Here is a 53,035-nt window from a genome sequence, read left to right on the forward strand (position 1 = left end):
TTCCAGGACAATGGAAATAGTGTCTACAAAGAAGTGCGTGGTGTGTCAGTTCATAATCTACTTGTGTTTATAGTGTGTCAGTACATAAGAAAGATTCTTAGCATGCATGTCTAAGAGTTTCAAGACACATGGGGAGATATGTTTGGTATTTGTATGTCTGTGTTTTGAACTCTATGTATTCATTACTTTGTTCATTTTATTCACTCAAGTGCTGCAAGACTAAATAGACCAGATTTAAAAACAATGGCTTATTCAAACTGGATCTTTTTAAAAATTCTTAATTAAGATACACAAATTTCATGTATACAGACTTAGGAACATAGTGATACTTCCTCTTCCACACTCCCTCCTGGCCAAGCTCCCACCCTTCATCCTCCTTCCTCTCTTATTCCTTCTTAATTTTTACAGTGATCTAATTTCATTTACTTTATACTCATAAGATTAACCCTACACTCAGAAAAGAGTTCAACAAATAGTAAGAAGAAAAACAACACTGTTCCTCAACAGTAGTGACAAGTGTTCTAAACAATCATTAAATCTCAAAATGACAATTTCACTCCTATACATTACATTTTTGGGGCTCTATTAGTTAACCACAAATCATGGAAAACATGGTATTTGTCTTTTTGGAATGGGCTTATTTTACTAAGTATAATGGTTTCCCGGTGTATATATTTTGTTAGCAAAAGACAGGACTTCATCCTTTTTATGGCTGGGCAGTGTTCTGCAGTGTATATGTACCATAATTTCTTTATCCAGTCATCAGTTGATGGACATCTGGATTGATTACCTATCTTAGCTACTGTGAATTGAGTTGCAGTGGACATAGGGCAGAGATAATTCTTTCATAGGCTGATTCCATTTCCCTTGGGTAAATTCCCAGGAGTGGGATACTGGGTTGTGTGGTATATCTGTTTTCAGCTTTCTGAGGTATTTCCATACTGTCTTTCACAATGGATATACCAGTTTACATTCCCACCAATGGTAGATTATGGTATATTTTCCTCCACATCCTTGGCAGCATTTATTGTTTGTTGATTTCTGTATGAAAGCCATTCTGACTGGGGTGAGGTGATACCTCTTTGTGGTTTTGATTTGCATTTCCCTGTGGCTAGTAATCCTGAGCATTTTTTCATGTGACTGTTGGCCATTTGAATTTTCTCCTTGTAAAAATGTGTGTTGAAATCCTTTGCTTATTTCTTAACTGAATTGTTTGTTGTTTTGGAGTTTCTTGAGCTCTTTATAGATCCTGGATATTAATCTTTTATCAATTTTATAATTCTGTCAGTTGCCTGTTCACTTTGCCAAGTGTTTCTTTTGCAGAGCAGAGGCTTCTCAGCTTGATGTATGTAATCCCGTTTGTCAATTTTGGCTTTGATTGCCTTGCTTCTGGGGTCTTTTCCAAGATATGTTTTCCTGTGCCAGTGTCTTTCAGAGTTTCCCCAAACAAACTTGATCTTTTAACAGGCAGTTAATCAGAATATATATAAGAAATACCACAGAGTACACAGACAACATGTGAAAAGTGGGTTTACTACTAAATTAAAGGGTTCACACTATATCTGATTTGAGGAGTGTATTCAGATCTTTCTGTTGATATCCAGTATTGAAGTGGAAGTATACCTCTTTGAATGCAATAGGCCATTCTATCATGCCTTCATTGATGAGTAAGCCTTGCTTATACGGACTCTTAGGGGAATTCTCTCCAACTTTAGCAGAAATCCAAGACCAACTGGGAAATTTAAAACATTCTGGATATCATATTGTGACATGTGTTTTCTTGTTCATCTAAGGAGATGTGGTCCCCAGTGCTGTTTGTAAATTGGAGTTTCCTTATGAATGGATGGAGCTGGAAGGCAGGCATAATTTAGAAATGAGGAATACATTCAAATAACTGGTTGAAAATTCATATGTAATAATCCTAATTTTTTTTTTTCCTCCTGACTCCGATGTTTTCTTTTTTCCAGAGACTTACTTTATTTTGGATGGTCCTCATCTCATGGCCTCAAATAAGAAGATCTCTTCTCATGAAAACTCTGAAGGAATACTTGAATCTAACCAGAAATATTCTGGGTTATTGTAGAGAATGGCTGAGGCTTGGCTGTGCTACAATTCTGGCTAATTGGGTCTCTTTGGGTCTTCTTAGAACCTTACATGTGTACTTCTAAAGAGAGTTAACATAGATCATATGTTTAATTTCTTTTTTTAAAGATTTTTTAGTTGAAAGTCAGAGATACACAGAGTGAGGAGAGTCAAAAAGAGAGACAGAGGTGTTCTATTGGCTGGTTCACTCCCCATTTGGCCACAGTAGCCAGAGCTGCACCAGTCCAAAGCCAGGGGCTTCCTCCATGTCTTCCCACATTGGTGCAGGAGCCCAAGAACTTGGGCCATCTTCTACTGATTTCCCAGGCCATATCAGAGAGCTGGATTGGAAGAGAAGCAGCTAAGACTAGAACTGGTGCCCATATGGGATGCTGGCACTACAGGCAATGGCTTTACCCCCTATGCCACAGTGCTGACCCCTGCTTAATTTCTTGATTTTGGTGATGATATCATGAATGTGTGAATATGTCTAGATGCATCAAAAGTGTGTAATGTTTGGTATATCAGTCATGCCTTAATAAATTTCAAAAGGGTCAGAACTCCCCACCCCCAAACTTTTCTTCAGGTAACAGTGTGATTCTTTTGTTGATATTGTAGGGAGAAATCTCTGCTCAACTTAAAAATTCAAGACCGTTGAATCTAAAGAGATTTTAAGTAGAGTGTGCTCACCTTTGACATTTTGGTGCCATGACAGTCAGTTGTGGGAAATAATCCATCTATTATTCTCTAAGAAGCTTTAGCTTAGAATATAGTTAACTGTGGTAATGAAAGCATTCTAAATAAGACATCATCACATCATTGAAACCATCCTGGGAAAATCACCTACTTGGTAAGTGTCAACTCTAAACAAGCATGAAATAGTGTAGTGTATGTTGTTATTGTGAGAAAAAATAGGAATTAGATGGTGAATTATACTTTGTAGCATTAACACATGTAGCCTTTTGTATGATTAAATGTTAATGATTTATTCAACAAATTTCGTTAAATGTGTTCCTTGAATGAGAACAGGAGTTCATAAATATATTCTGTATATGGCTTATATATTCTGAAAACTCAATTAACATTCAGATAAATTTATATATATTCACAAAACCCATGGAGGGTGCATGAGCTTATATACATCATCAGTGGTCTCATTTATAAAGGTGAGATGTGGTCCGTGCTTCAATTATATTTTCTGGTTTTGGGTGAATACTGATGTCTTTCAGATTTAATTTATTTGAGAGGTAGAGTTACAGACAGAGAGAGCGAGAGACAGAGAGAAAGATCTTCCATCTGCAGGTTCACTCCCCAAATAGCCACAATGACTGGAGCTGGGCTGATCTGAAGCCAGAAGCCTAGAGCTTCTTCAAGCTCTCCCATGTAGGTGCAAGGGCCCAAGCACTTGGGCCATCTTCCACTGCTTTCCCAGGCCATAGGAGAGAGCTGGATCAAAGGAGGAGAAGCTAGGCCTGGAGCTGGCATCCATATGGGGTGCTGGCACTGCAGGCGAGGATTAACCTACTTTGCCAGAGTGCCAGCCCAATACTCATGTCTTTAAACACTGCATTTCCCATAGCCATTTTTGGGCATTACTTGAATCTATTTCTGTTTTACCCGAAGTCTTCAGGATGTAGGCCATAACATAGGCAGTATTATGGAGGAAATTTTGCTGTAAGATCCAGTCATTATGTCCATATTTGCTGACATTAAAATATTTCAAGGGAAAATACAGATTTGACCAACTTGTAATTATCATTATTTGCCCTGAATTGTTTTGGACATTTTTACAGAATTTTGTCCTACTTGATGAATGTCCTGCTACACAGTTTGTAATAGTCAAAACTGGGTGCTCCAGTGGCAAAATTCTCACAATACTGATAGTGTTTAAAGACATATCTTTAAATATGGGAAGAACCCATCTTTCCTTCCTTTTCAAAGGCTTGAATAGTATCCTGTTGTCTGTCTAGACCATCCTTCACACATCCATTCTTTGTAGACATTCAGGTTGATTCCATATCTTTGCTATTGTGCATCATTTGGCAGTGAAAACAAAAGTGCAGAAAGATGAGGAAGAACCCACCTTTCATTTTGCCTGATCCTGCTGATCTTGAGATGAAAACCGGGTCATGGTGTTGTACCTCAATAAAAATACCTGAAGATGCTACCAGGTGCTTAATTCATATCCTGCTTCTAGAGGAGACTTACCTGCCAGGGAAGAAGCACAATCTAGTCTACATTTCATGGAGATCCCATTTCTACTTTTCTCCCAAAGTGTTTCATGGAGAGCATGATCCACTGCATACATAACATTGTAGATGAAAGAGATGGAGTCTGATAAGGTCAGCAAGTTAATGTTTCCTGGAAAAATCTCTAGGGAAGCATTTGGTGGGACTCCAGTTTTTCCACATAGCAACCCATCAAGTGAGCAGCCAAAAATATGAATCCACAATTAACTGAAGTAAAAGTCTTATGGGTATTGGGAGGGGTTTACTGTTTTGAGAAGGTGTCTGAGACCAAGGACTTCCTCCTTGTGGTGTGAAAAAAGTGCAGCATGTGGTTCATCTCATACACACATTGTAACTAAGTGTACTGATAATTTTGTCCACCAGTTATCTTGAAGTTATTTCTTCTGTTTAACTGAACTTTTGCATTGCTTTACCAACATCTCCCCATTTCTTTACCATCCAGCCTCTGGTAAGCAATATTTTACTCTTGGTTTTGGCGAGTTTGCCTTTTTAACAATCTGCATGTGTATGACATCAGACAGTATTTGTCTTTCTGTACTTGGATTTCTCAGCAAATGTAATGTCTTCTATATTCATCCATGCTTCCAAAAATGGCAAGAATTCCTTCCTTTTCAGAGTCTTGAATAATATCCTGTTGTCTCTCTAGACCACCCTTTCTTCACACATCCATCTCTTTGTAGACATTTAGGTTCATTCCATATCTTGGCTATTGTGAATCATCCAGAAGTGAAAATGAAAGTGCAGAAATTGCTTAGGTATACTGATGTCTTATCATTTGGATATATGCCTTGCAATATACATACATGCACACATACACACGTATATACACATAGATCATATGTACATATCTATTGATGGAATATATGGTCATTCTATTTTTTAAGATTATTTATTTGAGAGGTAGAGTTACACACAGTGAGAGGGAGAGAGAGAGAGAAAGGCCTTCCTTCTGCTGGTTCACTCCCCAGATGGCTGCAGTGGCCAGAGCTGTGCCAATCCAAGCCAGGAGCTTCCTCCTGGTCTCCCATGTGAGTGCAGGGGCCCAAGCACTTGGGCCAACTTCTACTACTTTCCCAGGCCATAGCAGAGAGCTGGATTGAATGTGGAGAAACCGGGACTAGAACCAGCACCCATAGGGGATGCTGGTGCCACAGGCAGAGGATTAATCACTATGCCATGGCGCTGGCCCTGGTCATTCTATTTTGAATTTCTTGAGGCATCTTCATGCTGTTTTCATATAGGTGTACTAATTCACATTCCCTCTAGCAGTGTACAAGCATTTCCTCATTTTCTTATCAGAACTAATTTATTTTATCTTATGATTTTGATGATAGCCCAGGCACAATCTCATTATAATATTTATAATTTTTCTATTGATTAGTGATATTGAGTTTTTTTAAATGTAACTGTTGGTCATGTATATATCTTCTTTTTAGAAATACATATTCAGGCCCTTTGCCATGCTTAAGTAATCCTATTTGCCTTATTACTATTGAATTATTTGAACTGCTTATATAGTTTAGTTATTAAGAGATTACAGTGTGTATTATTTTTTTTTTTATTTTTGACAGGCAGAGTGGACAGTGAGAGAGAGAGAGAGACAGAGAGAAAGGTCTTCCTTTTGCCGTTGGTTCACCCTCCAATGGCCGCTGCGGCCGGTGCACCGCGCTGATCAGATGGCAGGAGCCAGGAGCCAGGTGCTTTTCCTGGTCTCCCATGGGGTGCAGGGCCCAAGCACCTGGGCCATCCTCCACTGCACTCCGTGACCACAGCAGAGAGCTGGCCTGGAAAAGGGGCAACCGGACAGAATCTGGCACCCTGACCGGGACTAGAACCCGGTGTGCCTGTGCCGCAAGGCGGAGGATTAGCCTAGTGAGCCGTGGCACCGGCCCCAGTATGTATCATTTTCAACCATAATCTTAACATTCTTTAATGATGGGAATATGTGCTGAAAAATGCGTAATTGAGTAATTTCATTGCTCTGCAAACAACATGACATGTTTTTACACAAATCTGACAGTGAAGTGTCTACTACACTCAGAGACCAAAATATTTGATACCCATATTTCCCTCCCTCCCTCCCTTTTTTTTTCTTATTTTTTCAAAGAGATGCTTTCAATCCCCTCTACGATCACAGGCTTAATGCACTACTAACCATGATACTTAACAAGTAAAATGTAGGAAGTTCACAGTTCACAGGAATGTAAATAAGGGCTAAATAGATAGGATATCTATTTGATTCCTGTAGGTTTTTTTGTATTCTATATTAACTGTCACATACCAGGGAAAAAATACGAAATTTGTCTTTTGGAGACTGGCTTATTTCACAGAGTATAATGGTTTCCAGTTGCATCCATCTTGCTAGTGTCACTTCAACTACAGCTAAGTTGATTTTCACCAAAGATTTCAATAATGTACAATGAGGATATGACATTCTGTTTTAAAAAATGGTGCTGAGAAACATGGATATCAAAATATAGCAAATGAGATCACATCCTTACCTCACACCACATGCAAACAGTAACTCAAAATGGGTTAAGTTGGCTGGTGCTGTAATGAAACAGTAAAGCTGCTGCCTGCAGTGCTGGCATCCCCTATGGGCAGCAATTCAAGTCCTTGCTGCTCCACTTTTGAGCAAGCTCTTGGCTGTTGTCTGGAAAAGCAGTGAAAGACAGCTCAAGTCCTTGACCCCTGTACCTGCATGAGAGACCTGGAGGAAGCACCAGGCTTCTGGCTTCGGATCAGCCCAGCTTCAGCTGTTGCTGCCATCCTAGGAAGAGAATCAACAGATGGAAGACTTTCTCTCTCTCACCCTCTCTTTCTCTCTTTGTCTCTTTCTCTCTTTCTCTCTCTAACTTGGACTTTCAAATAAATAAATCTTTGAAAAAGGATTAAGAACTTGGACATAGACATGAAACTATAAAGCTACTAAATATGGATGATGACTTTTGGAAATGACCTCAAAGCCAGCGCAACAAATGTAAAAAACAGATGAATAGCATTCCATCAAACTAAAGAGCTTCTGCAAAGCAAACAACCAACAACATGAAAACACAACCTCCACCATGAAGAATGTGCGGCCACGTGCCACATTACAGTGTTTTGATCACAATACAACAGTGGCCCCATAAGATTATGATGCAGCTGGAAAATTCCTATGACCTGGTGATCCTGCAGCCTTTTTAATATCCAGGCACAATGCATTAATGCATTCCTGTGTGTTTAAGGTAATGTGGTATAAACGAACCTACTGCATTACCAGTCATATAGGTAGCACATACAATTCAGTATTCTACATAATAATCAATTATGATGAACAATTTTGCTACTGGTTTGTGTGCATGCTATAACAAAAATTTTATCATTACTTTGGAGTGTATTCCTTCTGCTTTCATGTATAGCCCTGTGGAACTGTGTTCTTTCTACTTTTTATTTGTCTAGTGGTTATTGGTATAGTTAGCCTGTGATTATAGAGTGGACTGAAATTCTGCTTTTTCAAAATTTAAAGAGAAAGTAAAACTTGCCAACAGACATATGAACAGATGCTCAGGATCACTAGCCATCAGGGAAATGCACATCAAAACGACAATGAAGTTTCACCCACCCCAGTTTGGCTATCTAAAAAAAATAGTAAATACTGGTGAGAATGTAGAGAAAAAGATACCCTAGTACATTGCTGGTGGTAGTTAAACTAGCACAATCATTATAGAATACAATATGTAGATTCCTCAGAAATCAGAATTGGGGCCCCACTGTGGCACAGCAAGTTAAGTGGTGGCCTGCAGTGCCACAATACTTATGGGTACTGGTATGAGTCCCAGCTTCACTATTTCCAATCCAGCTCCCTGCTAATGAACCTGGAAAAGCAGCGGAGGATGCCCAAGTCCATGGGGCTCTGCACTCACATGGGAGACCTGGGAGAAGCTCTTGACAGCTACCTTCAGCCTGGCCTAGCCCCGTTCAGTGCAGCCATCTGGGGAGTGATCCAGTGGATGGAAGATCACTCTCGCTCTTTCCTTCTCTCTCTGAAACTCTGCCTTTCAAAGTTCTTACTGTGCCCTTCCATCCACACCCAGGTTTCTGTGACACAGTGCCATCTTGAGACCTTGCCTGCCACAATCTTGGAAGCAACTAACAGTTGCCTCCAGAGGCTTGAACACCCCATCCAAAAATTTTAGCCAGAGCCATCAGACAAGAAAAAGAAATCAAAGGAATACAAATTGAGAAGGAAGAAGTCAAACTATCCCTTTTTGCAGACGATATGATTCTGTACTTAGAGGATACAAAGAACTCTACTAAGACACTATTGGAACTCATAGAGGAGTTTGGCAAAGTGGCAGGATATAAAATCAATGCACAAAAATCAACAGCCTTTGTATACACAAGCAATGCCATGACTGAGAAAGAACTGCTAAGATCAATCCCATTCACAATAGCTACAAAAACAATCAAATACCTTGGAATAAACTTAACCAAGGACGTTAAAGATCTCTACGATGAAAATTACAAAACCTTAAAGAAAGAAATAGAAGAGGATACCAAAAAATGGAAAAATCTTCCATGCTCATGGATTGGAAGAATCAATATCATCAAAATGTCCATTCTCCCAAAAGCAATTTATAGATTCAATGCAATCCCAATCAAGATACCATTTTATTTTTATTAAAATTGATTCTACTAGTGTTAGCCATAGCAATTTGGCAAGAGAAGGAAGCAAAAGGCATACTGACAGGAAACAGAAAAATCAAATTATTTCTGTTGGCAAATAATATGATTCCATACACAGAAAAATCTGAAGACTTTTCCAAAAACTTTGTTAGAGCTCAAGCAAATTCAGAATGTTGCAGGGTACAAAATAAACAGACAAAATCATTAGCATTATATACCAAAAATAATTTTCTCACAAAGAAATCATTAAGACAATCTCATTCATAAAAGCTAGGGAAAAACTACCTAGGAGAAGATTTAATGAAGGCAGATGGTCATCTCTACAATGAACACTGCAAAAAAAGGAGTGATGTAAGAAATTCTGATGGATAAAGCCTGCAGACACCTGTACTTCTTGACTGCAAGTGACTCTCAAGATTATTATGGACACCATCAGGAGAGCTATTTACCATTGAAACTTTGCCAAATTCACAGACTCACAATACACAATGGATAGCATGTCCTGTAAGCAATAATGATGATCAGCATTGGCTAATCATTTGTGCTTCCTTACCAGTGTGATGTATTGCTAATTGAGTAAATCTAATAAGGATGGGACAAGAGAGCATATAAGAGAGCTCTATTGTTTCAATCAAAAGTTTTCTAAACTGAAACTGCTATTGATGAGACGCCTAAGAGTTTAAGCAAAACACATTTTCCATTGCCTAGCCACGCTCTGATGCAATTAGTGAGATTTTGAATAGTGGCTCATGCAAATGAAGATGCAGTAAAGGCCCAAAATATAGAACAGAATTCAGTGGCTTGTATAAAAATGAAATTATAATGTCTTGATGGGTTAGACTTATTACCTGTAAAATGATGAAACTTTTTGTCTATTCAGTAAATCTAAATCAGAGAGCGATTATCTCTTGCTCTCTGTAATGTGTAGAAAATAAAAGTAGAGTCACTCTGAATGTACACGATTCACTGAACAAAGGTTGGGAATGGAGAAAAATAACTCCATGCAATGAGGAGGCTTCAGAAAACTCATGGAAAATGTGTGTTATGAAATAATTTCAAAAATTTAGCAGCCAGATATATTCATCATTTTGTTTAAGTGTTTCTCTCATATTTATCACTTTTTATCTTCTACATTCTTCATGCTGAATTTGATGTTTTTGATAGCTTGAAATGAAGGCCTCAAATGTAGAACTTCAGTATTTTTATTCAGAAATATACATTCCAATTGAATAACTGTATAAAAATCTGATATACATTTCTGTATAAATTGAATTTTAGCAAAACTATCTTAAAAGTTCATGTTTTTCTTTGAGACTTATTATAATTTCTTTTTTTTAACTTTTATTTAATGAATATAAATTTCCAAAGTACGACTTATGGATTACAATGGCTTGCCCCCAATACCGTCCCTCCCACCTGCAACCCTCCCCTTTCCCACTCCCTCTCCCCTTCCATTCACATCAAGATTCATTTTTGATTATCTTAATATACAGAAGATCAGCTTAGCATACATTAAGTAAGGATTTCAGCAGTTTGCTCCCACACAGAAACATAAAGTGAAAAATAATAGATGATTTTTTTAAATGATGATGAAATCAGATCAGACCTATTGTCCTGTTTAATCCCAGGGAGAGACAAGTTGGGAATTGATAATTTCTTTCTTTTTTCACAGAAGATCAGTTTAGTATACATTAACTAAAGATTTCAACAGTTTGCACTCCCATAGAAACACAAAGTGAAATATACTGTTTGAGTACTCGTTATAGCATTAAGCCTCAATGTACAGCACATTAAGGACAGAGATCCTACATGAGGAGTAAGTGAACAGTGACTCCTGTTGTTGACTTTACAAATTGACACTCCTGTTTATGGCATCAGTAATATCCCTATGCACCGGTCATGAGTTTCCAAGGCTATGGAAGCCCCTTGAGTTCTCCAACTCTTATCTTGTTTAGACAAGGTCATAGTCAAAGTGGAGGTTCTCTCATCCCTTCAGAGAAAGGTACCTCCTTCTTTGAAAACCTGTTCTTTCCACTGGGATCTCACTCACAGAGATCTTTTTGCCAGACTGTCTTGGCTTCCCATGCCTGAAATACTCTCATGGGCTTTTCAGCCAGATCGGAATGCCTTTAGGGCTGATTCTGAGGCCAGAGTGCTATTTAGGACATCCGCCATTCTATGAGTCTGCTGAGTATCTCACTTCCCATGTTGGATCACTCTCCCCTTTATTTATTCCATCGGTTAGTATTGACAGGTACTGGACTTGTTTATGTGCTCCCTTTGCCTCTTAGTCCTTTCATTGTGATCAATTGTGAACTGAAATTGATCACTTGGAATAGTGAGATGGCATTGGTACATGCCACCTTGATGGGATTGAATTGGAATCCCCTGGTATGTTTCTAACTCTACCATTTGGGGCAAGTCAGCCCGAGCATGCCCCAAATTATACATCTCTTCCCTCTCTTATTCCCACTCTTATGTTTAACAGGGATCACATTTCAGTTAATTTTCAACACTTAAGAATAACTGTGTGATAATTACAGAATTAAACCAGTCATATTAAGTAGAACAGACAAAAAAATACTAAGAGGGATAATGTATTAAGTTGTTCATTAACAGTCAGGGCTATGCTGATCAAGTCACCGTTTCTCATAGTGTCCATTCCACTTCAACAGGTTTCCTTTTTGGTGTTCAGTCAGTTGTCACCGATCAGGGTGAACATATGGTATTTGTCCCTTTGGGACTGGCTTACTTCACTCAGCATGATGTATTCCAGATTCCTCCATTTTGTTGCAAATGACTGGATTCCATTGTTTCTTACTGCGGTATAGTATTCTAAAGAATACATATCCCATAATTTCTTTATCCAGTCTACCGTTGATGGGCATTTAGGTTGGTTCCAGGTCTTGGCTATTGTGAATTGTGCTGCAATAAACATTAGGGTGCAGACCGCTTTTTTGTTTGTCAATTTAAACTCCTTTGGGTAAATTCCAAGGAGTGGGATGGCTTGGTCGAACGGTAGGGTTATCTTCAGGTTTCTGAGGAATCTCCAGACTGACTTCCATAGTGGTTTGACCAGTTTGCATTCCCACCAACAGTGGGTTAGAGTCCCTTTTTCCCCACATCCTCGCCAACATCTGTTGTTGGTAGATTTCTGTATGTGAGCCATTCTAACCGGGGTGAGGTGAAACCATATTGTGGTTTTGATTTGCATTTCCCTGATTGCTAGTGACCTTGAACATTTTTTCATGTGCCTTTGGCCATTTGGATTTCCTCTTTTGAAAAATGTCTATTGAGGTCCTTGGCCCATCTCTTAAGTGGGTTGTTGGTTTTGTTTTTGTGGAGTTTCTTGATCTCTTTGTAGATTCTGCTTATTGACCCTTTATCTGTTGCATAGTTTGCAAATATTTTTTTCCCATTCTGTCGGTTGTCTCTTCACTCTCCTGACTGTTTCTTTTGCAGTACAGAAACTTCTCAATTTGATGCAATCCCAATAGTTGATTTTGGCTTTGACTGCCTGTGCCTCCCGGGTCTTTTCCAGAAATTATTTGCCTGTGCCAATATCTTGAAGGGTTTCTCCAATGTTCTCTAATAACTTAATGGTGTCAGGTCATAGATTTAGGACTTTAATCCACCTTGAGTGGATTTTTGTGTAAGGTGTAAGGTAGGGGTCTTGCTTCATGCTTCTGCACGTGGAAATCCAGTTTTCCAAACACCATTTATTGAATACACTGTCCTTACTCCAGGAATTGGTTTTAGATCCTTGATCAAATATAAGTTGGCTGTAGATGTTTGGGTTGATTTCTGGTGTTTCAATTCTGTTCCATTGGTCTATCCATCTGTTTCCGTACCAGTACCATGCTGTTTTGATTACAACTGCCCTGTCGTATGTCCTGAAATTTGGTGTTGTGATGCCTCCAGCTTTGTTTTTGCTGTACAAGATTGCTTTAGCTATTCGAGGTCTCCTGTGCCTCCATATGAATTCCAGCATCATTTTTTCTAGATCTGAGAAGAATGTCTTTGGTATCTTGATTGGGATTGCATTGAATGTATAAATTGCTTTTGGGAGAATGGACATTTTGATGATGTTGATTCTTCCAATCCATGAGCATGGAAGATTTTTTCCATTTTTTGGTATCCTCTTCTATTTCTTTCTTTAAGGTTTTGTAATTTTCATCGTAGAGATCTTTAACGTCCTTGGTTAAGTTTATTCCAAGGTATTTGATTGTTTTTGTAGCTATTGTGAATGGGATTGATCTTAGCAGTTCTTTCTCAGTCATGGCATTGCTTGTGTATACAAAGGCTGTTGATTTTTGTGCATTGATTTTATATCCTGCCACTTTGCCAAACTCCTCTATGAGTTCCAATAGTCTCTTAGTAGAGTTCTTTGTATCCTCTAAGTAAAGAATCATATCGTCTGCAAAGAGGGTAGTTTGACTTCTTCCTTCTCTATTTGTATTCCTTTGATTTCTTTTTCTTGTCTGATGGCTCTGGCTAAAACTTCCAGAACTACGTTAAATAGAAGTGGTGGGAGTGGGCATCCCTGCCTGGTGCCAGATCTCAGTGGAAATGCTTCCAACTTTTCCCCATTCAGTAGGATGCTGGCCGTGGGTTTTTCATAAATTGCTTTGATTATATTGAGGAATGTTCCTTCTATACCCAATTTGCTTAGCGTTTTCATCATGAAAGGATGTTGAATTTTATCGAATGCATTCTCTGCATCAATTGAGATAATCATATGGTTTTTCTTCTGCAGTCTGTTAATGTGGTGAATCACATTGATTGATTTGCGAATGTTGAACCATCCCTGCATACCAGGGATGAATCCCACTTGGTCTGGGTGGATGATTTTCCTGATGTGTTGTTGTATTCTATTGGCCAGAATTTTATTGAGGATTTTTGCGTCTATGTTCATCAGGGATATTGGTCTGTAATTTTCTTTCAGTGCTGCATCTTTCTCTGGCTTAGGGATTAAGGTGATGCTGGCTTCATAGAAAGAATTTGGGAGGATTCCCTCTTTTTCGATTGTTCTGAATAGTTTGAGAAGAAATGGGATTAGTTCTTCTTTAAATGTCTGGTAGAATTCAGCAGTGAATCCATCTGGTCCTGGGCTTTTCTTTGTTGGGAGGGCCTTTATTACTGTTTCAATTTCTGTTTCAGTTATGGGTCTATTTAGGTTTTCTATGTCTTCATGGTTCAATTTAGGTAGATTGCATGTGTCCAGGAATCTATCCATTTCTGATAGGTTTCCCTGTTTGCTGGCGTACAGTTCCTTGTAGTAATTTCTGATGATTCTTTTTATTTTTGTGGTGTCTGTTGTTACGTTTCCTTTTTCATCTCTGTTTTTATTGATTTGGTTCTTTTCTCTTCTTTTTTTAGTTAGTTGGGCCAATGGGGTGTCAATTTTGTTTATTTTTTCAAAAAAACAGCTTCTCGCTTGGCTGATTTTTTGTAGCTTTTTTGGGATTCAATCCTGTTAATTTCTTCTCTGGTTTTAATTATTTCTCTTCTCCTACTAGATTTGGGTTTGTTTTGCTGCAGTTTTTCTAGGTCCTTGAGATGCGCTGAAAGCTCATTTATTTGGTACCTTTCCAATTTCTTGATATAGGCACCTATTGCTATAAATTTGCCTCTCAATACTGCTTTTGATGTATCCCATAAGTTTTGATATGTTGTGTTGTTATCTTCATTTACTTCCAGAAAGTTTTTGATTTCTCTTTTGATTTCTTGAATGACCCAGTGTTCATTCAGGAGCATGTAGTTCAGTCTCCATGTTTTTGCATACTTTCTGGGGTTTCCTGAGTTGCCTATTTCCAGCTTCATTCCACTGTGGTCTGAGAAGCTGCATGGTATGATTCTAATTCTTTTAAATTTGCTGAAACTTGCTTTATGGCCTAGTATGTGATCAATCCTAGAGAAGGTTCCATGTACTGCTGAGAAGAATGTAAAGTCTTCAGATGTACGATTGAAAGTTCTGTAGATATCTGTTGGATCCATTTGGGCAATAATGTCAATTAAATCTGCTCTTTCCTTGTTGATCTTCTGTCCTGTTGATCTGTCTATTTCTGAGAGTGGAGTATTGAAGTCCCCCAGTACTATTGTATTGCAATCTAAATCTCTCTTTAAGTTCCATAACATATCTTTTAAATAGACCGGTGCCCTGTAATTAGGTGCATATACATTTATAATAGTTACATCTTCCTGTTGAATTGAACCCTTAATCATTATATAGTGCCCCTCTTTGTCTCTCTTAACAGTTTTTGTATTAAAGTTTATTTTGTCTGATATTAATATGGCTACACCTGCTTTTTGTTGGTTTCTGTTGGCATGGATTATCTTTTTCCAACCTTTCACTTTCAGTCTGCATGCATCTTTGTTAGAGAGATGTGTTTCTTGCAGGCAACAAATAGTTGGGTTGTGTTCTTTGAGCCAATCAGCCAATCGGTGTCTTTTAAGTGAAGAATTCAGACCATTAATGTTTAATGTGACTATTGATACGTATTGACTTTGCCCTGCCATTTTCCCAGAGATATTTTCTAGTATATGCTTTGAGCTTCCCATGCTCTTTTACTGGTAGGTGTTCTTCCTTTACCTTCTTTCAAATTGATGGCTGTGTTTCTGTGTTTCTGAGTGTAGCACATCTTTAAATATCTTTTGCAGGGCTGGACAAATGGCGGCAAACTCTTTTAATTTCTGTTTGCTATGAAAGGTCTTTATTTCACCTTCATTCACAAATGAGAGCTCAGGAGCATATAATATTCTGGGCTGGCAGTTTTTCTCTCTTAGTACCTGGGCCATGTCTTCCCATTCTCTTCTAGCTTGTAGTGTTTCTGATGAGAAGTCTGCTGTGAGTCTGATTGGAGATCCTCTGAGAGTAATCTGATGTTTCTCTCTTGCACATTTTAGGATCTTTTCTTTATGTTTCACTGTGGTGAGTTTAATTACAACGTGTCATATTGAGGATCTCTTTTGGTCATGTTTACTAGGGGTTCTATGAGTTTCCTGTACTAAGATGTCTCTGTCCTTCTCCAGACCCAGAAAGTTCTCTGCTGGTATCTCACTAAAAAGGCCTTCTAATCCTTTCTCTCTCTCCATGCCTTCACGAACTCCTAGAACCCAAATGTTGTTTTTTTTTTAATAGTATCCTTTAGATTCCCAACAATATATTTTATAGTTCTATTTTCCTCTTCTTTTCTTTGGTTTGACTGTATGTTTTCCTGTGCTCTTTCTTCTAAGTCCGATATTCTCTCCTCTGTTTCGCTGACTCCGTTTTTTAGACTTTCTAATGTGTTTGTCATTTGATCTATTGAGCTCTTCATTTCATTTTGATTTCTCTTCACTATCACACTTTCCTGTTCTACTAGTTTCTGCATTTCATTTTGATTCTTCCTTAAAATTTCATTTTCACGAGAGAGATTTTCAATCTTGTCCAATAAGGATTTCTGTAGTTCAAGGATTTGCTTTTGAAAACTTCTAAATGTTCTTATCATAATTTTTTTGAAATCCGTATCTTGCATTTCTTCTATCTCATCATCTTCATAATCTTGGCTTTGGGTGTTTTGTTTATTTGGAGGCGTCATAGTGTCATCGTTGATCTTGTTCCCTCGATTTTTGTGTTTGTTGCTTGACATTGTTAATTCCTCTTCCCTCACTGTGAGGTTTTTTTTTTTTTTTATACTATGTCTGTGTTAAGTGGACTGTCTGCTGTTGGAGGAGGCTTGGATACTTGAGATGGGTGTGGCCTGAGAGCTCTGCTTGGTTCTTCCAGGTTACAGGTGTGCAAAAGTGATACCCTCAGGTTATGAGTGGTAAAACTTTCTCTTATTTATTTATTTCATTTTTATTCAGGAGGTAAGTAATACAGCATAGCTGAGCATAATTGATGGTATTTAGCTTCTGATCTCTGACTTCTACCCAAAGAGTCTGTGCGGGCTCAGTTTCTCTTGCGAACTCCCACTGGGTTGCCTAAGCTACTGAATTGTAGTGCCTCAGTTCCTTAGCTCTCCCCTTTTGTTATGTATATCCAGAGTGGGGCCTGCTCTTTGTCTCTTGCTCGCCTTTCCAAGATTGGTGGAGAGAGAAACTCCTCTGTACCAGTACCCCCCCACCTTTTTTTTTTCCTTCTCTCCTGTAGTCAGTCTGGTGAACTTTCCCGCCTCAAAGCCCGCTTCCCTCTAGATTCTGTCCACCGTTTCCCCACCAATGTCTCGGGTTACTGAGCTCACCTCCCCTTCCAGCGCTGATGTGTGGATTCAGAACCATGGGCGTCCCTGCTCTCCCCACTGGTCGTCTGTGTCACATCCACTCCCCTTCCAGCACTGGTGCACAACCCTGCAGCTCCCGCAGCTCAGCTTCCATGTGGTTGGCGACCCCATAGGTCCTCCCAGTCACAGCCACTAGATCCGGAAGAGTTTCCTCTGCAATTTTTTCAGGATCCTTTTTCTGAGGCTACCGTAACTCCACTTTTATTAAACTAAATTTTCCCGGACTATCAGTGCGTGCCCTCACTATTCTGCTATCTTGGCTCTGCCCCCAATAATGTCTTTAGGTCTGGAAGCCTTTTGAGTTCACCGACTCTGATCATATTTAGACAAGGTTGTAGTCAGAGTGGAAGTTCTCTCCTCCCTTCAGAGAAAGGTACCTCCTTCTTTGATGACCTAACAGTTGATTTTGAAAATGGAAATCAAGGAAATTGGAGATGGAAACATCACAAGTATAGAAATGTGTGCCTGGTAAGAAAGGTTAAGAAGGAACGACCTTTGTTATGAGAAAAAAAGAATGTATCCATCAGTATGTAATGTACTTAGGGAGGTGTAGTAATAACTTTGGCTAACATGAGGAAGTTGGGCATGAATAACAGCCAATAATTTCCTAGATGCCATTTTATATGCTGTCTTCAACATCAATTAAGAATATTCCTGAAATAGCTCAGTTGGGTATTCCAGAAGGACCTTGTGAATCAGAAATAACTGAAATTGGGATGATGTTATTATACATTTCTCACTACATATGGACCATTGTATGAAGTGTCCAGAACATCAGATGCCAGCATGGAGTAAGACCAGTGCTTCTGTAAAAAAGTGACCTTTCTGTCTTTTGAAGATCCCCTGGGGATGACCCTGGTCTGCACAGCTCTGTGCTTCTCTGTCCTCACTGCTGTTGTTCTTGGGGTCTTTGTGAAGCACCAAGACACTCCCATAGTCATAGCTGTTTGTGGATGCCAGTTTTGATCAGCTGCAAAATGACCATCTTTATCCAATGTGAAAAAATTGAAAATGAATAAAGCATATGAAAGCCATTTGTTAGGAGAATGGTCAGGAACCACAAACTCCCCCCCCTTTTTTTAATATTGCTTTAAAGTGTTATGTGTACATTTAACAATGCCTTAACCCTAGGATTATAAGGAATGTAAGTAACATGAGATATAAAAAAGTTACACAAAAATTTTTAAAAGAGGCAGAAATATAAGCAGCTCCATTATCCATTTTAATCTGCTTTGGAGTTCCTAGGGAAGCAAAAGCTTGTAAGCAACGGGCAATAATATGTCTTGTAGCTTCACCTGTATGTAAGGAAGCAAAAATACATCCAGAACAAGTATCAATAGACACATGTATATATTTTTATTTACCCAATTCCATGAAGTGGGTGATATCCATTTGCCATAGTTTATTGGGGAATAAACCACGAAGATGAATTTGAAAGTGAGGTACTGGTAACTGGGTGGAGTAAGTTGAACAGAATTTTACAATTTGTCAAGCTTGTTTTCAAGTAATATTATGTTTTAAGCATAACGTATGAGCATTTAAATGATGTAAAATGTGATCTTTTGTTGCTGTATCAATAGAATATATGCATAGAGCAGAATCTGCCAAATGTTTGCCCTCTACCAAAGGTCCAGGAACATTGGAATGTGCTCTAATATGACCTGTAAAGAAAGGGCAGGTATGCTGTCGAATGACAGTGCAAATGCAAGAAAACAAAGGAGAAGCAGCAGAGGATTCAGGAAGGAATGAACAAGTTTCCAATTGAGGCACCGATAGGAACACATATTTGCTATCAGTGTATGTTAACTGCTACATCCAAAGTAGACTGCTATGGAAGTGCAACAGCAGCTAATTCAACTAGCTGTAGAGACGAAAAAGGGTGTTAATAACTGTACGGTGACCATCACAAATTACTGAAGCTTGATCAATGTTGGAACCCTCTATAAATATCAAGCCAGCATTCTCTAAGGGTTGAAAGCTTGTATTTCATGGAAATACACAGGAATGATGTCATAAAAATTATATCACTTTATCTGCTGGATAGTTATGATGAACTTGTCCTGAAAAAGAAGCTAATGCAAGAGGCCAGTCTTCAGTGAAAGACAGGAGCCATATTAGCTGTTTGTTAGTATATGGTTGGTTGACATATACATGTCAGCTCTATTCCAAATATCTTTTTACATGCTAGTCTCCCTTTAGATATAATCTCAGCTATTGCATTATAATATGGTACAACATTCTTTTTAAGGGTAGCCTGTAAAAATATCCAAAGTAAAGGGGCCTCTTGCCACAACAGAGCGGTGGATAAATAATCTGTAATCAAAATAATAAGAATTAAAGGTTGATTATAATCAATGCAAGAAACAAAGCTCTGAGATAAGGCTTGTTGTACCTTTTCCAAGGCTAGGCATGCTGCACGAGTAAGCACTCATTGGGAGGTAGGGGAACTATCTCCCTTTAGGATATCAAATAAAGGTTTAAGGTCTCCTGTTGTGAGGTGGAAATGTGGATGAAGCCAATTATTATCCCCTAGAAGTTTCTGAAAATCATTTCAAGTCTGTAAAGAATCCAATTGTAAGGTGACTTTCAGTGGAAGTATTTTTCATGGGTACAATTGGAAGCCTAGATATTGATAAGGATATTGAAGTTGCATTTTCTCAGAGGCTATGATAAGACTAAAAGCAGATAATTGCTCTTTCATTACTGTCAGACATTGCATCACCAAAAATTCCTCGGGTCCAGCTATCAAAATATCATCCATATAGTGTATAATATATAAATTGCCATATATTTTGGAAATTTTTTGAAGAGCAGCATCAATGAATTGTTGGCACAAAGTAGGGCTATTAGTCATACTTTGAGGTGAGATCCTCCATTGGCATCTTTGCATAGGTTCTTTAAAATTTACTGATGGGAGAGATCACATAATCAAGACTAGTGTCTGAAAATACTAACCTATAGAACAAAAAAGGGAGAGAATGATCCAGCATGGGAAGTGGGATGCACAGCACACTCATAGAATGGCGGATGTCCTAAACAGCACTCTGGCCTCAGAATCCACCCTAAAGGCATTTGGATCTGGCTGTAAAGCCCATGAGAGTATTTCAGGTGTGGAAAGCCAAGACACTCTGGCAAAAAAATGACCTAAATGAAAGATCTCCATGAGTGAGATCCCCGTGGAAAGAACAGGTCATCAAAGAAGGAGGTACATTTCTCTGAAGGGAGGAGAGAACTTCCACTTTGACTATGACCTTGTCTAAATAAGGTAAGAGTCAGTGAACTCAAAAGGCTTCCATAGCCTTGGAAACTCATGACGGGAGCATAGGGAGATTACTGATGACATAAACAAGAGTGTCAATTTGTAAAGTCAACAACAGGAGTCACTGTGCACTTACTCCACATGTAGGATCTCTGTCCTTAACGTGCTGTACATTGTGATTTAATGCTATAACTAGTACTCAAACAGTATTTTTGACTTTGTTTCTATGTGGGTGCAAACTGTTGAAAACTTTACTTAATATACACTAATCAGATTTTCTGTATATAAAGAGAATAGAAAATGAATCCTGATGTGAATGGAAGGGGAGAGGGAGTGGGAAAGGGGAGGGTTGTGGGTGGGAGGGAAGTTATGGGGAGGGCCATTGTAATCTATAAGCTGTACTTTGGAAATTTATATTCATTAAATAAAAGTTAAAAATTTACTCATGGAACACTGAAAGCAAATCGGGGACAATCTTCTGGATGTAAAGGTATAGTATAAAAATAATCTTTTAAATCTATTATTGCAGTATAATAGTCCTTTGGAATTGCAGTAGGCAATGGTAAACCTGGTTGTTAAGCCCCCATAATTTCCACAGTAGCATTAACAGCCCTAAGGCCTTGAAGCAATTGCTATCTCCCAGATTTCTTTCTGATAACAAAAATAGGACTATTCCAACGAGAATCAGATGGAACTATATGTCCTGTTGTTAATTGTTCTTCCACCAATATCTGTGCAGCATTTATCTTTTCCTGCAGTAAAGGCCACCGATCCAACCCACACACGATTATCTGATTTTTATTTTATTTTATTTTATTTTATTTTATTTTATTTTATTTTGCATGGGGCACAGGCTGACCAGTAGCCATCAAGGGAAACCCAAGCCTCTCTGGTCATGATTGACAGTTAAAGTAACTGGAGATGTGATGCTTTGTTGTTGTTTGCCTAAACCCTTACCTGGCAAATGACCTTATTGAAGCATGTTAATGGTAACAATCTTATTTGGACTACGCATTAAGGCCCCCATTTGAGTTAGAATATAATGTCTCCATAGATGAACAAGTAATGCAGCCAAAATATAGGAGCGACAGGCTCCAGTATTACCTGCTTCATCCTCCCATTGCAGCAATTTGGAACTTTGTGCTAATCTCTGACTCTGACCAATACTTTGCAATTGAGTCATGGTAATTTCCTTTCTCCAATTTGTGGGCCAGCTTGCTACTGAAATAACAGAGACATCAGCTCCAGTATCTAAAAGACCACTGAATAACTTTTTATTTAATTTTAAGAAAAATTTGGGTCAGTCCTTAGTTATGGGTTGTATGCAACAAGCATCAGAAGATCCAAAACCTTTATTTCCTCTTTTATTTAAAAAAGACTTACCAATTGAAGAGAAGGGGAGCAGAATCAGTTGAGCAATGCATTGTGCTGTAGTTAAAGTTACATTATTGGCTTGAGCCATAATTTTTATTTCACCAGTAAAGTCAGCGTCTATAACTCCAGGAAAAACCTGTAACCCTTTCATAGTTGTACTACTTCTGCTCAGTAGGAGACCAAAAAACCCAGTTGGCAAAGGACCAAAAATCCCAGTAGGGAGGGCTTGTGGGCTCATCTCAATGGTCAATACTGGATAGGAGATGGCACTGAGGTCCAGTCCTGCACTACCCTCTGTGGCTCTGTGGAGGGAATTGATGGATTTAGGGTATTCCGCTGAGGAACAAATGTCATGGCCCCCAAAAAATTTGTTGGTTTTGTTGGGTTGGGGTCTAGGGCCAGCCCTGCTTCTAGTTTTTTGAACTTTATTCTTGTAATGAATTGCCTTTTTTTATATCAGTTTTGCAGTGACATTCATTGACCAAATGCCTTCCTCTTTTGCACCGGGGGCAAATCCCAGGAGGAGTCTTATATTGAACTTTAACTTTTGGACAATTTTTTTGCACAGGTCCTTGCTGCCCCCATTTATAGCACCCTCATTTATCGGGCATAGCCCTCCTTGTTGATTTTTTTAATGACATACCAAGCAGAGTGGCAGGTCCTGAATATCTTGTTTTTAAATTGATCCATTTTGTTAATCACTCATCAAAGGGACTGTCATAGAACACCTCAGCCACAATAGCCAATAGATCCATATCTGCATTGTACTTATGTTTTGTAGAATTTACAGTACTGTGGGCATTACTAGGCAGTCATCACACAGCACCAGAAAGGGATCCATACTGAGAATCAAACATCAACAGTAATCATTACAGGGATGTTTAAAGTTCAGCTTGACTCTGTGTTCCCCTGGGATGAAATAGCAGCAGCAGAGGCTTGCTCCGGCTCCCTCTTTTTTTTTTTTTTTTTTTTTTTTTTTTTGACAGGCAGAGTGGACAATGAGAGAGAGAGACAGAGAGAAAGGTCTTCCTTTTGCCGTTGGTTCACCCTCCAATGGCCGCCGCGGCCGGCGTGCTGCGGCCGGCGCACCGCGCTGATCCGATGGCAGGAGCCAGGAGCCAGGTGCTTTTCCTGGTCTCCCATGGGGTGCAGGGCCCAAGCACCTGGGCCATCCTCCACTGCACTCCCTGGCCACAGCAGAGGGCTGGCCTGGAAGAGGGGCAACCGGGACAGAATCCGGCGCCCCGACCGGGACTAGAACCCGGTGTGCCGGCGCCGCTAGGCGGAGGATTAGCCTAGTGAGCCGCGGCGCCGGCTCCCTCTTGAAGTGCCTAAAGACAAGGGTGGCTCATTGCCAAGATTTTAGGTGAGCAGTGCATCCCATCCTGGATCTTGACCAGAGAGCTGAGACACAAAGCATGCCTACCTGTTTATCAAAAACATTCCTTTATCCTCCTCCCTGGGAACTGGCCAAGCTCCCAAGGAGCAGGAGAAGGTCATCTGGCAGACAAGTTACTTGTTTATCAGAGCCAAACCTAGATACAAGCCTCTCCATCCCAAAAATCTGTCCCTACATTTGGCCCTAGAGTTGCACCAAGGTATAGGAAAAAGTAACATATCGTAAGAATACAATACAAATTTCTCATACAAGTATACATTCAGCAATCAAACACAATAATATTCAATGTGTTTTAAGGATAAATTGAAACATATCTGAGGGGGAATTAGCCTCTTATTATCTGTAATTGTTATATTTTTGCAGGTTTGTGGAATCTTAACTATTTGTGGCATATTTTTATTTACAATTTTTGTGAAGCAAACCAAGCGTAATCTGTCCAAGCATTCCTATCGATAATAGGGATAGAGTTAATACATAATACAAAAACAGAATGGGTAGTCTGGACACTTTGTCACCACAATTCCTCTTTTCACATAGTAATATTAACTTCACAACAGGTAACATTTACTTCAAATGAAATATTTAAATGCAGGGTGAAGGCTGTCCAGTGTACACTGATCTATATTTTTTACTCCCAGTGTTTCTTATCCACAACACCCTCTTCAGCTAACCAAGGACTAATTTTTTCAACAGCACTGATAAATCGCTCTATGGTTTGTTTCTTTAACCCTATTCTCTACATCTGCAATAAAGCTTTCACAGCCTTTGTCACAGCTTGCTTTGCTTCTTTAAATGCACATTTAAATCTTTTCCAAGCAAATCCCAATGTTGTTCATTCACAACTCCTTCTGCAAACCAGGGACTGACTATTCCTGTAGCATTAATGAACTGTTCTATGGCTCACCTTTTTAAACCCTTGCTCCTTGTGCCTTGAGTGAGGCTTTTAGCCCTTCTAAAACATTTCTTGCTTAGTGAGTGTTTGTCCCATAATTGTGTCGCTCTTTTTACCTTTGTGGCCTGTGTCACGGATGGGTCAGGACACAGTGGCCACTATGCAGGTCTTCCCTCGCCTTCTTCAGGACTGTATCACAGACAATTGTCCATGGTGGCGGTTATGAGACATGGCGGTGACCTAAATGAAATGGCCGGCTCTTCCAGTGACCTTCAGCTCAATTCCCATTCCGCGAGCCCCATGTTGGGCGCCACTTGCCCTGGCACACAGGGTAATCAACTAGGACACGAGGAGGGCAGACCTGAATGGAGAGACAAACCAGATATGAGAAGGGAGACCAAGACAATATACTGATCAAGGTCTCACTTTATTGGAGAAGGAGGTAGCTTATATAGTACAAGGCAAGGATTTTAACATTTGAGGGTAAGCAGGGGTAATCTTACAAGATAGTACAAAAAATAATTTCACAGGAATCAGTATCAATTTGACAAAGGGAGTTACAGCGAGGTCTTACAGCTACCAGACGTGCTTATCAAGGTACAAGAAAGAGAGCACCCAGATGGCCAAGCGCTAACCATATCAGTGAGCTGTACAAGTGGAATTTTCTAGTGAATCCTTAAGGGAACACAGTTGAAGGTTACTCTAAACAAAGGCCTCTACAGGGAAACCAGCACAGTGGCTCCCAACAGTTTACCATGGCTGTTTACACCGTCCTGGCCAAAACTATCACTGTGCTTCTGGCCTTCAAAGTCACTGCCCCAGGGAGAAGGATGAGACACTGGCTGATATCAGGGGTACCTAACTCCATTATTCCCATCTGCTCCCTGATCCAATTGGCTCTCTGTGGCTTCTGGCTTGGGACTTCTCCTCCTTTTATTGACACAGATGCACACTCTGAGCATGGCCACACCATCCTGGTGTGCAACAAGGGCTCAGTCACTGCTTTCTACTGTGTCCTGGGCTTCCTGGGCTCCTTGGCCCTGCTGAGCTTCACTGTGGCTTTCCTAGCTAGGAATCTGCCTGACACCTTCAATGAAGCCAAGTTCCTGATGTTCAGCATGCTGGTGTTTTGCAGTGTCTGGGTGACCTTCCTGCCTGTCTACCACAGCACCAAGGGGAAGATCATGGTGGCCATGGAGGTCTTCTCCATCTTGGCCTCTGGTGCAGGGCTCCTGGGCTGCATCTTTGCCCCCAAGTGCTACATTATTCTTTTCAGACCTGAGAAGAATGCTTTGAAAGGATTAAGGGATAGGATAGTTTCCAAGGAAACAGATGTTCTCAGTTGTAAGTCTTAAGGCAATCTCAGTTTTAATGGTTAGAAGCTAAGATGGAAAAACTGATTTTGCACAACTACCAATCTGTTTATGTTACTGTGGATTTCATGGTACTGAATGTTGTGTACAAATTAAATATTGGACTCTGTGGATTTCGGTGACCTTTCATTTTGCATGGTGTTTTCAAGGGGCATCCACATTATTGCAAGCATCTACATTTTTCATGACAAACTGATAAACCCTTGCTGTAATTTTTTTGAGTTTTGTGTCTCCAATTAACTGTAGACTGATTTGTGTGCCATTTCCAATTTTGGCTGTTTGGATACAAGCACTGATATGGAAGAGATTTTTGCATATTTTCTAATTTTTGAGTGTACTCTCAGGTGTGGAATGTTTTGGTCATAAATTAATTTTGTGTTGAATTTGCTAAGGAGATGACAACTGCCTTCCATACCATATGTGCTGTTACTTTCTAGCAATTTAAAGATTCCAAATTCCCTGTGTTATCTACATCACTTGCAAAATTTTTCTCTGTACCAATGTAGTAGATGTGAGGTGGAGGCTCCTTCTGGTGTAGAATGGTTTCTCCATACTTATTGCTGATTAGGATCCTTTGTAATGCCCTCTGGTCATATATTTAACTGTGCAGAAATGTCCATTGTATCCTATTCCCATTGTTCATGAATTACTTGTATTTTGTTGTAACTTCTGCCTTTAATTTTTTTTTGTTGTTTGTAAGTTACTCAATGTGTTTATATTTCAAATTTTAATTCAGGTATACAAGTTTCATGAATTTCATATATACAGATTAGGAATGTAGTGATACTTCCCACCTAATCCTCCCTCCTGTCAACAGTCTTATGCTTCTTCCCCTCCCTCTCCTATTCCCATTCTTTATTTTTGCAAAGAACCCTTTTCTAGTTTACTTTGTACCCATGAGATTAACCCTACAATATGTAAAGTGTTCTACAATGGTAGGAAGAAACCAACAGTATCCCTCAAAAATAGAGACAAAGGCTATAAACAATAATGGATCCTCAATTGTCAATTTCACTCCAATACAATACTTTTTAGGAACTTGTTATGACAGATAGGAGAACACATACAGTACATGTCTTTTCTGATACTGGCTTATTTCTCTAAGTATCATGGTTTCCAGTTGTATCAATGTTATTGCAAAAGACAGTATTCCTTTTTTTTTTACTGCTGATGAATATTCTTAGAGTATAAACCATGGTTTCTTTATCCAGTCATCAGTTGATGGGTATCTGGGTTGATTCCATACTTAGCTATTTTGAATTGAGCTTCAATGAACATGGGGGTACAGATGACCCCTTTTCATGCTGATTTCATTTTATTTGGGTAAATTCCTAGGAGTCAGCTGACTGGGTCATATGGCAGATCTATGTTCTTTCACAGACAATTCTGTACTGTATTCCACAGTGCTGCATCATTTGACATTCCCACCAACTGTGGATTAGGGTACCTTTTTCCCAAGTGCTCTCCAGCAGAAATTGTAAAGTGTGTGCACTCAAGGTGGAAACTTAACATACTGCACCACTGCCCAGCTCCAATTTCCATTATTCTCAAAGATAAGTGGTGAAGCACCAAATCATGCAAATTCCAACTACCTTTTGAGAGCCTTTTCCCTAACTGAGGCATCTTTAATTAAATGTCCCCATCATCTCCAGCAGAGTCATCAGTTCCTCATAGAATTACTTCTTTCTCCCCAAACCCTCCAACAGTGTCTTCAGCAGCTATAGCCTGAGAAGCACTTGGGTGGGAGGTATCATAACTTTATGTGGCTGTCTCAGAACATAGCAACACTTCCTGAGTCATACTCAGTTGTGTATGAATAGCCATTAGCATATGTGTCCTCTAATATCCAAGTCATTTGGTATCTGCGTCCTTGAGTTTTAAAACAATTTTGTTGTGTATGTATGTGTGTTTGTAAAGCCAAGATCACTGGCACTGAAATTCTACATTTTTGCATGCAAAAACTAAGTCCTGAGTTACTGTGCCAAGAATATATCTGATTATAATTTCTATCAATCATAGTTAGATCATATGTTTATGTATTATCTGAATAGTATATTCTATGCTGACTTACTTTTCATGAGTTGTCTGTTTTATTATAGGCTTGTTTATTTCATTAAGAAGGAAACGCATTGGCATTCATTTTTAAATTCAATGTGAAATTGGCCAGTTATCATTTATTGTTCAATAGTATCCTTATGCAAATGAATCTAAGTATTTATAAAGAGAAAAGGAAACCAACTACAAGCCCATTGCTCACAGGCAGCTCCTATCTAAATAGTCTTTCAGACTTCCTGTACACACACGTGTTTATTTCTGCACAGCCATCTAATGTTCCCATGGAGATCCTTTCCATTATACTTGGATGTTTCAGTTGACCCAGTCTTGATTTGGAGCTGTCTACTGCTCTTATGCCCATGTCTCCCTTCCTTTCAGTCAGGGTCAATACCGCCCTCAGGCACTAGAGGGTGCTTGAGGCAGAGTATGGATTTGACCTTGCCTGCAAGACTGCAGTAAATGCACCTGAAGGGGTAGGGGATGGTTTTAAGGGCTCCTTCTTGTGGAACCTCTCAGGTCAGCTCCTCAAGAGCGACACCTGATATTTGCAGAGATCCACACATCTGCCACAATGAATGCCCCCAAATTGATCTTCAGCCGAAGTCTGGAGCCTCAGCTCTGTGCACACAGTTTTCTCATCAGAAGACAGAGGCAGGAATCCTGTGGTAAGTAGGAGACTCTGCCCAATTCTACTTCCTTGTGTTTTTAGATTTCCCTTCTTCATTTAACACAAATCAAGGTCTTTCAAAGAGTATGATTTGGATTATTTCCCTAAATTTGCTAGATGAGAAAACCCCAGGAAGAAAGAAATGGATTGCAAACAGTTGAATGTTTTTGCAGACAAAACAACAGACAAAGGCTAAGAACCATCCTAAAAGGAAAAGATTTATGTGTATTTCACTATGCATCTGGGGCAAATTAATGTGGGAATCCCAGATAAACTCTGAGACATGAGAGGAAAATGAAATCACTCAACATGGGATTATTCCATGACCAGGAGAAACTCTCATGGTTCTTTTTTTTTTAATTTTTTCATGGGCAGAGTGGACAGTGAGAGAGAGATAAACAGAGAGAAAGATCTTCCTTTTGCCATTGTTTTAGCCTCCAATAGCCTCCGCAGCCAGCATGCTGCAGCCGGCATATCAAGCTGATCCAAAGCCAGGAGCCAGGTGCTTCTCCTGATCTCCCATGGGGGTGCAGGGGCCAAGCACTTGGGCCATCCTCCACTGCACTCCTGGGCAAAGCAGAGAGGAGGACTGGAAGAGGGACAACCGGGACATAATCCGGCACCCAGACCAGGACTAGAACCCGGTGTGCCAGCACTGCAAGGCAGGAGATTAGCCTATTGAACCACGGTACCAGCCTCTCATGGTTCCTAAGTGGAGGAAAAGATTGTGATAAGGACACAGGTAAATCGCAAGTGAAAAGTCATGCAAGAAGCACCTTATGAAGTAACCTCATTAGACACGTGAAGGAAAAATAGACGTTTGTTGATGACAGCAGAATAAAAGAATATTAAATTCAAAATAACTGCTTGAGCCACTAAATCCCCAACTGTTAGATTTCCCAGTGTCAGAATCTCTTCTTACCACTGATGACCTGTTTGAAGAGATAAAGGATGGAATGATATAGCGTATCCACTTGCAAACTCCCATAAAGCCTCTTTGGCAGTCATCATATACAGCTTTATTGAGAAGAAGAGGAGGAGGAAATGAAAGGGACAGAGCAATTAGAGAAAAACTGGAAGAATGACAAAGAAGAGAAGAGAAAGACTAAATACAGATCAGAAAATATATTTTTGCTTAGAATGGCAATTTTCCACTTATCTCACCCAGAAAGCAACATAGATAATAAAGAGATACTTGAAAAGTCAAGTTTACAATTTGTCATGTTGGAAACATATAAAATCATGTGCCCAATAATTGAAAGATACCTCTTCTGGTCAGAACATATGAGGGTGTATAAGCTGTCAACATGAAATACACTGTTCATCATGACTGAATACTCAGGACACTTGAAACACAAAGGGCACCTGTGTTCTAACCTTGGGGAAGTTTTGTGTCAGTGGCTGTAGAAACGCATGATGTGTTTCTTTACCTGCAAGTCAATCTGCATGCACGTCTGGAGTTAAGATTCAGAGAATAAGACCTATTTGCAGTTAGAACTGCTACCAATAGTCATTATTTATATGAATATACTTTTCAGATTTCCATAGAAAACTAGATGGCAGCCATTCAGCTTCACTAGGTGCAGTGCCTTTTGATCTACAGTACTTGAAGTCCCCCTAGTGATTCTGACATCTTCTAAATGTTCTGCATTTAAGATTCTCCTTCATTCAGGCTTTGAATCTGAATTAGTTTCCTGATTTGGGGTGGGAGCTGATGCCCAGTTTTGAAAAGGAGGAGGCTTAACAGTTATAAATGCCAAACTTTGTACTCCACCATGCTCCACACTTAGATATCCTGCCTCTGCTAGCCACATAGCCCTCAGATGAATTATTCTTTCCAAAGACCTTGCACAAAGTCATGTTCATGATGATGCTGTTTGAGGAGTCATTTAATGATGTGCTAATATATATATAACCATTTTTGGTCCATGATGGCACATGTGCAAAATTCAGCAAGACTGATTTGTATTTAATTCATTTTGCTTTCCTTTGAAAATCAGTTTCTCTTCCTTGTGGAACATGCAATTTAGATAGAACATTCCAGAGCTTGTTCTGGCATTTGCTACAAATACAAAATCCAAGGACTTGGGAAAGCCGTCTGTTGCCACAAATGAGAGTAACTACTGTTCATCCCAATTTACTTGTTTTGTTAGTCATGACGTACCATGACTTTTTGACCTAAGAACAGAAATTTATTTTTCAGAAATGCTGAGGCTGGTAAGACCAGGATCAATATACATGAGGTTGGTGTTTGTCCAGGACACGTTTCCTGCCTCCACTAAAGATAGTTTTCCTTTCCTCTTCTCACAGTCTTCACCTGTTAGAGAGATGTAACAAACTCTCTCCACAGTCTCATATTGAAAATTGCAAGAAAGCAACTAGGTAAGCCATAAAAAATTGCTATTACCACCCAAAGACCTCACCAACTATAATCATGCTACAGAGCAGTATTTCAACCTCCCCATATTTGCACAAAACATTCATTCTCTAGTAGTTCTAAGTTTGGAGTTGATAATAATCATGGTTGGAGACATTTACCAAAGATCCCTAAGGATCCAAGTCACTTTCGTGGCCAGGGAAAGCAGTGGAAGGTGGCCCAAGTCTTTGGTCCTTTGCAGCTATTTGGGAGACCTGAAGAAGCCCCTGGCTCCTGTCTTTGGATCAGCTCAGCTCCAGCTGTTGTGATCATTTGGAGAGTGAACCATGGGATGGAAGATATTTTCTCTCTCTCTCTTTCTGACTGTATCACTCACATTCACTCTCTCAATCTTCCATTCAAACAAAATCTTTAAAACAAAAGTTATTGTAGCCAATTGAGCAGATGTGAGGTGATATCTCAGTGTGATTTTGAATAGTATTCCAAGTTTACTAATGTTTAGCACCCTTGGTAAGGCCTTTGGCTCTTCTATTTGTGCAGGAATGTCTGTTCAATTCCTCTATGCAGTTTCAATGATATTTGTACTGTCCCTTCTGTTTTTTTAATTTGTATGTTGGAAACATGTATCTGGAAGGAAATGCAGCCATATTCTCCAATTTTCTCTCAGGTGGTTGACTCTTGAAATCTCTCCCTCCAATTACATAACCAGTGACTCAGGCACTGCAGTCTGATCACCCCTCCCTCTCCAACACTGTTGCTTTCTCTGGCTCTTGGCTGCTGGGGTTGTCTGTTGTGTCCTTGAACATACTGCATGTCTGCAACTTCCACACTGATCCACAGCATTCTTCTTCCTTCCATAGAATTCCCACTATGGTTTTCTCTCTAACTATCCCAGGAGAATGTGTTTCTTCCACTTTTACTTTTATATCTCCTACTAGATTATAACAGTATATCCTTCTCATTCAGCCATCTTGGTCTCTCTTCAGTAATCAGCAGTATTATTCCTAGGTTAGATGGATGATGGTAGAAACAGATTCCTGATGGATTACCATAAATGGCAACACTAGCAAAGTGTCATGTTCTGTTGTATTCAGAGGAGCTTCATCAGATTAAGTATGGCTGGAAGTTGGAGGAATTGGGGATTTTTGGCTGGGACATAATTCAGAATGGTTAAAAATGCAGTGTTGTAGACTTTACATACCAGCATAGCTAATTTGGAGTTACTGAGAATTGATACAGTGAGTGCTGACATGCCAGCTCATCTCTGCATTGTAGATTTTCTTAGTTTCCTTTACTGCTTGCTATGACATTAAGTTACAATGACTTATAGTGATTTCTACTTTTGATTTGAAGTGTATTGAGCCTGAGAAGATAGTCCAGGATAGTCCATTGGAGACAGTGTTCTCGATGTAGAATGAGTGTAAGTTCATGTGAGTGTTCCCTGTACACAGACAGAACTCTGTACCTATGCACTCAAATGTCCACATATTTTTATTTTTGGAAATTGTTTTGCAGTAACCTACATGATATTGGACTTCAATATAAATTATAAAAAGTCTCAAATAGAAAAATATTATCAACTTTTATGATGTTGTTGCTAAAGCTCAATTTGACATAAATGTATGATCTCAGATTCCATATAAGTTTATGCAATTAGAATATATATTTCCCTGAATTAAGTCTGAAGTTCTAGAATTGAAGCATTCATCACAAACTATAAAAAATGTCAAATGCAGCATTAAGGATATAGAAGATGAAAATGTTACATATGAAAGAAACACTGAAGCTAAAAATATTGAATAAATCTGGGTGCTAATTTTTTAAAAAATTCGTCCATAACTGTTTCATAACACACATTTTCCATGAATTTTCTGAAGCCTCCTCATTGCATGGAGTTCATCCTCTCCATTCCCAATCTTTTTTCAGTGAATCGAGTACATTCAGGTTGTCTCTATTTTTAGTTCCTACACATTAGAGAGAACAGTGGATGCTTGCTCTCTGATTTAGATTTATTTTTCTTGTTTAACTGAATAGACAACAAGCTTCATCAATGTACCAGTAATAAGTTTAACTCATCAAGAAATTATATTTTCAATTTTAGGCAAGTCACTGAATTCTGTTGTGTATTTTGTTCGTATACTGCATCTCACTTTGTATGTACCCCTAATCAAAATCTCAAACTGTTGAAATCTTTACTTAATATATGCTAAACTGATCTTCTGTATATAAAGAGAATTGAAAATGAATCTTGATGTGAATGGAAGGGGGGAGCGAGAAGGAAAGGTGAGGGTTGCGGGTGGGAGGGAAGTTATGGGGGGGGGGAGTCATTGTAATCCATAAGCTGTACTTTGGAAATTTATATTCATTAAATAAAAGTTAAAAAAAAAATCTCCCTAATGGCATCTGAGCAGTGGCTAAGCAATGAAGAATGTGTTTTACTTAAAATATTAGGCACCGGCCGGCGCCGTGGCTCAATAGGCTAATCCTCCACCTTGCGGCACCGGCACACCGGGTTCTAGTCCCGGTCGGGGCACCGGATTCTGTCCCGGTTGCCCCTCTTCCAGGCCAGCTCTCTGCTATGGCCAGGGAGTGCAGTGGAGGATGGCCCAGGTGCTTGGGCCCTGCACCCCATGGGAGACCAGGAAAAAGCACCTGGATCCTGGCTCCTGCCATCGGATCAGCGCGGTGCGCCGGCTGCAGCGGCGGCCATTGGAGGGTGAACCAACGGCAAAAGGAAGACCTTTCTCTCTCTGTCTCTCTCTCTCACTGTCCACTCTGCCTGTCAAAAAAAAAAATTAGGCACCACATTTACAGTAATTTGAGTTTAGAAAACTTTTGAGTGGAAAAATAGAGTTCTCATATATGCCCTTTCTACCCCCTTATTAGATTTATTCTCTTGGCAATACCTCACACAAGTATACAAGCACAAATGATTAGTCAGTGTCGATCCTCATTATTGCCTATAGGACATGGTATCCATTTTGTTCACTCTTGTGTTGTGCAGTCTGTGGTTTGGCAAAGGATTAATAGTACCTAGCTGCCCTGATGGTGTCCTACATAAGCATCCTGAAAGTCACTTGCATTCAAGAAGTATAGGTGTCTGGAGGCATCATTCTGCCCTTGGTGTTTGTGGTGGTGGGAATAAAGAGGTGACTTCCAGCTGGTACTGTCTGCTTAGATTAAAAAACTATAAGTACTCAAATAGTTCCAGGTTCTCATGAGAGCATCAACCAAGGTTGTAGGTGCAAAAGCAGATCATTATGGGATTACCAGGGTTAACAGCAACGTGGAAGTTTTTTTATGTTTTACAACTAAAGATGAAGTGATTAGAAATGCCGAATGGACATATCTGAATTCAGGCTGATTACTGGTTGCACAGTGATTGAAAACCACATGTCCTAGTGGGCATCTCTGTAAACAGGATTGGTTTGGGGTCTATGTGCTATCAAAGTGATTTGTGGCTGCCCAGAATACTGGCTGATGGAGGCTGCCCTGTTGCACTTTGGGTCATTGTAGTGTGTGATACTGGAGATTTCTGGTCTGAAAGCTTACTAAAAGCCTCACCTCATGTCTCCCTTCATGCCCTCTGATGCAATCCCTGTACATAATTGCCAAAAGTTCATGAAGTGGTTTATTGACAAAGCCCTTGGACCAAATGTAACTAGCAGGAGTCTCTCCCTTGAGTCTTTGTATCCATGGACTTGGAGGAAATCCTGGCACCTGGGGTGAGGAGGATGATTCACAAACATGTTTTTCTTCTTGTGTTTTCCACCAGGACAGAAGATCTGCACTGCAGAGCCTCAGGGCAGAAAAGTATCAGATTCCCCCATGGACGAGTGGACAGCTGGTGGAAAGAAGTCAGATGGAGCAGTATTAAAGTGGCTTGTTTCAAGCAATCACACACACACACACACAACACACACACACACACACACACACTCTATGTATCCACCTGCATGACCCTGCATGTTCCAGTGCTCTTGTCTCATAGGGTTTTTCACAGATGTTTCCTTTGATTTTTCTGTTGCTCTTTCTGCAGCTGTATCTCCTTGTGACTTGTCAGGATGGTCCCGACTGCTATTCCCAGATGGAACAGAGTTTTTACAAGGATGGGGATATTGAGATTACTGCTTTTTTGCGCATTTACCCATATGAGGTTCCCATAATCATGAAGAGGTTCAGCAAATATCGCAGATTCAGCTGGTAAGTTCTCCTTGCCATAATCATTTTCCATTTATTTACATATTAGCTACTTGTTTTTCGGTCTGCAAATCTATAGGCAAATATGTTCTGTATCCCTGCCCTGTCCATCTTCTGCCCTGCCTAAAAACTACTGGTAATTGATTTGGGGCATGAGGAAGACATTTCCCTCTGCCTGGCACTGTGGATTGTTCAGGGAAATGTTGTCTCATCAGAGGAGGAAGCAGAGTCTGGCCGGTATCCTCCTGTCCTTCCCTGTCCACTTTCATCAGCCCAGGGGCCTATTGTGCCTCAGTAGCAGATTCTTGCAGAACCCATGCACTGAAATGAATGAACTGAGTTACATGAGCTATTCCACACAGGCTCACACTATTTTCGGCAACGTACTAGATTTGGGGCCATGAGAACACTTCATTTCTTCTACACTTGTAAAGGAATAAAGACATTCAAAGAGTTTTTACTATGTAAAAGAAATCTCAGGGCAACACCTTTTCACAAATATAGTAATAATTATATTTTACTGATGAATATACCCATAAGAATTTCAATGGTTGTAATCTACTACATATATAGTGTTTCCCCAATTCTGCCTTTTCTGGGCAAAATAGATTTCTTAAGGGGGATTATTCTGTTTCTGCCCCTCTTGAAGATCCTTTATTTGTAGCTAAATATAATGGTTTCATATACATATATAGCATATATAAATTCCATGCATGCAGAATATAGTATGTTGTAGGATAGCAGAATTCTTTTCTTCAAACCTGTTTATGAAGGTGCCAATTTTCTAATTGGTTTCTACTGTAAGGCTACAGGAAGTAGGTTGCAGCTGCATAGAACTTTGATAGAAGGTAGGTATTAGGACATAGATCATTTCAGTATCGTTAAAGCCAATGGATTTGAGAAGTATAGTTGGTGCCACCAAGGTGGTGCAACTGATGGCATTTGTCCAAAGATTTATGTAGAAAAAAATCTAATGGATATTAGCTTGGTGTAACAATATTATTCACTTCACATTGACTTTTATAAATTCACCTAATTTAATGTGTGCACATGGCATCCAATTCATGAAATATTTATTCATTAGTAGTAGTATTCTCCATGGTTATGCATGCAGCACATCATTTAAGTGTACCCTTAATGACAGAGACCAGGAGGTAGTGAATTTCCAGTAGTAGGAAAAGAGGCTATGAATAGAGCCCAAGTTCCTCCAAGATGTATGCCATGCAAACTGGAGATCATGATAAAATCTTAGCAAACCAAGGGAAATTATCTGTGTCGATGATACTTGGAAAAACAAGAAATACTGAACTGTCAATAGATTTAGGCACTATACCCTCCAATGTTAGATTCACCAACTTTAGAATATACAACAATTACTGATAAACTGTTTTTAGAGATAAAGAACACAGCATAAAAGAGATAAACTTACAAATTCCAGTGTGTCAAAGAGCCATCTAGACATTTTGGTACAAGGCAGCAGCTGGAGAAAGAAATGAGAGGATGCAGAATAATGGAAGTGTGATAGTAATGAGGAGAGAAACAGATATATGAAATACAAAACTGAATTTTATTTGATTCATAGTAATGATTTTCAAATTTCCTCATGCTACAAAGTATGAATGACATATTTGGATAGCAAATATGTATGCAAATTATATATACATAAAACACTATATATATATAGCTACTGTGTGCATGGTTATAGTATACCTATGTATAGATATATAGAGAGAATACATATATGATATGCATACATATATCCATATTATGTTATAGCAAGAACCAAGAACTGAAAAACTGTCACTTCCTCTGGAGCACACAGTGACCCTTAACAAGCAGTGTGCATGACCTAGTCTATTCATGAGGAATTAACACACAGGACATCAGAAATAAATACAAGGGGCTCCTCATTTGCATTTTTTTTGTGAAATGTCAGATCCTAGAAAGTAGAAATGCATCATTTTCTTTGCATGGAAGGCTATTTATATTCAATATTGTAGGAAAAGTTGAGTGAAGAAGTCCTGTTTGGAGTAAATACAGCTACCACTCATAATGATTTACTTTAACATATGTTTAGTGATCTAAATGCATGACTGGCTTAATTGAAAACCATCAGGTGCCTCGAAGCCCAGTGATTCATGTTCACCCAGGGAGTGTTTGTGGCTTCTCTAAAGTGCTCCTCTCTTTTCACTATTTCCCTTCTTTGAAGCTTTGAATTCGATTTTATTTTCCTGGCTTGTGATACTGGTTGATGGGTAAGTTTGATGGGGAAGAGATTTTTCAGGATTAATTACAGACTCCCATATACCATTTTCAGTGCTGTGACATCATCCTTCTTTTTGATCACATAGCCTTCAATTGGGTTACTCTCTTTTCCCTTTACAACCTGCAGCCTTATGGTCGTATGACTGCTATTTCAACAAGCACTTAATGATGTGGTAAGATGAAGAATCATTGTAGTTTGTGAATGTAGGAATAATTTAGAGGCAGTTGAAGATGATGTGACTTTCCTTGTCATGATTTCGTTGACAACTGGAGTGTACTCCTAGGTGTGCATAAACTTTAGAGAGTGCATTCCAGAACCTGTTGTAGTATTTACTTTAGATATCAAATACAAACACTTAGAAGAGGTAGCTGTTGCCAGAGATGATTTAAATTGATGAGATATGCATCCAAAAATAAGATCATGCTCTTTGGCTGCATGGACAACCATGGGATAATATGCCCAAGACATTATGATGTAAAAGCAGATCTTATTTTTCAGAATCATTTAGGCTTGGAAACCAGTAAAAGTTGGTAGCAGCTTTGGTTCTGGTGAGGACGTGTCCTCCAAATACAAAAGTTCACACTCTGTACTCAGCAAATCTACACATACGGATTACAACATATGAATGTTTGGCCATGACCAATCTATCTGTCATAGTAATCACAGAATTGATGATAATCTGGATTGGAGGCTTTTCCCTTAAAATCCTTGTGTATTTCTTGCAGGCTTCAGTCCAAAAACTACCAGTATGCTCTGGCCTTGGTTTTCGCTATTGAGGAGATCAACAAAAACCCCCATCTTTTACCCAACATGACCTTGGGATTTGGTCTCTATAATGTCATGCACACTCATATGACTGTGATGGAGAACCCCTTCATCTGGCTTGCAGGACTGGAAAAGCACGTTCCTAAGTACACATGTAGGAAACAGAGCAAGTCTGTTGCTGTAATATCAGAAAGCAGCATTGCTGTCCAAATGGGGACACTGGTGGAACTCTACAAAATTCCACAGGTGAGTATGTAGTGAAAAAGGGGGATAAAGTACATCACCTTGGGTGCCTTCCTTAGAACCAAAAATTTAAGGGACAGAGACCTTATACATTTGACACAGTATGTGATCTAAAGAGAAGACGTGCAGAGATTTTGTGAATTAGCCACATTTGTTCTGAAGCAGAGGTATGGGTGAGTGAAAAGGAGAAATGTTTTTCTCAACCTGTGAGTCTAATAATTCATGAACTAGGAAGATCTCATGTAGTGGGAGATGAGAAAAATGAAATATTCTAAAATCTGACACTTCCATCATTTGCTTAATTTCTTAAGGAATGATAATTTACACTATGACAATAACCTTACACAGATTTCTTGCCTTTTCCCTTAGCTGACTCTTGGGCCTTTTGAACCTCTTCTGAGTGACAGTGGTCAGTTTCCTTCCCTCTATCAGATGGCACCCAAAGACACTTCTCTGGCCCATGGCATGGCCTCCTTGATGCTCTATTTTTGGTGGACCTGGGTGGGTTTGGCCATCTCAGACCTCCCAAAATGTATTCAGTTTATGTCTGATTTGAAAGAAGAGTTGCAAAAAAACGGCATCTGTGTAGACTTTGTGGAATTGATCCCAGCCACTGTAGAGTCACTTTCTTCATTCCAAAATATGTTTCATATCCAGATCATAAAATCTTCAGCAAATGTGGTGATTCTTTTCTGTGTCACTGAGTCACTCATAGGCGCCAGCTTTCAATCATGGAAGGAGTTAATGTTTGGAAAGTCTGGGTCACCACTTCACAATGGGATTTTGCCAGTTCTGAGAAACCTTTCCTGCTCCACTCATTCCATGGGACTTTCATTTTTTCACACCACCATACGGAGATCTCTGGTTTCAAAAACTTTCTTCGGACAGCTAACCCTTCCAAGTACCCAGAAGACTCTTACCTCTCCAAATTCTGGTCACTGGCTTTTAATTGCTCAGTTACTGGGACATCCTGTAAAACTTTGCAGAACTGTCCACTGAATGCTTCCTTGGAATCATTGCCTCCGCATCATTTTGATATGACCATGAGTGATGGGAGTTACAACATATACAATGCTGTGTATGCTGTGGCCCACAGTGTACATGAGATGCTTCTACAAGATGTAGAATTGCAGCCAGTGAACAATGGGGCAAAGGTGGCTTTTTCTCCCTGGCAGGTAACTTGGTTTCCATTGTTGACATGTACTCCTGAAGTGATCCCCTTAAGAGTTTCTGCAGGTGTGCAATCCAAGTAGCTTGGGAACCTTTCTCCAAAACACAAGATAAAAATGAGCCTCTGCCTGTAATTTGTCATTAACAAAAGGGCTCCAATGAAAAGTGGGAAGGTAATTTGGATAAGCATCAATGCTGTTACTTAAAAATATTCTCCAATTCTATCAATTTAATTTTGACGTGTGTCGCTCCCCCATTCATGGAGGAGCGACACTGGACCCTGCGCTGTTCTTTCATGTGCTCGGCCCTTCCCAGGATTGTTGCTGGTCCTTACCGGGTTGGCTGCAGACCCCTCCACCTCCGTGGAGGGGCAGTACCCCCTGCCACTTTCCCCGCTTCCGCGGAGGAGCGACACACCGCCGGCCGGCTCTCTCGGGGGGCTGCTCAGGTGTTCCTTCAGATGTTCCTGGTGCATGTTGTCTCTCTCCTCCTTTATAGTCCTCTTCCACCAATACCAACTCTGCTACCCACATGCTGAGCATGCTGCTCTCCTCCAATAAGGAGCAGGATCAGCTCCTGCAGCTTATCAGTCAAACTGGCGAGAGGCAGCTGCATAGAGGTTGTTTGGGCTCTCTCTCAGGGCCATATTGTGGGAGAGTAGATGCATAGAATAAGTCTTAATTCCAGTAACTTAGTCTAGTCTCAGTTGCTCCCCACAATGTGAAATACATAGACTGTGTTATTCCATTTTCAACTTCAGCAGTACAGTAATTATTTTCAGGTTCAAATGTTACTGAGCATGTTCATCTACAATGAACATAAGGGATCTCATATAATTTGCACAGTTCTTTATTCCGGTAACTTTATTACAGATAGTTGTCCTAGGTACACTGAGAAAATGAGTGTTGGTAGTTGGGAAGCACTGTTGGAAATGGTTTGAATCACACAGCTAGATATTTTTGACTTCCCTTGTCTTTGTAGAAAAATGAGTGAAATCATACTTACCTTGATGTAGTTCTCATCAGGTTTATTTTTTTTTTTACTTCAATTCATTGGGTGGTCCTAAACAAGTTCTATTGTTTATTTGTGAATACAGACAAAGAGAGGCTTTCTGTAACCTGGGTTTGGTGTGTTATCACTTGGTCAGTCTTCATGAGAATATGATGCATTTTTTTCAGTTGCACCCATTTATGAAGAACCTCCAGTTTACCAATCCAGCTGGTGACCTAGTGAATTTGAATCACAGGAAAAATTTGGAAGCTGAATATGACATTCTCAACTTTTGGAATTTTCCATATGGTTTTGGACGTAAGGTTAAAGTAGGACGGTTTTCCCCATATGTTTCGCAGAGTGAACAGTTGTCTCTCTCTGAGAATTTGATACAGTGGGCCACAGGAATTACAGAGGTAAGTAGGACTGATCATAAGGTTCACACGACATTGTTACCCCCCAACTGCTAAGGGAGTATGTGCAGTATGGCTTATTCAAAAGACACTTAGAGACATTAAACCACTCCACTTCCAATGCAAATACTTTCTTATGTTTTTAGTGTCTGAGGATGGACAGTACACACACTTGTTCATGCAAGTCTTTTGAATCTATTTAAGAAAATCAAATAGAATGTTGTCATTGTGTCAGAAACAGATGTTTACAATTTCAGTGAATAGGTTTGCAAGACTTGGAAACCCTCTACTTGGAACTTAAGTAATAGTCTGAATTACGATCAACACTCATCTGATTTTTCTCAGACTCCATGCTAAGTATGCAGTGTGAGTTGCAGCCCTGGATTCAGGAAAACCCCTCTTGAGGGAAAGCCTGCCTGTTGTTTTGATTGCACACCTTGTCCTGGGAATGAGATTTCCAATCAGACAGGTAAGTCAGTGCCTGCCCTTTAGAGAAGTTACCACCAGTTTCTTAAATTATCAACTTATCCATGGAAAGAAAATCCGTGGAATATGACTGCTGAGAACAGTTTTTCCCCTTACAGTAGAAATTAATCCTTATAATCAATAATAATCCACAAAAGGATAAAACTTTCCACAATACACTCTCTGTATTATTTATGAAAGCATATAAAAGACTGAATGTCTCTGTAATGCTGACCATGTTGGAGTTCAGGTTGATATACATATGGTAAAAAATGAATAGAAACCAAGATTGGAGAATATTCATCCCATAAAACAGTGTGGCATTTCTAAGATTTATTTCATGAATCAGAACTATGCTATCACATGTATCATAAAGATTTTCCAGTTTTTGCTTGTGTTGTATGAGTAGTTATTTGTACCATATATTTAGTATCATTCTAATTTTGTGAAACTTATTGTTGATAATGAAAGGTTCTGGCAACAGAGTACAGTCCATGGGAGTAGTGTGGTGTATGTGCTAATTCAGTATAGGAAAACTCATGTCTGAGTTTCTTGTGCTTGTATAGGTAAAAGGGCTTTCACCAAATTCAAGTGTAGCATGCTTGGAGTGAGAAAGTGCAACTCTACACAAACTGTGTGTTATATGAAAAACTATCTTAGAAATCATACAGTATATCATCCTGGGGATAATACTCATCAAATATCATAAATGGGGCTGATTTAGCCTTTGACAAAAGTCATTGCTGCTCAAAATATAAATCTTCAAGAACCTTCTTATGCTTACATAGGTACACACATTTATAAAATTCATATCAAAAGACCACAGGCTGACATACATGGTAATAAGTATGCATAGTGGGCCTGGCACTGTGGCACAGTGGGTTTAAGCCGTGACCTGAAGCACCAGCATCCCATATGGGCACCGGTTCTAGTCCTGGCTGCTCCTCTTCTGATCCAGCACTCTGCTGTGGCCTGAGATAGCAGTAGAAGATGGCCCAAGTCCTGGGGCCCCTGCACACACATGAGAGACTCTGAAGAATCTCCTGTCTTCAGATCAGCACAGCTCTGGCTGCTGCAGCCATCTGGGGAGTGACCCAGCAGATGGAAGACCTCACTCTGTCTCTACCTCCCTCTGTAACTCTGTCTATAAAAAAATAAGTATGCATACCAAGGTAGGTCAATGACTGCAAATTAAGCACAAGCCCTTGAAGGTAAAATGTGGACATTATAAGGAAATTGAAGTAAGTAAAAATTGGAAGAATTTAAAGTTGGTGATCATAAACAAGAAAGATTTATGAACCTCAGCAAGATGGAACAGTGTGTATACACAAAGAAAGCTGAAGAGGTCTATTTATATATAAAAATACTAATTTTAGAGCTTATTAATCATTTAATTCTGATACATTGAAAAATATAGAAGAAATTCAGATATTTTCAGATAGAAATATTATGTAATTTGTTGAACAATATTTCAAACATCCAAATATCCTCACAGTTATTAAAATAATTCCCAATACTTAAATTGTGGTAAACAATTTTCAGATATTTTCTCAACTCCTATAGAGAACAGGAAAAATGTAAAAATTCTGTTTCTTCTATGGGAACATCTCAAGTTGATGGATCAAATACTGCCAGATATTCAGCAAAATGAAATTTTAAGACAGTGTTGTTGAAATAAATTCATACATTTGAAATCTCAATGTAAATCCAACAGTATTTTGAAAATAGGCTACATCATGCCCAAAGAGTTTCATAAAATCTGATTCAGTTTATAATACATGAAAAATGTAATAATAATTAGCATAACTGAGAAAAAATAGTTAATAAAATCTAAGTGATCAATGAATTCTAAACAAGAACAAAACGACTCAAACATGGCAAAAAGAAGGATTAGCTTTCAATCCTAAAGAGTATTTTAGAATGCTACAAAACATGGAAATTACAGCTGAAGATTGGATACAAAGTTGACGAAAGAACGCAACTTCTACAAAAAATTACACAGGAGATTCGGCTCCATGCATATTGTCAAAAAAGAATGACATTTGGCTGGCCCCACGGCTCAATAGGCTAATCCTCCGCCTAGCAGCACCGGCACACCGGGTTCTAGTCCCGGTCGGGACACCGGTTTCTGTCCCAGTTGCCCCTCTTCCAGGCCAGCTCTCTACTGTGGCCAGGGAGTTCAATGGAGGATGGCCCAAGTGCTTGGGCCCTGCACCCCATGGAAGACCAGGTTAAGCACCTGGCTCCTGCATTTGGATGAGCGCAGTGCACCGGCCGCAGCACGCCAGCGGCAGTGGCCATTGGAGGGTGAACCAATGGCAAAGGAAGACCTTTCTCTCTGTGTCTCTCTCACTATCCACTCTGTCTGTCACAAAAAGTGATATTGGGATGGTGTAATGAAATCAGTGAATTGATCATTGAAATAAGTAGTACTGATATACAAAACAGTACAAAGCAGTTACTTTTCCTTACCAATTCTGGAAAACAAAGCTATGAAAGTTGGCAAATGTAATGTCTAAAAAGTATGATATATCCAAAGGTAAGATTAACTAAATATTTAAAGAAATCTGCAAGTTGAGACATCAGTCATCGAAGGAGCAATATATTGAAAACAAGAGGATACATACAGACAGGGCTGGAGAGAAAATTCATGTTCAAGGATAAAAAGACAGGAAAGTGGAAATATGCCAGTAAGTTTCAAGCTGATCTACAGACTGACTTTGATTACAGGCAGCATCCTAGTGTGTTCCTTGATGAAAATGTTCAATGCTGGCAAATAATCCAGCTGTTATCAAGTGTACAGCTGTTCTGTGTTTCTCTAGAACTTGACCATTTGCCTTCTAATGGTGGTTTGTCAATCAGTGCTTTCCCCTATCATAACATAATCCAGATTCTACCTTAAAGAGATATGTTTTAGTGAGATCACCTGGTGATTTCTGTGCAACCCAAATTCACAAAGTATATCTCCCAGTCCATGATATTAAGAGTAGGAACCTGGGGCCAGTGCTGTGGTATAGTAGGTTGAGCCTCTGGCTGGGATGCTAGCATCCCAGTTGGTCAACAGTTTCAGTCCCAGCTGCTTCACTTCCAATGCAGCTCTCTCCTGATGCTTGGGAAAGCAGCTGAAGATGGCCCAAGTTTTGGAGCTCACACTAATACAGGAAGCCCAGAAGAAGCTCCCAGTTACTGGCTTCAAAACAGCCCATTTCCAGCTACTAATGTCTTTTGGGGTGTGAATCACTGGGGGAAGATCATTCCCCTCCTCTTTTACCTCTTTCCCTTTCTCCCTGTCCTCCTATCCCTCTTTCTCTCTCTCTCTCTCCATTCTGCTTCTCCTGCTCTTTCTGAAACTCTGACTTTCATGTAAATTATAATTAAATGAATACTCATTAAAACAAAGACTGCAACCATTGGGTGGTTGAATAGGCCATGAGAGTACAGAGGGAATAGTACTATTAAAAAGGCTCATTTCAGGCATGGAAAGCCACGACTCTGCAGCAAAAAATAGACTACATGGAGGATCTCTGTGAAACCTCTGTTGAAAGAAAGGGTCATCAAACAGGGATGTACTCTTGTCTGAAGAGAGGAGAGAGCAACCACTTTACATATGGCCCTGTCTAAATACTGATGGAGTCTCTGGTCACAAAAGACTTCCATAGCCTTGGCAGACCATGACAAGAGACTCAGGTGATCACTGACATCATACATATATAAACATGTTAATTGTTAAAGTAACAACAGAGGTCACTGTGTACTTAGTCCCCATGTAGGACCGCTGTCCCTAATCAGTTGTACTATGAGAATCGACTGCAAATTTTGTTCCTAAACTGTGCTCTATATGTGGTCTGTGTGTGTGGATACCAACTGTTGAAATCTATGCTTAACATGGAGTTCGTCCTCTGTATTTAAAACCAAACTAAAAATGAACCATAATGAAGAAGGAGATGGTAGAGGAAGAGGGAGAAGGAGGTGTGATGGGAGTTGGAGTGGGAGGGTGGGTATAGGGAAAAGAACCCCTATATTCCTAAAGGTGAATGTATAAAAAATGTAATCATTAAATAAAAACTTAAAACCAGAGCTGCTGCTTGATCTTGTTCCAAGTGAGCATGCAGCAGAATGTGCACTATATAAGAGCAGAGTAGCCCTCACCACACATGCAACCCTCTGGCACTTTGATCATCAGTTCCCAATCTGAAGAAACAATGAAGAAGGAATTTGTGGTGTTAAAATAACAGAGGTTAAGGTATGTTTTTAAAGCACCATGAATAGTTTCAGAGAGTAGCCCTTATGGCTTTGTTAGGAGAAAAAGAGCATGTACTCATCATTATGTAAGGTACTTAGGAAGATGAAGTATTAACTGGCTAACATGAGGAAGATGGACATAAATAATTGCCAATAATTTTATATGTCATTTTATATGCTGTCTTTCACATCAAATAAGGACCATTTGCCTAAACTAGCTTCGTTGGGTATTCTAGAAGGTACTTGAGAATCAGATATAACTGAACTTGGGATGATGTTTATTAAATTTCTTACCAGATATGGACCAGTGTGTGAAGTGTCCAGATCTTCAGTATGCCAACACAGAGCGAGACCAGTGCTTCTACAAAAAACTGACCTTTCTGTCTTTTGAAGAGCCCCTGGGGATGACTCTGGTCTGCACAGCTCTGTGCTTCTCTGTCCTCACGGCTACTATTCTTGGGGTCTTTGTGAAGCACTGAGACACTCCCATAGTCATGCCAACAATCGTTGTCTCAGCTACATGCTGCTCATCGCCCTCATCTTCTGCTTCCTCTGCTCTTTATTGTTCATTGGTCGTCCCAACACAACCACCTGTGTACTAGGGCAGACCACATTTGGAGTGGTGTTCACCGTGGCTGTTTCCAACATCCTGGCCAAAACTATCACTGTGCTTCTGGCCTTCAAGGTCACTGCCCCAGGGAGAAGGATGAGACACTGGCTGCTATCAGGGGTACCTAATTCCATTATTCCCATCTGCTCCCTGATCCAACTGGCTCTCTGTGCCATCTGGCTTGGGACTTCTCCTCCCTTTATTGACACAGATGCACACTCTGAGCATGGCCACATCATCCTGGTGTGCAACAAGGGCTCCATCACTGCCTTCTACTGTGTCCTGGGCTTCCTGGGCTCCTTGGCCTTGGCCAGCTTCACTGTGGCTTTCCTAGCCAGGAATCTGCCTGACACCTTCAATGAAGCCAAGTTCCTGACATTCAGCATGCTGGTGTTCTGCAGTGTCTGGGTGACCTTCCTGCCTGTCTACCACAGCACCAAGGGGAAGGTCATGGTGGCTGTGGAGGTCTTCTCCATCTTGTGCTCCAGTGCAGGGCTCCTGGGCTGCATCTTTGTCCCCAAGTGCTACATTATTCTCTTCAGTCCTAAGAAGAATTCTTTGAAAGGACTGAGAGATAGAATAGTTTCCAAGGAAACAGATGTTCTGAAGTGTAGCTCTTAAGGCTCTCGCAGTTTTCAGTTGTTAGAGACTAATGTTTATAAAACTGATTTTGCATTCTGATGTTATAAAATAACTTGCAGAATGTAACCTTCTTATGAATAGTTTATGCTTCTCTTAAAATGTTTTTGTTCTGAAGCACCAATTCATAGAAAAGAAAGGGAGAGTGGAAGAAACCTTCCATCTGGTGATAGATGCTGAAGATATCTGCTGTGGCCCTGTGCTGGTTCTTCCTAAACCAAGATTATTTCAGTTGTCCATTTGAGTGTCAGCATCTTAGGCCATCTTCTACTGCTTTTTATGGATCATTAACAGGGAGTAGGATTCCAAGTGGAACAGCCAGGATATGAACTGACACCCGCATGGGATGTCATAGTTACAAATGGTGGTTATATCCACTACACACTCACACTTGTCCCAATCCTCCTCTCTTCAAAAATAATACTGTTTATAAATTTCTTAGCCTGAGTTTCATGTTCACAAACACAAACTGATCTCAGATAAAGGCTCTCCTTGAAACTTTTCATTGCTTTTCATTTCTGTGTTTTCATTGTCACCTGGTGGACATTGTAATATTCTTATTTAATTAAAATGAGTTACACGTTTGCTGTTTTCTCAGATTTATTCATTTGTTTGAAAGAGTTTACACAGAGAGAGGAGAGACAGAGGGAGAGATGTCTTCCATCTGTTCAGTTCACTTCCTATTAGCCACGTTGGATAGAGCTGCACTGATATGAAGAAAGGAGACAGAGGTTCCTGGTGCAGGGTCCCAGAAACTTGGTCCATTTTCTGCTGCTTTGCCAGGCCGTAGTAGAGAGCTGGATGAGAAATGGAACACCGGTTCTCGAACCTGCCCCCATATGGAATGCCGGAGCTTCAGGCCAGGGCACTAACCTGCTGTACCACAGCGTCTGCCCATTTGCTTTTTTTATTCATTCATTAGTGTATTTATTCATTCATTATTCATTTACTATTAATGTCAGCTTTATTATAGAGTTGGAATATTTCAGTGCAAATATTCGACATGTTAAATCATTTTAATGGGTATAATGCATTGTCCTGTGGTGGAGCCAAGATGGCGGAATAGTGAGGGCGCGCACTGGTAGTCCAGGAAAATTTAGTTTAATAAAAGCAGAGTTACAGTGGCCTCAGAAAAAGGATCAGCAAAAAATTGCAGAGGAAACTCTTCCGGAGCTATTTACTGTGACTCAAAGGACCTACTGGGAGACCAGGGTCGCCCACCACGCGGAAGCCGAACCACAGAATCCACAGAATCTGAGCGCCAGTGAGGGAAGATGAGTCTATGTGACAAAGAAACCAGCGGGGAGAGGAGAGACGCCCAGGGCTCCGAGTCCACACATCGGCGCTGGAAGCGGGGTAAGCTTAGTAACCGGAGACATTGGCGGGGAAACAGCGGACAGAATTTTAGAGGGACGTGGGTTTTGAAGCAGGAAAGTCCAACAGACTACAGGAGAGAAGGAAAAATAAATAAATAAATAAATAGGTGGGGGCATACTGGTACAGACAAGTTCCACTCTCTGCCAACCTTGCAAAGGTGAGCAAGAGACAAAGAGCTGGGATATACATAATAAAAGGGGAGAGTTAAGACAACAGTTCAGTAGCCTAGGCAACCCAGTGGGAGTCCACAGGACTCTTTGGGTAGAAGCCAGCAAAGCTAAATACCATCCATTCTGCTCAGCCTTGCAGTATTACTTACCTCCTGAACAAAAAAATAAAATAAATTAAAATAAAATAAAATAAAATAAATGAATAAATAAATAAATAAAGAGAGATTTACCATGCATAACCTGAGGGTGTCACCTTTGCACACCTGTAACCCTGAAGAACCAAGCAGAGCTCTCAGGCCACACCCATCTCAAGCCTCCAAGGCTCCTCCATCAGCGGGCAGTACACTTAACAGGGACATAGTATAATGAAAAAAAAAAAAAAAACTCACAGTGAGGGAAACAGAATTAACCATGCCAAGCAATAAACACAGAAATCGAGGGAACAAAATCAACGATGACACGATGACGCCTCCAAATAAACAAAACACCCAAAGCCAAGATTATGAAGATGATGAGATAGAAGAAATGCAAGATATGGATTTCCAAAAATTTATGATAAGAACATTCAGAAGTTTTCAAAAGCAAATCCTTGAACTACAGAAATCCTTATTGGACAGAATTGAGAATCTCTCTCGTGAAAATGAAATTTTAAGGAAGAATCAAAATGAAATGCAGAAACTAGTAGAGCAGGAAAGTGTGATAGTGAAGAGAAATCAAAATGAAATGAAGAGCTCAATAGATCAAATGACAAACACATTAGAGAGCCTTAAATACAGAATGGGTGAAGCAGAAGAGAGAATATCAGACTTAGAAGACAGAGAACAGGAAAGGATACAGTCAAACCAAAGAAAAGAAGAGGAAAGTAGAAATCTAAAAAATATTGTTGGGAATCTACAGGATACTATTAAAAAAAAAAAAAACAACATTCGGGTTCTAGGAGTTCGTGAAGGCATGGAGAGAGAGAAAGGATTAGAAGGCCTTTTTAGTGAGATACCAGCAGAGAACTTTCTGGGTCTGGAGAAGGACAGAGACATCCTAGTACAGGAAGATCATAGAACCCCCAATAAACATGACCAAAAGAGATCCTCACCACGACACGTGGTAATTAAACTCACCACAGTGAAACATAAAGAAAAGATCCTAAAAGGTGCAAGAGAGAAACGTCAGATTACTCTCAGAGGATCTCCAATCAGACTCACAGCAGACTTCTCCTCAGAAACACTACAGGCTAGGAGGGAAGGGCGAGAAATAGCACAGGTGCTAAGAGAGAAAAATTGCCAGCCCAGAATATTATAACCTGCTAAGCTCTCATTTATGAATGAAGGTGAAATAAAGACCTTTCATAGCAAACAGAAATTGGAAGACTTTGCCGCCACTTGTCCGGCCCTGCAAAAGATAATTAAAGATGTGCTACACTCAGAAACACAGAAACACGGCCATCAATATGAAAGAACGTAAAGGAAGAACACCTACCAGTAAAAGAGCATGGGAAGCTCAAAGCATATACTAGAAAATAGCTCCGGGAAAATGGCAGGGCAAAGTCACTATGTATCAATAGTCACATTAAACGTGAATGGCCTGAACTGTCCAGTTAAAAGACACAGACTGGCTGACTGGCTTAAGGAACAACACCCAACTATTTGTTACCTACAAGACACACATCTCTCTAACAAAGATGCATGCAGACTGAAAGTGAAAGGTTGGAAAAAGATATTCCATGCCAACAAAAACCAACAAAAAGCAGGTGTAGCCATAATAATATCAGACAAAATAAACTTTAATACAAAAACTGTTAAGAGAGACAAAGAGGGGCACTATATAATGATTAAGGGTTCAATTCAACAGGAAGATATAACAATTATCAATGTATATGCACCTAATTACAGGGCACCGGTCAATTTAAAAGATATGTTAAGGGACTTAAAGGGAGACTTAGATTCCAATACAATAGTACTGGGGGATTTCAATACTCCACTCTCAGAAACAGACAGATAATCCGGACAGAAGATCAACAAGGAAACAGCAGATTTAATCGACACTATTGCCCAAATGGATCTAACAGATATCTACAGAACTTTCAATCCTACATCTAAAGACTTTACATTCTTCTCAGCAGTGCATGGAACCTTCTCTAGGATTGATCACATACTAGGCCATAAAGCAAGTCTCAGCAAATTTAAAAGAATTAGAATCATACCATGCAGCTTCTCAGACCATAAAGGAATGAAGTTGGAAATTAGCAACTCAGGAAACCCCAGAAAGTATGCAAACACATGGAGACTGAACAACATGCTCCTGAATGAACACTGGGTCATTCAAGAAATCAAAAGAGAAATCAGAAACTTTCCGGAAGTAAATGAGGATAACAACACAACATATCAAAACTTATGGGATACGGCAAAAGCAGTATTGAGAGGCAAGTTTATAGCAATAGGGGCCTATAACAAGAAATTGGAAAGGCATCAAATAGATGAGCTTTCACTGCATCCAAGGATCTAGAAAATCTGCAGCAAACCAGACCCAAATCTAGTAGGAGAAGAGAAATAATTAAAATCAGAGAAGAAATCAACAGGATTGAATACAAAAAAAACATTACAAAAAATCAGCCAAATGAGGAGCTTGTTTTTTGAAAAAATCAACAAAATTGACACCCCATTGGCCCAACTAACTAGAAAAAGAAAAGAAAAGACCCAAATCAATAAAATCAGAGATGAAAAAGAAAACATAACAACAGACACCACAGAAATAAAAAGAATCATCAGAAATTACTACAAGGAACTGTACGCCAGCAAACAGGGAAACCTATCAGAAATGGATAGATTCCTGGACCCATGCAATCTACTTAAATTGAACCAGGAAGGCATAGAAAACCTAAATAGACCCATAACTGAAGCAGAAATTGAAACAGTAATAAAGACTCTCCCAACAAAGTAAGCCCAGGACCAGATGGATTCACTGCTGAATTCTACCAGACATTTAAAGAAGAACTAATCCCATTTCTTCTCAAACTATTCAGAACAATCGAAAAAGAGGGAATCCTCCCAAATTCTTTCTATGAAGCCAGCATCACCTTAATCCCTAAGCCAGAGAAATATGCAGCACTGAAAGAAAATTATAGACCAATATCCCTGATGAACATAGACGCAAAAATCCTCAATAAAATTCTGGCCAATAGAATACAACAACACATCAGGAAACTCATCCACCAAGACCAAGTGGGATTTATCCCTGGTATGCAGGGATGGTTCAACATTCGCAAATCAATCAATGTGATTCACCACATTAACAGACTGCAGAAGAAAAACCATATGATTATCTCAATTGATGCAGAGAATGCATTCGATAAGATTCAACACACTTTCATGATGAAAACTCTAAGCAAATTGGGTATAGAATGAACATTCCTCAACATAATCAAAGCAATTTATGAAAAGCCTACAGCCAGCATCCTATTGAATGGGGAAAAGTTGGAAGCATTTCCACTGAGATCTGGTAACAGACAGGGATGCCCACTCTCACCACTTCTATTTAACGTAGTTCTGGAAGTTTTAGCCAGAGCCATCAGACAAGAAAAAGAAATCAAAGGAATACAAATCAAGAAGGAGGAAGTCAAACTATCCCTCTTTGCAGACAATATGATTCTTTACTTAGGGGATCCAAAGAACTCTACTAAGAGACTATTGGAACTCATAGAGGAGTTTGGCAAAGTGGCAGGATACAAAATCAATGCACAAAAATCAACAGCCTTTGTATACACAAGCAATGCCATGACTGAGAAAGAACTGCTAAGATCAATCCCATTCACAATAGCTACAAAAACAACCAAATACCTTGGAATAAACAACCAAGGACGTTAAGACCTCTACAATGAAAATTACAAAACCTTAAAGAAAGAAATAGAAGAGGATACCAAAAAATGGAACAATCTTCCATGCTCATGGATTGGAAGAATCAATATCATCAAAATGTCCATTCTCCCAAAAGCAATGTATAGATTCAATGCAATCCCAATCAAGATACCGAAGACCTTCTTCTCAGATCTGGAAAAAATGGTGCTGAAATTTATATGGAGACACAGAAGACCTCGAATAGCTAAAGCAATCTTGTACAGCAAAAACAAAGCTGGAGGCATCACAATACCAGATTGCAGGACATACGACAGGGCAGTTGTAATCAAACAGCATGGTACTGGTACAGAAACAGATGGATAGACCAATGGAACAGAATTGAAACACCAGAAATCAACCCAAACATCTACAGCCAACTTATATTTGATCAAGGATCTAAAACCAACTCCTGGAGCAAGGACAGTCTATTCAATAAATGGTGCTGGGAAAACTGGATTTCCGTGTGCAGAAGCATGAAGCAAGACCCCTACCTTACACCTTACACAAAAATCCACTCAACGTGGATTAAAGACCTAAATGTACGACCTGACACCATCAAGTTATTAGAGAACATTGGAGAAACCCTTCAAGATATTGGCACAGGCAAAGAATTTCTGGAAAAGACCCGGAAGGCACAGGCAGTCAAAGCCAAAATCAACTATTGGGATTGCATCAAATTGAGAAGTTTCTGTACTGCAAAAGAAACAGTCAGGAGAGTGAAGAGACAACCGACAGAATGGGAAAAAATATTTGCAAACTATGCAACAGATAAAGGGTTAATAACCAGAATCTACAAAGAGATCAAGAAAATCCACCAAAACAAAACCAACAACCCACTTAAGAGATGGGCCAAGGACCTCAATAGACATTTTTCAAAAGAGGAAATCCAAATGGCCAAAGGCACATGAAAAAATGTTCAAGGTCACTATCAATCAGGGA

General features: G+C 39.7%; 1 protein-coding gene and 1 pseudogene across 1 annotated transcript; both read left to right on the forward strand.

Moving 5' to 3' along the window:
- Window positions 1-24,397: 24,397 nt before the first annotated feature.
- LOC138847783 (vomeronasal type-2 receptor 116-like) lies at window positions 24,398-25,542 on the forward strand. The gene is made up of 2 exons (XM_070067585.1): window positions 24,398-24,518; window positions 24,878-25,542. Exons 1-2 carry the CDS (start codon window positions 24,398-24,400, stop codon window positions 25,540-25,542), a joined length of 786 nt encoding a protein of 261 aa, XP_069923686.1.
- A 32-nt stretch (window positions 25,543-25,574) lies between these two features.
- Window positions 25,575-46,644, forward strand: LOC138847784 (vomeronasal type-2 receptor 116-like; annotated as a pseudogene).
- Window positions 46,645-53,035: the final 6,391 nt, after the last annotated feature.

Source organism: Oryctolagus cuniculus (genome assembly GCF_964237555.1).
Source record: "Oryctolagus cuniculus chromosome 16 unlocalized genomic scaffold, mOryCun1.1 SUPER_16_unloc_1, whole genome shotgun sequence".
Taxonomy (NCBI): domain Eukaryota; kingdom Metazoa; phylum Chordata; class Mammalia; order Lagomorpha; family Leporidae; genus Oryctolagus; species Oryctolagus cuniculus.

What these genes read in the sequence shown, in the direction of transcription:
- LOC138847783 (XM_070067585.1), top strand. Translation starts at nt 24,398, where the DNA reads ATGGTGGCGGTTATGAGACATGGCGGTGACCTAAATGAAATGGCCGGC. An exon ending in CACTTGCCCTGGCACACAGG is followed by an intron (nt 24,519 to 24,877) that starts GTAATCAACTAG and finishes AAGGGAACACAG; the next exon opens with TTGAAGGTTACTCTAAACAA.